The sequence below is a fragment of the Chlorocebus sabaeus genome, chromosome 1, assembly GCF_047675955.1.
Source record: "Chlorocebus sabaeus isolate Y175 chromosome 1, mChlSab1.0.hap1, whole genome shotgun sequence".
NCBI classification, from domain to species: Eukaryota; Metazoa; Chordata; class Mammalia; order Primates; family Cercopithecidae; genus Chlorocebus; species Chlorocebus sabaeus.
Window position 1 is genome coordinate 30180425 of NC_132904.1, and position 72089 is coordinate 30252513.

At 43.7% G+C, this 72089-nt stretch overlaps 1 protein-coding gene across 2 annotated transcripts; it reads right to left on the minus strand.

Annotated features, from left to right (window-relative positions):
• Positions 1–5421: 5421 nt before the first annotated feature.
• Positions 5422–47355, minus strand: EHF (ETS homologous factor). 2 transcript variants are annotated; one of them, XM_037999522.2, is made up of 9 exons: positions 47220–47355; positions 26292–26391; positions 22369–22614; positions 19940–20002; positions 17376–17444; positions 17188–17256; positions 12077–12139; positions 9974–10169; positions 5422–9870 (listed from the first exon to the last, which is right to left on the minus strand). In XM_037999522.2, exons 2-9 carry the CDS (start codon positions 26386–26388, stop codon positions 9771–9773), a joined length of 903 nt encoding a protein of 300 aa, XP_037855450.1. In that variant the 5' UTR covers positions 26389–26391; positions 47220–47355; the 3' UTR covers positions 5422–9770. The 2 variants fall into 2 exon arrangements, with proteins under 2 accessions (XP_037855450.1, XP_008000423.1); XM_008002232.3 differs by lacking the exon at positions 47220–47355 and adding an exon at positions 35967–36090.
• Positions 47356–72089: the final 24734 nt, after the last annotated feature.

Here is a 72089-nt window from a genome sequence, read left to right on the forward strand (position 1 = left end):
GGTGACAAAGTGAGATCCTGTCTTAAAAAAAAAAAAAGAGAGAGAGAGAGAGAAAGAAGAATGGGCATCAATGGTGGCAGCATGGTGGAGTAAAACTGGAAGTGAGATGGGCTCTCATGCTGACCTGCTGTGTGAACTTGGACCACTCACAACCTTGTCTTCAGTCTGTCTGGTGCAATACGGCAACACCTAGTGCAGTGAATCTTGATTGTCATCAATTCATAGTTGAAAGTGTTGAATAAGTAAAGCACTTATTCCTTGTACCATGAAGCCATGTCCTTCACTTCTTTTTGCTTTCTTTCTCATAGGAAACCTTGGTGGAGAGTCCAGCATAGGCCCAGAATCTTGCAATCAACATCCAGGTAAGACATGTCCTCAGGTCAAACCTAAGAGATTCCCTCTATTTTCGCAGCTTCAGCAGGGATCACTGATTCTATCTAGTGTGAATACACTGTTTGTTTTCCTTCTTCTCTTTCTGTTTGCCATTGGAAAAGTCCATTAGTGCTGAATGACATGACTAAACAGTAAAGGAGAGAACAGTTGATGTGTTAATAACTCTTAGGTAAATACCATTTGTTATTGTCACTGCTGAGGCTTTCAGAGAGATGGCACCATTCCTGGTCCTGGTCTGTCCTCTTGTTGGCTCTGTCTTTCAACAACCTGGAAAGACAGGTTTGGAGAGGGAAGGAGTCTGAAAGGGATTGGTGAGCAAGAGGAAGGAAGGGTATGGGAAAGGAACAGGGACTCTGAAAGAGACACAGAGAGTAAGAGAGAGAAGGGCAGGCAGACATACAAACAGACAACATGCACACACACACACAACACGACACACACATACAGTGAAGCAGAGGAGAGAAGACAGAAGTGATGATTAATGGGATCTTTTACCAGACTCCAGGAACACTCTGTGTCCCTTCCTCAGAAGTGCTGGGACTTTTGCATCCATCATTTCTTAGCAGCGCTGACATGGTCCCTCTGGTTCCATACATCTGCCCTTCCACCAATGTCTAGGATGTGCAGTTCTTCCTCCCTGACTTGGCTGTGGCCCAGAGGGAAGATGACGTTGGCTGGATTTGAGGAATCAGCACAAGAAAGTTGCATGGTATCACCATGCAGGCCAGGAGGAAAGAGGAGCTTCCCTGAAGATGTCTCTGCTTTGGGGATGGAAGAGCCCTGTGAATATGGGAGGACCATAGCCAAGAAGATTCACATTGGGTGGAAGGATTTTTGAAGAGGAAAGTGGGAAGACTGGCTTCCCCTTCTAGCCAAGAGCCTGGGTGACCTTGAGTTTGTTCTTTAACCTCTCTAAACTCTTATGACAAGAGTTTGCACCAAATAATCTTCCAGCTCTGGGGCTATGATTTTAAGGCAGATCAGACATCAAATCCTCCTTGAATCTTAGTCCTTACCCAGAGATGATCAGATATGCCCTTTAACACAGGGTAAAATGACTGGACGACACCAATGTTGACTAGTTATAATTGCATTCCCATGCTAGACACTCTAAATATTAATACCTCTCTTTGGGTCATCATAAATTCAAAAATAAGTTTCTTATTTTGTTTAGTGCTTAATTACTTTCTTAATGCTTTCAAAGGAAGACAATAGAGCATCATGTTTAAGACCTAAATTCTGGTTTCAGCCAGACAGCGGTGCAAATATCAGCTCTTCCACGTCAGCAGAATGAACTCAGGTACAATTCTTCACCTTTCTGAACCTCAGTTTCCCAAACTTGTCTCGTGAGGTTAGAGTGAGAGTTACAAGAAAAAATAAAATCAAAGTGTTTTGCACAATGCCTGCACATATAAACCCTTTAAAATTATGGAATGGGCCGGGTGTGGTGGCTCACACCTGTAATCCCAGCACTTTGGGAAGCTGAGGCGGGCAGATCACCTGAGGTTGAGAGTCTGAGACCAGCCTGACCAACATGGAGAAATCTGTCTCTACTAAAAATAAAAATAAATAAAAATTAGCTGGGCGTGGTGGTGCACGCCTGTAATCCCAGCTACTCGGGGAGGAGGGGGCTTAGGCAGGAGAATCGCTTGAACCCAGGAGGCGGAGTTTGCGGTGAGCCGAGATAGTGCCATTGCACTTCAGCCTGAGCAGCAAGAGTGAAACTCCATCTCAAAAAAAAATTATGAAATGAACAGGGGCTAGAATCTGCTTGATTCCCACAACAACACCGGGAAGAAGGTATGTCTCCATTTCATAGAATAAGAAACTAAGGAATGGAGGAGTGACAGGTTCATAGCCTCCAGTCAGTTAGAGTTGAAGTCAGGACCAGGAAGAAACAGCCTGTACCTCCCTTATATCATTATGAAGTTTCTTAAGGCTGAACTTTCAAGAGGCTAAACTTTGAGGCAGAGAATGGGAAGAAAGAAGGGGGCTGAGGATTTAATCTTGGGGAATGCAGACAGAGGAATGGGAAGAGAAAGAACTGAAGAACGAATACTCAGGAAAGCAGAAGGGCAAGAATTTCACTGGTGCAGAAAACAAAGGATTAGATTATTTTCCAAAATTAAAGGGGGCAGGGTGTCACCAGTGTCAAAAATCATAAAGACCTTGTAATTTGAAAATAAGCATGTCCTTTATTTATTTATTCATTCTACAAATATTAATGGGGTCAGGGGGACGTGTCAGGCACATCCTCGCTCTAGGAACACATTGGTCAACATGGAAGTTTCTGGTTCCTGTTCTCCAAGAGCTTATGTTCTAGCAGGGATAAGAAATACTATAAAAGTAATGAATTTTTTTTGAGGGGGGTGGGAGACCAGAGTTTTATTATTACTCAAATCAGATTCCTCAAGCGTTCGGGGAGCAGTTTTTAAGGATAACTTGGTGGGTAGAAGGAAGCCAGTGAACCAGGAGTGCTGACTGGTCAGAGATAAAATCATAAGGACTTGGTAAACTAATGAATTTTTTAAAATAATTTCAGATACTGTAAGTTCTGTGAAGATTAAATGTGGACAATGTAATAGGAAGCAACGTGAGGTAGGTGGGCAGCTGAAGCAAGTACAATCAGGAAAGCAACGTTTTGAACTGAGACCTGCACAACTGGATGGAACCAGCCACATGAAGACCGAAAGTGCATTGTCGCTAGAGGGAACAGCTGCAGCAAAGTTCCTGACGCAGGAATGGGTTTGACTATGACCTCCATCCAGTAGGGCATTGTCAGTGACTTGATGTGAACAGAGGCCAGATCATGATAATAATGAAGGAGAACTGATTTATAAGGAAAGAGTGCCTAAGGGCAGTTGACTCACGCAAGAATTTGTTCTTGAAAAGAAGGAATAAAGTGGTATTAGTGCCATTTATAGCAGAATGGGCAGTGGCAACCATTTCTATTTGGGGACCCTCTATTTCCCTTCCCATTTTGGTCATCTCCCCTCAATGCCAATATTCTCAACCAAAAAGCCACATCCTTGGAACATTCATATTAACGACTGTAGGATATTTTGGGGGTTTGGAGATAGGAATAATCAAATCCTCCCACACCAAGGCTCCACTGACAACATCAAACCTGTTTATACTGGCAGATACTGTCATCACTCCAGCAAACACAGTTATTTGCTTTGGATCTTTATTTTTTGTTCTCTACAATTCAGGGTCACCTTTGGTTTCTAAGGCTCCCGGGAATCCTATTTCACTGTTGGTTAGTTTTGATCACTATCCTTTCCACCCTTACCCCACCCTCCCAGGTCAGATTTTAGAGCAGTATTAGCCTACAGAATTTTCTCTGATGATGGAAATGTTTGGTGTCTTCACTGTCCAGTAAAGTAACCATTTAGCCATATGCAACTATTCAGCACTTGAAAAGTGGATAGTGTGACTAGGAACTTAAATTTTAATTTATGTAATTGTAAGTAATTTAAACTTAAATTGTCACCTGGGGCTAGTACCTATAGTTTTGAGTAGGTAATTCTAATGAGTTAAAATTGAGGAGAGTTCATGGTTTTCAAAGAGTCACTTTGCAAGATCTTTATGATTACTGAGAAATGCATCAATGCAAATACATAATGCCCAGGTCAGTAAGTAAGGGATTTCTTCTCAAGGAGGAAAAAAATGGAATCTATTCCATTTTTTGGAATAGATTCCATTTTGCAGAAATATTATCAGAAAATTTATTTAGCCCAAACGTGAAAAATACTACCTCTTCTGAGAAGTAATTTTTAAAGATTAGGAGTGTCCTAAGGGGTGCTGGTTTCACGAGGCCTACTTTGGTGAAAGGTGTCCATCGTCAAATAGGCTTAGGGAAGTGGGCACACTTTTTCCCTCTCTTGTAGATTCACAATGCACATTATTATAGTAAAAACTCTGAGAATTCTTACAGTAAGTAGCTCTGTTTAACTATAGAAACCTGTGTGTGTGTGCTTGTGCGTGTGAGTGTGTCTGTGTAAAAAAAAATTAGCATCCTGAGAAACTAGAGAAATATTATTGGTAGAACATGGACTTGGGTTGGGGGTGAGAGGGAGGAAAGAGGGACTTGTGTAAACAATGTCAGATCTACCCTTTATTACTAGCTGTGTGACCCTCAGAAAGTCATTTAATTTTTCTGATCTTCATTTCCCTCATTTGAAAACTGGAGATAATATCTATATATCTAAGTTTATATGAGGATTGAATATAATAATATATGTAAAGAATATTATCATAATTCCTGGGACAAGTGAATCTTCCCAGAATAGTTAGCATTATTATTTTCATGATCATTTATGAAATTATGTGATTAAATAGCTGAGATTTTCTGGACCCAGGGAGAAACGTGCTATGAACTACTAGAGCTCACTTACTGCCTGGAGACATTTTTAAGTGTTGTATTGGAGACCTGGAGATGAGGGTCATCTTTTCTACCTTTCTTTATATCCAGCATTGAATGCTTTCCTACAATCCATTCTCAAAACAACAGCCAGAGGAATCATTTTAAACCAGAAGTTGGATCATGTCACTCCTCTAGTATCTCCATCACACGCATGCAAAGGAAAAACTAGAGCCTTCATAATGCCCTCCAAGCTGCATGTGATCTGATCCACCAGTACCTCTGTTTCACCATTTTTTACTATTGCTGGTCTACTCTGGCAAACAGACCTCACTGTTCCCTGGGCATGATAAGGAACACACCCACCTTAGGACCCTCTCATATCCCTTCACTATGGATCACTCCCCCAGTTATCTGTATATCCGTGTGGCTCCTTCCTTTAGATCCTTCAGTTCTTTACTGAAATGTTTCCTTCTTAACACTGCCTAAATTTACAGCACGCCCCTATCGTATTAAGTGCTCTAGCACTCTCTGCTCCTCTATATTTCTTTACTACACATCCAATATGCTATGCATTATTTATCTGTATATGTTCTGTTGTTAGAAATTAAGTGCATTTTCTCTAAGCCCAGCGTTGAATGGCTTATTGAAGAATGAGACACACATTTCCAGGCTGGTCTCTGTGGTTTTTATTAGTGTTTCCTGGGACCCATTAAACAAATAAACATATTTTGAAAAATATAATTCTTTCATAAATCAGGAATAGTCTGAATTTAACATAGCTTAAAGGGAAAGATCTCTGATTTTTTTTTTAACAGTAGCAATAGAGTTGTTTCCCACAAATTGTCAACCCAGGAGTCAGATGGGAAGAAAAACAAGAATTATGCAGATAGCTACAGAAAGATTAATCCCAATTTAGTTAAACTTGTGAAGGCTTGTACATTTCAGAGGTTCATAAGACATAGTCTCAACAGGAATATTTTTTTTGTAAATGTTCTATCACTAGTTCCAGAAACTGAATTCCAAGAAGCAACACTGAGGATAATTCAGCTCTGATATTGTGATTACTGTGATGTTCTTTCATTCATACAGTAAGTATCTGCCCAATACGTAACTACCAAGATCTATTGCATCCTACATAATTAGACAAGCTCCTCACACATATGGGCCCATGCCGTGCACATAGTAGGCACTCAACAAATGTTTGCTTAACTACAGAAGAATAAGATAATTGCCTTCCTTCTTAACTGTTTTACCTTTTTCTATACTTGATACATTTTAAAAACAACATGCTTGCAAAACTAAAATCTAATATGCATTACTAACTTTATCAAAAGATCCCTCAGTATTTTTCAAAAAGGAAAAAAATAATAAAAACCAATCCCCAAATACTAAAACTTAGAACTGCTTTACACTTAAATAGCAATTTACATCATATTAACACATTCATAATCTTCATTGGTTAAAACAGGTCAAAGGTTCATTACTGGCTTCTCATACCAGATAAGTCTCACAGTTCCCAACAAGGCAACAGAATTCTCATCCAACATATATTTACTTGTGGAACCCAACGGCCTGTTTTGGTTTCATTTCAGCGCAAGTGAAGGCAAAATAAAGAGTCTCACAGTAAAATGTTCATAGTAGATAATATGTCCTTGAAGGTTGTGCCGTTGTGCTCTTATTCCATTGAAGAAATGATTCACATCCCAATTATAGATATGGTCTCCCAATCAGAGGAGTCTTTTAGGAGACATTCATTCATTCATTGAACAAATATATGTTGTGTACTTGTTTCATGCTAGGTAACAGGAAAATAATAGTGATTGATAAGACGTAGTCCCTGTCCTCAAAGAGCTAACAGTCTAGCAAGGCAGGAACTTTGAGAAAAGACCAATGTGTTCAAAGGAAAACTCATAACCTGGATCTCCCTTCTCAGATGGCACATTCAAGAAACTGTTGCTTATGCCCCTGGGAGCCACAGCCTTGCTTAAGTCTTACCAAGTTAACTATCTAGCAACCTCAGATGATTTGAGCCTGGTAAGGTCTTAGCAATAGATTTGCTGCCTCAGGTTCCCATGAAAACCTAATAAGGGAGAGGTCTTTCAACTCAGGCATAAGGGGGGTTTAAGGATAACATGATTAGTGACCATGTGGACGTTCAGCACAGGTGAGCTTCTCAAGTGAGAGCCATGCATCCCCAAAAGGAAGGAGGGCTTATCCATAGTACTTTGCTCTCGCTTTCAACAGTGTGGTGGGAAGTACTCTGTTCCCACCCCAAGCTGGCGTAACTCGATTACTTTACATTCTCCAAGTCACAAACAGCACATAGAAAATGTGGCAAACTCAAGTCAAGACAATAGAAAAATATGCTGAGAACTTAATACTCCAGCCTTAATCAGGCACCAGGTGCCAAGAAACCTTCACTCTCAACAAACAACCCAATCCACTAATTATCTGTAGAACTGTTGTAGTTGGTACTCTTCATATTCACTTACACCTTAGCAAAGATTGCTCTTGAATGAAAAGGTTGCAGAAAGAGCCAAACCAATTTGAAAGAAGTGAGAAACTTACAGGTTTGAGGAAGGGTGAACTCAGAGAAGGATCTAGCCTCCTTAGATGATGAACAGGCAAAGTCAGAGAAGAAACCGCAGTGAGAGAATTAGTAGATACCCCTAATAAAGTCACACAACTCAGACACACACAGACACACAAATATTCATGTGTTATACCCATTCAAGTAACTGGATATTTAATTCCTTCTATGTAATGAACAGTCAAATGCTGGGAAGGCCCCATAGTTCTTTGGCCTTGCTTGTAAAGCAACATATGTCTTTTCTGCAGGAATGTCTGAGTTGCATAGTCAAGACCTTTGCTGTTCATTGTTCCTTTTCTCAGCTCTTTCAGTAACTGTTACTTGACAACACCAAGTTAAACCTTTACAGAGGTGACTAAGTCAGGCAGAAATAAAAATGGATTTGATTACACCTTTGGAAACTTATTCATGGGTCCTCCAAGATCATGACCTAGAATGGTTCTCATTATAATTAGGACAAATTTTTGACTCTTCCTACTTCTAGCCTTGTGAATATATTACAAACACTTTGCAACCTTTGAATATGAATTGCTTACCTCTACCAGGTAAGACACTGTGGTAGGTGCTCTATTAGTTGATGAAGAGCACTCCCTCTTACTGATACATGTCTTCATTTGCATATCATTGCTGGAGAAAGAGAGGTAGAATGGAGGAGCAAGCCAAGGACATGAGAGAGCCCAAAAGAAAAGCTGCAAAAGGGATGAGAACATTCAAATCCATTTTCAAAGTGTCTACTGATTCCTGTGCTTTCCAGATTGCACGGCTCAATGATAAGTCTCCAGGACCCCCAGAACAATTCCGCTATTGAAGAAGAAGCTTCCAACTCCTTGGTGATAATTGTGCCTGAGCTGAGTTTTCGGTTTATTTTTTTCATCCTTTCTTTCTTTTCTTAAAAACAAAACAAAACAAAACAATCCTCTGAGTAAAAAATCTAGGCAATAAACCATTCACTTGGGATCAGTTCAGATGAGACAGTAAACAGATAATCCAAAAGACAAAAAATTATGAGAATTAATACCTGCAAAGAGGATTTTCCCTGGAAATTCTTTTCTTGGTGTTTCCTTCTACCGTATAATTTTAATTCTGCTTTGTAATTCCAGTGAAAATGTCTTCTATTGTAGTTCCTGCTACATTACTATGTTTACCTTATCTGACATTGGCTCTCATCTGGGGTTCTGAAAAGAAGATCCTCTAGCTGTTTCAACTTATTGCCCCTAACATTTAAAACATAAAGATAGGTTGAGGTTGAAGTCTTACTTTTGCTTCACTCTAAGGAACTAAAAGACCTTACATATCTTTTTCTTCTGAGAATAAACCACTATCCTCATATTGACTAGCTAAACTGGTGGTTCTCAATCAAGGGCAGTTTTGCCCCCCAGGGAACATTTGGTGACGTCTGGAGACATTTTGGATTATCACAGCTGCGGGTTTTCTGGTGTCAAGTGGTTAGAGGTCATGAGTGGATGCTGCTGAACATCTTACAATGCACAGGAAAGCCCTCACCACAAAGAACGTTCCAGCCAAACAATGTCAATTGTGTGGATTGAGAAACCTTGGACTATAGGGATACAAGAGCAAACTCTTCAGTCATTTCCACACCACCATCTCCTTTATCCAACTTATTTTTAAGCACTTGGAGCAAAAAAGAACCAAGCTGGGCTCTCTTTTAAATAGCTAGAAGTAAGCAGAGAGGGCAATTTTTTTAAAGTATTTCACCAACCATCCAAGGGAGAGGAAGGAAGACAGCCCTGGCATCAGATAAACCATTCCTGAATGAGTATAAAGACCCCACCATTATTCTTCTTGCTGATTTAAGTATTCCAAGTCATGTGATTATGCAGAGATTATAGCCAACCTTGAGTTTTGGAGGTCCCCATTCTCCACTCACTGGATCCTAAGGCTCAGGTTAAACTTCCCAGCATCCATCCACTTTGTCCTCACCATCTGAGACCCTGGAATTCAACCCAGCGACCATGTTCACCTCCCTTGACGAAGCCATATGGATGCTTACATGTGGAGGATGCATCACCTTTTTCTAAATCGTGTCACATACAAAACATTTAATGCCCTCTGATTTTTTTTTTCTTTCTCTTAGCAAGAAGCACAAGGCTACAAACCCTGTTACTCTTGCAGTGAAAAAGAATTCACAATAGAGGTGAAAACAAATCACAACCACATACAGCATCATATTTCACAGAAAACTGTGTACGTTTTTTCCCCATATAGGACATACTTCAAAGTAACAAAATAATTTTTTTAATCAATTGTAGTGTTTCTTCTTCCCGTTAGAAGTAGTTTCTTTTTCCCCTCATGGTACATAAATATCAGAGAAAAGTAGTCTTTGAAATATTTACGTCCAGGAGTTCTTTGTTTGTGATTAGTTGGTGTGTGTTTTGGTTTGTGTCCAAAGTATTGGCAGCTTCAGTTTTCATTTTCCCTCCATCCTCGGGCATTCTTCCCAAATTTATATACCAGTCTTCGTCCATCCACACGCTCCAGAATTTCTCTTTTGTAGTAGTATCTGTAACAAAGGAGATCGGATAAGGTGACTGATCAGATGAAGGTTGCTAGGTAAATAACGGGTCGTGCAGTCTTATCGTTTTCAGAGACATGAAACTCCTCACCTCATAGCTCGGCTGAGCTTTTCATAGGTCATGCTGCTGTTGTTCTTCTTTTTACCCCATAGCTGAGCCACTGCCTCTGATTTCAAGAACCTGAAGACGCCCTCAGATCGGTCTTCCCATTTTATTAATCCTGGGTTCTTGTCTGGGTTCAAGAGGATGTCGCGGATGAATTCCCATAAGTGGGTCCCTCTCGGGTCTGATGAAAAGCAGAAAGGAAGGTTATTAATGGCCCAAGTCACAGCAAAAGTAGAGCAGAGAGCATTGAGTTGGGTCATCTTCCTCCAAGTAGGAGATACTCATTTCTCCCCTACTTCTCAGGGAAGATGGATCACAGAATTACCAGATGTTGGACATTAAAAAGGTATTTAAGAATAAACTAGCACAGGCTGGGCACGGTGGCTCACGCCTGTAATCCCAGCACTTTGGGAGGCTGAGACGGGTGGATCACGAGGTCAGGAGATCGAGACTATCCTGGCTAACACTGTGAAACCCCGTTTCTACTAAAAGTACAAAAAATTAGCTGGGCATGGTGGCGGGTGCCTGTAGTCCCAGGCTCAGTCCTACTTGGTCCTACTCGGGAGGCTGAGGTAGGAGAATGGCATGAACCCAGGAGGCGGAGCTTGCAGTGAGCCAAGATCGCGCCACTGCGCTCCAGCCTGGGTGACAGAGCGAGACTCCGTCTCAAAAAAAAAAAAAAAGAATAAACTAGCACAATATTTTATTTTACTATTTTATTTTACAAATCAGGAAACTGAGACACAGAGAATTTAAGTGAGTTGATCAGGGTCACAGCTAACTAGTGACATAGCCAAGACTAAGGAATAGGCCTTAGGTCTCCTAAGCCACAGGGAAGTTTCTTCTACTTATTATTCACAAACTGCTTGGGGTTCATTTCAACCTGTTACTTCCCCAAAAAGCAACTCTCAACCACTTTTATCTAGTACCTCAACCAATTAAATTGCTTTGACCCAGCAACTGTGTTTCAGCCAAATACAAATCAATAAGGCTCTAGAACGTTTACTCCCAGACTAGATGAGGGTGGTAGGGAAGGGGGTGGTCATGTAGGGACTGGAGGACCCAAATTGAAAATGAAGCCACTACTGCAATAAGATTATCAACCAAATTCAACTTCACTCCCACTGAATTTGTGATGCCCCACCCTCACCCCACCCACCATTTGAGGGGTTGCATTAATTCAATGTTGTGGGATGATGTGGAATAACAGATAAAGACATTCTAATTCCTTATAATTTCTGGATTATACCTTTTTTTTTCTTTTTTTTTTTGAGACAGGGTATCACTCTGTGGCTCAGGCTGGAGTGCAGTGGTGCAATTATAGTTCATTGCAGCCTAGACCTCTCTGGCTCAAGCGATCCTCCTGCCTCAGCCTCCCAAGTAGCTGGGACTACAGGCATGTGCCACCATGCCCAGCTAATTCTTGTATTTTTTGTAGAGATGGGGTCTCACCATGTTTCCCAGGCTGGTCTTGAACTCCTGAGCTCAAGTGATCCACCCACCTCAGTCTCCCAAAGTGCTGGGATTACAGGCCTGGATTATACCATCTTGATTTCTTTCTGTGTTCCACCCACAATTCCATGTCTCTGATATTTCATATATGTTCATAAGATTTTATTACTGGAGGAGATCCAACTCCCAAAGAGCAGTGTTGAATCTTAAGAAAAAACAGTCATTTCTTGGAATGGGAACTCCACAAAGGTAGGAGGTCAACGTTTAGCAAAAGAAAGGATGATACATCTCAACTGTTTCTTCTTATCTCACTCCTCTTCCCACCCTTTTCTTCTGGGAGAGATGGAAATTGCTAACCCCATGCCTGAAGCAGTTCTTAGGCACTGGGTGTCTCAGTTTTAGAGCACATATGACAGAACGAGGAGGAAATATCCAGTGAGGCTCCACTTTGAGAAACAGCTGCAGAGGGGGTTACTTTGCTAGCAAGCGATGCCTCTGTTTTCTCACTCCACCCTGTTTGGAATGAAGACATGAAGGCAGCAGACAGAGGCAATATTTGCTGAAAAACTAGTGGTCTCCAGGTGTGCCCGATGTGATGGGAAGGACAAAAGGCCATCTGAAAGCCAGTCAACTTACTGTGCTTTTTGGTGTGGCACTTGGCAGGGGGGTCTTGCTCCTTTTTCGTATCAGGTAACTCTGCTGAGGAGAAAAACGAGAGCCATTTAACTGACCTATTTTCTATCATTCCCTTTTTACTTCCTGCATCTACTCATTTAAGCAAAATTTACTGAGCACCTACTGCATGCCTGGCACTCTTTGAGTATGTGCTAGTGAACCAAACAAAACAGAGATGATAAATGCTATGGAGAAAAATGATGCAGGGTAAGAAATGGAGATAGATGTATGGACTTGGGAATAATTTGCAATTTGATACAAGGTGGTCATAGGAGACCTCTCTGATTCCACGACCTAAAGAATATGAGGGAGATGGTCATGCGGAGAGCTTGTGCAACAGCCTTCCATGTGTAAGACAGAAGTGCAAAGGCCCTGAGGTTGACGCGTGTTTGGTATATGCATGCTGTAAGAGGCAGAGAGGGAGGAGCTGAGGTTCTGATCATTAATGCCTTATGGGGCTTTTAAGGACATAACTCTGAGAAAGATGGAAGCCATTGAAAGATTTAGATCATTGAAAAATTTGTGGTTTTTTTTTTACATAATACAAAGATGTAAACATTTATAACAAAGGAAGATGGCTTTTAAGCCAGAGGAGTGCCCTTTTTTGGCATGCAAAGTTACATTTTAATCAGCCTGACAAAAGGGCCATTGAGTGGCCCAAGCTCAGTACAGAGGGCCATAGTGGACTATGGAAACACAGATTAGTTTAACAAATGACTCATTATGGCAACCTGTGGGACTACTACCAAAGAGGAGATGATGGAGCCGGACCTGGGAAATAAAGATTCTTCTCAGAAAGAAAACTAAATGATCTAGCCAAGTGTGTGTGTGTGTGTGTGTGTGTGTATGTGTGTGTGTGTATTGGGAGGACTAAAGCAGATCTTATGAAGACTCTCACACTCAAAAACCAGCCAATTCTAATACAAAATAGTCCCTAAATACAATCCAATTATTTTAAGAAACTGGGCCAGTAAAACTGATCTCTTCCATGTGCCCTTCCTAACCTAGGGTCCACTGACACAGTGTGGCCTTCAAGGGCACCTGGACTGACTGAAACCATATGTGAAGGGAAAGGGTTCACAGCACCCGTTCAGTTATCAAGCGAGGCCTATTATTCAAAAAAACTATGAACTGCCAGCCATTAGCTCCTAATTAAATTCGCTAAGAAAAAAAGCTACTGTTTATTGAGCACTTACTATGTACCAGGCACTGCACTATGCACTTTACATGAATCACTTTATTTAATTCACACAATAACTCCATGAGGCAGGTACTAATATGATCCACAGTTTTCAGCTGTGGAGGATCTGAGAAACAGAGGGGTCAAATGACTTGTCTAGAGTCACACAACTGGAATGTGGTGCCAGGATATGAACACAAACAGTTTGAATCCAGAAGCTTTACTCATAACCACAATTCTATGTCATTTCCAGAAATGGTGGCCTACACATAATCTCCCTTTGCACATAACAGATTTCACACAAGCCTTTCCTGCCAAGAATCAGGTTCACTTCTATAATGCTCTTGTTAGTGAAAAAGATAATTTCAATCTGACAATTCTGTATTTCCCAACGTTCATGGACCCTTTCACCCATCTTATCACCCAGCTAATCAAGACTCAGTGTTCCCAGCAATTTCTCGAAACGTCATGGCAGGATGGAGAGGAGATTTAATAAGACCTCAGTAAACGAGAAACCTCTCATCCTGGTTAAGAATTTCTCTCCTGGCATTGTCACTAGCAGGGCCTGCACCTGACTTGGGTTTCTCTGAAATCCGAGAGGACAAATTCACAGGAAATGCAAAGAGACTTCACTCTCCCTCCCTGTAGGTTACAGGGTGAGGTTGCAACATCCCATCAGGATGTAACAATATTGCGACAAGTCTGGCATCCACTCCGGTTTCCAAGTGATACATCACTCTGACAGGGCCACGTTGTACTGCAGACAAAGAGTGGCATTTACCCAGCAGGCCACAAGCAAAGCTCGTTTTCAAATGACATCCAGGAGGGATGCAGGGCCATTCTTTCAGAGCCAGGAGTTGAATTCAGAAAAATACAAGAGTCTCAGTATATTGGCCTCAATTATTGCTTCTGGGTTCCTAGTTGATCTAGAATCAGTTACTTTAGAGTTCAGGTTCCTTTGTGAATAAGATGAAAACCTTGGACCCTCTCCTCAGAAAAAATGCACATATATGCACACATGAAATTTTTTCAACAATTTCAGGGGGCTGTGGCCCATGTAGCAGTCCATGGACTCTAAATCCCCTACGCCAGATAAACCATAAGGAAATATTCTTTGAGTTGTCAGCCATTTACCCAAGCTAGGCTCCATCCAGTTTAGGAATGTTCTTTTTTTAATCCCCAAATAAAAATCTTTCCATCATCATAAAAGAGAATAAGCAGTCAAAGGCAAAAGAAGAACCTAACTTCTTCCAGCCCCCTCTTCCTGTTGCAGTGTGCAGGGATAAGCCATGGAATCACTGGCCTGCCTTACCACTGATATCTTTTGATCTTTAACCTCGCTTTAATATGTGTCCTCCTTCTGCCCTAGAATAAAAGTCAAGACTTTGAAGTTAGCCATGTGGTTAAGTGATTCATTCTTATAAAATAATGGCTTGCCCTGGAGAAGTTGTCCAGCCTGGCTTTCTCTTGCTTGGCTCCCAGGCACTCCAGGCCAACGTCCATCCGGTCCAGGCAGGGGCAGCAACAGGCCACAGGTTTGTGATGCCAGTGCGAGAGCATGACTTCAGCTAAGCTGCTTCGCAAGAAGCAAAGATTAGAAGCATTTGCATATGATTCAGCTGTGAGCCATTTCTTTACGGGATATACAAATTTCAGTGTTCTAATAGACCGTGCCACCCTAGCTTTAGGCTCAACAAGTCAGTGGATAAACACATCAAGCCCAAGCTGGCATGACAGGCTGGAGGACTGTAGAGCAGAACAGGACACTGGCAGCCGGCATTTTATGAAATGGGCAGATGACAGAGAAATCAAAACAAAGCCTGTTTCCCCACCTGCGTTTATCACAGAGGGCATCAGTTTATGCTGAGCCCCGCCTTAGCTCAGCTGGTAACTAGCATTAAAACATAGAAAGACATTTCACTGCATTCAATTTCACGGGAACTTGAAATATACAGACTCAGGCAAATGACCAAGGTTTTCCCGGGGGTTCTGGTTCCATGTGGTAGAGACTATCAACTATTCTGAAAGAAACTGACCCATATAAGGCTATAATTAACTATCCTACTGAAGGGCTATTACCCCAACTAATACACCAACCCCAGAGACTGCATTGATTCTTTAGGGCCTGGGTGGTTGATCTCATTTTCCAGCCTGGGTTACAATCACAGGATAGGAATGGGGAGCTGCAGCAAACAAGGATCAGAAGGATAAGGAGAGCAGATTCCTGAACTCATCTTAAGAAGGGCTATTGAAAAATACAACCGGTGGACTCGGGAGACAGTGAGTTCCTTGCTGCTGCAAATGCGAAAGCAGAAACTGGTCTCTAAGGCCCCTGTTGATTTTGAGATTCTAGAAGGTGTAAGTTAAGATGTAGAAAAGAGGATGGCCCGGCTGTCAGGGCAGCAGAGCTCTAACTATGACGTTTTGGTTTCCCGGGTACATCAAGACACACTAGCCCCTGAGGCTCAGGAAGTGGTTGGTTCAGCTTTATTCTTAGTTGGAATTTTTTGCCATAAGTCAAAGTCCCAACTGGAAGGATGGAAGGATGTGGGAGATGACACTGTAGGAAGTCGCAGAGGAACTCAGAGTGTGACTCGGGAGGTTTCCTCAGCCCTGAACCCCGTGGTCTTGACTGAGTGGTAATGATTGCCACAGAAATTTTACCTCGATTGGCTCAGTTCCCCCAGAATAGCAAATACACAGCCAAGCCTTGACAGCATTTGATCTATTTCCTAATTTTAACAAATACTTCAAGTGACACATAATGCTAAGGGCTACTGGGGGAAGGAGAAGTCGAGAGCTACGCTGGCCTCAGCTTTTAACCTCAATTCCAGAAGCATTTACACTGGCTCCCAGCCCCATCTCATTTAAGGGGCTTGACCCAAACAAAACCTCAAACCAAAACCTTTCATTATTTCAGTTCTCAAAAGCAAAAACAAAAACAGAAAAAAAAAAAGAAAAAAGGAAGGAAGGGTTGCAGACTAATTTCTTTCACAAAGACCCAATTAAATCCCAGTTCTGAAGTTGCTCCAAATTTAATTCCAGGAGAGAGGCACTATCACTTGTGGCTGATGTCTAAGTGCCATTTCATAGACCCAAAGAGATCCACAAGTTTGTACCCAGATCACAGGAAACCATGAGATCCTCTTTCAACCAATTCCCACGGTGTACATGCCAATGCACCTATTTGTAGGTGGGGGTGGTAATCTGAAATCCCCTCTCCCAGACTCGTAACATCCCAACCTTCTCACCCAGTGTAACCTTGGTTAAGAAGCATGGATAGCCCCAGTTGCATCCAACCTTAACCAAATGCAGCTAATGTGAACATAACTCATAAAATGCAGGTGCTCTGACTGATTAGAGAGCACTGATAAGTCATCAGAATTAGACTTAAAAACTGACAAAATAGTGTAACTGTGGGGATTCTGGAAATTTCCAACGGCTGCCCTTTCACTCAGAAACCATCACTACAGGTTCACGGACCTTTGAACTTCACTATGAGGTATTCTTCCTCTAAAGCCAAATGTAGTTTGTTGAAAATTAAATATAGCCTTATTTTCCATAAGTATACCCAAATACGAACAATTTTATCAGCTATATTGCAAGAGTAAGTTTTCGTTGAAAATAAAGAAAAGCCTAAACAACTTTTATTGTCACAACAGAGTGACTAGTTTTACAGGAGACCAACATTTTGCCTAGAGGATCCCTACTGGTCATCTTCAATGTACAAATATTGCCTCAAACACAAACCTCGTCTAATGATAACTCCATTCCTTCCCTAGCCCTTCAATTAGAAAGACTCCAGCAAGGCAGAAATGTAGATTGTTGGTAATTCCCACCAATTCTTCCTAAGTATTAGGCACACCCAGCCTCAGATGTGATGACAGCTTACCAATAGGAAGGTGACTGGTGGTTGTCATGGAGATCTGAGCCCGGCAGAAAGTTTTGCTGTCCAACAGATCTGTGGCCATGAAAAGATAAAGGACATTTAGAGTCTCCCCACCTCACAACAGAACACTGTGGCTCTTAGACAAACAGAATAAGAACGTAAAGGGCCTTAAGTGTCAGGGAGTTAGTTACCTACTGTGCTACCATAGTTGGTGTCATATAAATAGTTCTCATCTTTCCAGGTGTTCATGATGGAAGGGTCTACAAAAAATAGAGAAGGAGAATAGTCAGTGATCATTTTCCCCAGGGAGAAGAGGCTGCGTTTTCTAACTCATTGTTTATCAACAAGGTATGGGGGGGTGAGGAGTGGTCCTCAGAGACAAGGGGTACGATTCTGCTTCAGTTGCGTTACTTTATAATAATGTTGTCTAATTTTCCTTTCAGCATCCTTGGGGAAATGGCCTCATCCACGTGTTCCATACCTATTGCATTTTTAGGGAAGTGAGAGAAGTTGCAAGAATGGGAACCTGTCCTAGACCAGTAGTTCCTGGGAGTTTTCCTAACCTGGCTAGGTGTTGTTTTGCATTCTACTGCATAATCGCCACAATATTTTTACCCTGGGGTGTGGTGGGGGGAAGGCCTTGTGAGGAATAAATTTATTTAAATGTATAATAAATAATTAACGAGTATCTTTTTCTATTAATGTCTTCCTTGGAGGGTTAATGATGTTTCTTTCAGGAAGAGTCTAGTCAATCTTATCACAGTTTCTTTGTTGCTGAACTCCAGAGATTTGTCATCCAAGTTGGATGACAGCCCCCTCCCTCTGGGATTTTTCCAATTAGCTTAAAGGATGACATAAAATTCTCAAAACAAAACCAAGGAGAAGGGGTGGAGACTGTTACTAAATCAAACAAACACCTTTTAAGAGTGGAGCCCCATTGCCCCATCGCAGAAAAGAAGTGCTCTTGTACTCTGTCTCTCTCTCTCTCTCCTGTGTGCTGCGGTAAGCACATCTCACTTTGATTGACTCTTCAGATTTCAGATTCAAAGGGAACTCCCCTCCACCTACCCCAAATGGAGCTCAGCTCCCACACAACCCCCAGATCTGGGCTGGTCTCCAACAGAAGCATTTTGTTTCTTGGCTAGCCAAAAGCTATAAGATCTCTCACCTTGTCCTCACCAGAAACTTCCTGCTTTCTCCTCACCGCAGACCTAGGTTACCCTCAGCTCCCCTCCTTGCTAGGTTCTGAGTTTTAGGGCCGGGGTGTAAGCCACTGACTGAGTTTCATTTTGTTTTTATAGCACAAATGATATAAAACCTGACTTACTGGCTAAGTCCTCCTGTTTACGACATAGGGATTTAGCCGGTATTTTAGCTAATAGCTACATGTTTGGACACCCCAAGTCCAATCTCTTGGGGTTACACCCTCTCTCCTTGTTGGGTCACCTTGTACACCTGTTGTTGTCTCTGAAAACAAACTGAACCAAAGAGGTTTGGGGGTGTTGGCCCCTCTATGAGTGTCTTCTCCTCTCCTCCTAGGGTGGACCTTCTTCTCCACCCTTCCACTCAGCTTTTCTGAACTGGCAACACAAGAATGTCTGGATGGTCAAGAAGGAATTATCAAGTTATTTGGGACCTCTCCAGTATTACCCTGGCTCCTTCGGTGGGGCTCTCTGTCAGGTCAAGCAGGGGAGGGGGTGCCATCCTCCTGACCAAGTCCTGCATCCATCTCCAGGGCAATGCCAGGCCCGTAAAGCACAGAACATCCAGATGGCCCATCCCCTGGCCTCTGAAGAGAAGGGCATGGCTAGCAAAGCCTAATTCGCATGCTTAGCAGCTATTGCTTTTTTCTTTAATAATGAATGGTAGGCCAGCCCACTTATAAAAGGGTAAATAACTGCATGGGCCAATTTCGGCCCCAAGTGACTCACAAATCACCTGCATGTCAAATTCTGTCCTTGGTGACTGGGAAACATCCTCAGGGAGGCCTGTGGCAAGCTTGGTTGGCCCATGTGGCTCACAGGCTCCCTGGCATGAACATGGGGAGTGACCTAGGAGCAAGAGTCACTGCACAGTTTTATGATGGCTCATAGACTTTGGAGGACAGTCTCCAGGAGACAGATTTAGGACAGGGGAAAGGAAATGAAAATGAATGTAGATGCTATGGAACCGTAGCCTCTGCTCAGAGCCCAGAATTGTGTCCTTCATATAAAAACACACGGAAGGCAGGAGTTGGGTTGCAGGTACCTTTGTGTATCTCTGCAGAAGCTCCCCAGGGCCCCTAAAAATTTGTTAGCTACAACACCAAGTCAACATCTTCCCCCTTTTGCTGAAACACACTCTCCTCAAGGGAGGAGGGAGAGAAGAGGAGACATTGCCTCTTCCTCTTCTCTTTCCAAACTTGGCCAAGTCCAGTCCCTGACACTTTTTGTAGTGGGGAGGCCCACCTTATATTCTGCATTTCCTTGGCTACTGGCCTGAGGTCTGGATGATGCCACAACCAGGAGTAGGAGGCAGAGAAGTGTGGCTCCCCATAAGTCTATAAATCGGAAATAGGTGGCAGTCACTAGTCGCAAGGGCAAGAATGAGGTTCATGGTGGGGGTGGCCTATCAGAGACAGCCATGGAAAAGGCCTCCCTGCATTTCCTGCAAAAAAAACTTGCTCCCACATTCTCTCTTGCCCTCTCCCAACTATCCTCCCCAGAGCTTTGCCTGACTAGATTGGCTCCCTTTGTCAGTGGGACAAACTACTCACCAGTTTGTTCAGTCTTGACTATGACATTGTGTGCGGACTGGAAGAGGTCACTACTGCACTGGCCTGTGAAGGACAGATTGGGATAGTCAGAGAGGATGGAGGCAGAACTGGGTGCTTAAATAAGGACAGAACTGGCTTCTTTGCAGAGCTTCTGCCATCCTACTGCCTGGTCACCTATGTTTGTTTATGGGAGGGGGTTTCTCTGTTAGCCTTTACAAACTCAAGCCTGCAGTCTCTGACCCCAGAAAATCAGAAATCTAAGGCACTACATTAGAAGCAATTCTTTGATGTGGTATAGTAAAGGCATCCAGTATGGTGGAAATAGAACTTCAGAAGCCCTGTTTTTCCACTACTAGCTATGAGGAACGTGTGTGCCCTTTACCTTTCTGGGTCTCAGTTTCCCCATCTGTAACAAGATTAAACTAGATAAGGTCACTAGATGACTTCTAAGGTTCTTTCCCATACTAAGATACAATATGAAAATGAAAATGTAGGGAAAACCATTTTAACTAGCTTGATTCTTCTTTGATTTAAAATCTAATCAAAGCCATCATGATGACATCCAATCTGTGAGATATGTCTGGACAAAATGCAGTGATTCTTTCCTTATTTATGTCTCAGCACATGTACAAGCAGTGCACATCACATGTCCTTATTTGCTTGCAATTCCTCTCCCATTATCATATATAAAAGCATATATATGCATGCTCATATATATACACACACACACACACACACACACACGTAAATGCACAAATGAATCTAGTATGTTTTTCTTCCCCAGACAGATTATAAACATCTCAAGAGCAGAAGTCATGCCTTTAACCTCTCTGACATTCAGTCTTCCCACCTGTAAAATGGGCACAATATTTACTTTGTCATAAAGTTATTAAATGAATTAATTCACTTATAGTGCCTAGTATAAGTAAATACTCAATAAATGTTAGTTAATAGAATGTCTACACAAAGGCAAACAACAAAAGAGTGAGAAATCTGGTTGGACGTTAGGAACTCAGAGGCTACAGCAGCATGCGGTGAGACCAAATAAGCCATGGGAGGTCAGAGAGGGAAGGTCTAAGATGGCCACAGCACCTCCCAGGCCTCCCTGCCTCAGGCCTCAATCAGGGTAAAGCTTTAAAGGAGTGGATTTAATTGGGGGTGGAGGTAAATATTTTTAATTATTCAAGTGTAAGTCTGATCTTTCTGAAGATTCCTGAGGGTTATTTATAGAGCCTTGTTTGGTTTGATTCTAGTGAAAGAAAAATGAGCAGCCACCAATGTGAGGTGGGTGGGAAGCAGGGTGTGGCCAGGGAGTTGAATGACATCATCTAAAATGGCCTCCGCAGCCACAAGCTCTGCTGCAAGGCCCCAGGTTCTCTCAGTGTTGATGGCTGTTGCCAGGGTATGACTCTGGTTCACAGCCCTGGAGCTCATGCTGCCCAACTCCCGGTTACTTGCCCAAACATGGGTTCTACCAAGACATAAATGCCTTTTCCAGTGCGAACAGGCCAACTCCCTGTTCTTAAATATTGCTACTTTTCAGGATGCCCATAGTTCTCAGAAGAGCTAGATTTTTACAGCCACTATCAGGGGAACCTTATGCCAGTGTCAAAACCATTCTGCAAGGTCAGTTGTCCACCCTACTAGGTCTTACATGTCATTATAGGATGTGTTCGTGTGTGAATAATCTACCATTCAAGGACAACATCTGGAGTGGTGGCCCATCCCTGTGCTAGGGGAAGCCTCAGAGAGATATCTGGGACATTAGGGCAACAGAAATTCCAGAAACCACCACAGAAATATTCCCCATACACGTATCTAGACCATATGTTTTAACCCTTTTTTTAAGTTACAGACCTTTTAAGAATCTGCTGAAGTATTGTGAGTCTTTTCCCCTCCCAAAATACAAACATAGTTCTAATTTCATATATCTTCTTACCACCCTTAGGACCTTATCTTAAGAACCTAGGTCTAGAAGGTTGTTTGAGGTTGTTGTTGTGTGTGCGTGTGTATGTGTGTATGTGTGTGTGTTTTGTTTGTTTGTTTGTTTTGTAACCAGGATGATCTTTAACAAGCAAGTGACTGGATGTTAAATTATTGAACCCTGTTTGCAAAGGAAAGAAGAAGACATTTTCCAAGGGTAGTAAATACTCTATGAATTCCTAGCCAGCTTTTGTCTTCCTGAAAATTATCACCATAAGGAGAGGATTAAATTACACTGGCATTTATAAGGGATTAGACACACCAGGTACCCTAGGCTTCAATCCTGTTCTCTCATCTTCCTTCCACTTCCCTGTCTTGGGACATGGTAATTTGGAAGTGAGACCACTCTTTATTGTCCCTGACAAAGAATCCTGTCATCTACAGAATCTCTGTTCTTCCGGCTGGCTCCTAGCAGGGTAGGGAAAGACACAGAAAGAGAGAGTCACCGTTCCACTTAAGATGCTGCAAGTTGCTGTAGAGGAGCTGCCCCGCCGTCCCTGCCGCTCGGGTGAACTCCTGCAAACTCATGCTGCAGAGGTGCTCGCCATTGATGTCGAACTCTTGGAAAGGGATACAACTGGCATCCAGCTGGTTGGTGTCCAGGAGGTGCTGGAGCCACTCCCACACCTGGTACTTGGTCCAGTACTGAGGATGAATTTCATGCCACTGGCCTCCAAAAAACCCGCTGGAAACTGCAAAACAGGAGGCAGTCTCGTGAGTGACCCCTGGCTGTTCGTGGCCATAGTATCTGACACAGGGACGCACTATTGGCTGCCAGATATCTCAGAGACACAACCACAGTCCGTGTATGTGCCAGCATGGGGGATGGAGCAGAAATGCATCTTCATGTCCTCCCTAGCATGCTACCTACCCCTGGGCACTGGATGAGGACAACAGATCTGAAGTGCTCAGAGCTCATTCCCCACCTCACCCACAGTAAAGTATCATGAGAGCTAGAGCATTGCTATCATTTCAGCAATTTATTAGCTTATTGTTCATACCCAAATAGTTCTGCTCCTCTTTTCTCTCACTCACTCTCTGTCACTGTTTTCTCTCTTATACACACACACACACACACACACACACACACACACACACACCCCAAACTCAGACCATTTTCAACCAAAAATAAGGCCTGAAATTAAGGTTCTTTTCTATATGACGCCTTTGCTTTTCCTCAAAGTGGTCCAGATTATTGATCTGCTAACTGTACTGATATCTCACTGCCCCAGCCTAGTCATTATAGCTATCATGATGTCACTTCCCTATTCAGTTACCTTTAGTAGTTCTCATCACCCACTGAAATTAGGTATAAAGCTGCCTAGCTAGGCATTGAGGCTCTTCACTAACTCTTGTCTTTTTTCTGTGCTGTTCTTTCAGTTCAGCTTGTGTTCTACCTCTCACTCCTGTTGAATTCCTACCCATCTTTCAAACTCTGACCACCCCTTAAAGTCATCACCAATCCCCCCAAATTGCCTCAAGGGCTCACTGTCCTCTTACTCTCCAGGAGACATGCTTGGTATTTCTCCTAATGGCTTTGTCATGTTCTGCTTTTCTCTACAACTCTCTAAGTGCCGTCTTATTCTCCTTTGTAAATTGTATACTTGAGGTCACAGACTGTTTTACTCCTCTTTGTATCACCTATAAAAATGACCTCAGAGACCTTGCCATAGTAGATGCTCACCATATATTTATTTAATGGAATATGTTTTTGAAGAAGAAATAAGGTAGGCATCTGAGGAGTTGGGAGGTGCATTTACAAGATGGTGCATTCAGATACTGATGAAGAAGTGCAGTTCATTCACCTGGATAAATATTGCTGAGCCTAATATGTGCTAGCCATCTAAATATGTGACTCATGCTCACTTAAAAAAAACATTCCATAGCCCGCCCGAAGTTTTGGGGCAATAGAAAAGACAGAGCCAGCATCTGAGGGCATGGAACAGGGTTGAGAGAACTTACAGTTCCCTTGAGAATAGACGTCGGCAAGGAGCTCTCTTTCAGGAAAGGTGAGTGAGAGGGGCAAGAGGCAAAGACTATTGCATCCCACCAAGCTGAAGCAAGGGAAATCCAACTGAACATGGCACATGGATATTCCAGCAAACTCAAGGGTGGACCAGTAGAAGAAAATGTAGTGCAAGAAAACTGTCTCTAACTTTTTCTTCAAGGTCACACCAGATCAGTTCTTCTCAAAATTTAGTATGATCGTGAATCACCAGGGAATATTGTTGAAATGCAGATTCTGATTCAACAGGTCCGGGGAGAGGCCTGAGTTCCTGCATTCCTAGCAAGCTTCCACGTGATGCTGATGTTACTGGTCTATTGAATTACAAGGAGCTAAAGGCCTCAGAAAGGTTTGACTCCCAGAACGCCCATGGTCCAGCCCACAACACCCTCAGAGGAGAGACTGAAGGGGAAATGTTTCTGACCCAATCCCTCTTCTTCCTCATTCATTCAGAATCCATCCATGGCTTCCAGACCTCAGAAGCACTAAGAGCAGGAGGTCAGGTTTATTTAGTGCACAAAGGTGACCGCCATTAGCAATACCCACCACTTACAGTATGCACTTAGCTCCTCGTACCTCATGGCCAAACAAAAGCAGCCCCCAGTCCTCAACGTGGGCTCTAAAGAGGAAGCCAATAGTCAGGGGTTGGGGGAGGAATGGAGCAATCTAATCCAAAAATCTAATTATACGGAAATAGTCCCAGATACACAGACCTTGGGCTGGATCTTTCCATTTCCCCCAATTTTTGGTGCCTCACAAATAAAGCTGTTTAAGGATGGAAAATATATTTTTGTGGCTCCCCAAGTCTTTCATCTTTCTTTTTCTAAAATAATTGTGATGCTATGACAGTACAGCTCCGGTTTTGGCAACAAGAGGCACCAACTTTTAATAACCTAACAGCACATCCAGAATAATCTCATCTGCAAACTTAATATGGTCTAGATTAAAAGATAGTCCCTGCTAGTGTATCTTGTTCAAACTTGGGAAAATCAGGGATTTTTGTCTGAAATTAACTGAGGAGATTCCACATCAGACAGAGAACCCAGCAAATTCCTGAAGTTTCAGGAGAAACAATAAAAATTCCTATGAGTTCACATCCTCTCTGCCATTCAACTGATCTCCTTCTCCTCTTGATCAACTTGATCAAGGCTGAGCTTTCTTTGAGATCTCTGGAATTTAAGAAATAAAAGTGGCACCCCAGTTCTACTCCCTGCTGAACACATTTCCCCAACTTTCTTCAGAGCAAGCAGGAGAAATGCTGCCTTCATTAAGGGGCCAGGGTCTGGGGAATGCCAAAGACTTCCAGTTTTATTTGGAATCCACTTTCTGGGTCCTCACAGGGTATCTGAGGCTCACAACAGAAAATGCAACTGCCCAGAAAGTGCAGCAGTTTGGGGGGCGCAGGTGACTGAGTAAGGGAAGCTCACCTGCTCACCCTTTCAACCATGTTTGACTAGGATTCCAAATTAAAAGAGGTGGAACTCCACATGGATCAGCACTCCCTGCAGAATAACTCTCCCATTATCCTCCCACTCCTGCTTCCTCCCAAGCTCTGGTCACCAACAAACCATCTCCATATTTCAAAGCAAACTCAAACAGCAGAGCCTCTGGCAGGGAGATTAGCAGTGGGTGTGGATCAAGAAGAGGCCCAGAGCTTCCTAAACTCACTGCTGTTGGATGCACAGCTGAATGCCTAAACTGAACGGCTTCACAATGGGGTGTGGGGTTCCTGATTCAGCAACAACTTGATTCAGGGATTCAACTTGATTTAGGGATTCAGCTTCATTCAGGAAGCCACAGGCTTGATCACCAAACCCCCTCCCTATACGCCCCACCACCAGGTCCCCTCTTCTTCTAATAGACGTGTTCTAGATTAAAGCACTAGGGAGAACACCTGCTCTCCTTACAAATCTCCTCTCCCCTTTCAAAGAGAGGCCACTGGAAGATGAAAAAGAAAGACTAAACTGCTATAATCCTCTCCTTCCTAACTTCCGTGCACATGCACAGACACATGCACACACACACACCCTTTTTCTCCTAGCCTATCTTGGTATCCCAGCAAAACACTATTAAAAGCTTCAACAGGGAGTCTTTCCTTCAGGCATCTCTTCTACCCGCCTCACTGCCAGGCTGTCAATCTGGAACCTTTAATTTTGGGAGGAGGCAACAGAATATCTCAAATGAGCTTTTGTCTGGAACCCTGGGGGCCGGTAGGGAACTCCGAATTTGAGTTTTCTCCATTCCTTCTTGTCCCACATCTTCTGCTGAAAAGCCTATATTTCTCAAACATTAGGCTGGGAGAAGAAGTAAAGCAAAGAGCCCCCACAGCACAGCAGTGACACCAACACCCACGGGCCCCCTTACCATTGCACGTGGAGTAGCTGTCTGTCCAGGCTGGCGGCTGGTGAAGGAGGTTGTTGCCGGGGTTGAGATTCATTACACCACCTCCTTCCAGAATCATGATCTGTTAGGGGATCAAACAGCCTGTTCAGTCATTGCCTCTTGGACAAATGTCATTTGAAAGTGCAGATCACAGAGTAAATTTAGGAAGAAAATAAAGAGAATTTGTCCTTCCACCCATTGCCTGCCACCCATTGCCAAAGCCTTTTTTTGTAAAAGCAAAACTCACAGCAATTAAAAATTTCCAGGTTCAATTTTCATATGCATGAGGCAAGTTTTTACAGCCACCCATTCATAAATGAATAATCTCTGATCAGGAATGAAGCGGGAGGAAAATGCAATACCTGCTCCCAGGGCGAGGCTGGCTGGCATCCAAGTGGTTTTTTTTTTTTTTTACAAAAGTGAAAATGCCAAAGAGATTTTATTTAAAGTATTTAAAGTGCAATTTCAATCAATGAAAATCCAAGCCGGTGGTAGCACAGCCCCAGCACCTGTGTGGGAGCTCGGACTGCAATTGCACCTGCACACCCAGTAACAAGTTTTCTCAGTGTGGGTGTCTGCCACAGGCTGGGCTGGTCATCAGACGGCCTCAGTCATATTTTAATAGAGCTCTTCAAGTATCTGGCTTTGCGATAATATCAGGAATCAGTTGGTTTCTCTGACAGACACTGCCCATTTCTGATAAAGAAAAAAATTTTTCCTTTCTGGTAACAATTATAACCATTTTTTTTCTCTCCTGTTAGAGACCTGGAGAATTTAGTGGGTTTCCAAGCTGACCTAAGTAAAAGTGGCTTCCTCAGTCTGTGGGATCATTTTCTCAGTAAAGGACTTGGGAGAAGATATTTCTTCTGTGGGCCTGTTTGGGTTTATTTTATAGCAGTGTAAACATTTTACACTTCAGAAATACTGTCTTCAATTCTCTGGTATTTATAATGTCCCTACTCCCAAGCGGGGCACCCTCCACCTTTCAGACCACAGCCCCAGCTGTGTGTTCAGTCATTTAAACGAAGAGCAGCCTGTTTCCAGATCACTATTGGGCAATACCCAGAGACTGTAAAAGTCACTTGCTCTTTATAAAAATGTTGGGGTAGGGAGAGGAATTCAGCTTTATAGCAGCAATTCATGGAAAATTTTCTGCCTGTTTTGGGGAAATTTTGCATCCTCGGGTATTATCAATGTCCACAGGAGTAAAGTTGCCAATCCAGAGGATTTTCAGCCCTTGGCATTCTGTCCCCTAATTTAGCTACCACTCCTCTGGTTCTGTGTAGGGCCTGTCTGGGGAGAAGAGGGGTCTGCAGAAGGCATACGAATATACTCATGTATTCATTTATTCGACAAGTATTTATCAGCCTAGTAATAGGCTGGGCACTATTCTAGGTGCTGGGGAGAGAGCGGTAATTAAAGGCTGAACTAGGCTACACACAAACATGTATGATGATTATTCACATCATCATCACTGTTGTTTGGTAAATAATCAGGACTGAATCCAGTGTAAGTAGAAGGTGGAGAAGGAAAGACAGGGTAGGGATGGTGGACATTATAACAGCAAAGAGCCACTGGGTGGGAAGGTAGAAGAGCTGGATTCTATGTCCTGGCACCATGTATAGGAGCTTTGAAGCCAGAATAGCTGGGGTCAATTCCAGGTCTTCCCACTTACTAGGTTAGTACTCACCCAGACATGTTACCTAACCTCTCAGAACCCCAGTTTTCTCATATGCAAAATGCAGCTAATCATACCTCGTCTGTACATTGGTTGGAGATTAAATGAGTTTCTGTACCTCGAGCACCTGGCACAAAGTAGGGCACGAATACACGTCAGGTACTATGATGAGAAGCGTCACTAGCCCTGTGGATAGACTGAACCAGAAATGACGCTGGGCCTCAGTTTCCCCACTTGAAAATTTAAAGATGGTGACTATACTGATTCGTAAGTTCCCTTTCTGAAAACCTCTTTGATTCTCACCCTCAGAGAAAGAAAACAAACTCATATCAAACCTTCTTTTCTTCTTCACAATAACTGGGCATTTTCCCATCCAGCTTTGTAGAGCAATTGCCCTAAAGCTAAGAAATCAGATTGGGAACTTCAAGGGGAAAGTCTCTAAGTCCCTAGACCGGGTGGCTGGGGGAAGGAGGGGGGCCCAGGGCCCAGTCTCTTGTTTGCTCAAGGCTGGGCTTGTTCCTTGCTAGCATTTGCTCAACCACAAGCAGTGGAAAGGTTACTGTTTAACCCTGAAAGGGCTGAAGCTCAGAGCCCAGCCCATTTGCAAGGAGGGATTGGCCTTCCAGGCTCAGGGAGGACAGGCAGGGGAGGGCTTCTCTAAAATTCTCTCACAAGGATTTACCTGCAGGGTTGTTTCAAAGTGGTCATTTCAGTGGCAGCACCTGCCTGGGCCAACTATGCTTCCTGACAAACAGAAAGCAGGGTGGCATGGAGGCTGAGCACCCAGGCTTTGGAGCTGGAGAGATGCAGGCTCAGATTCCAGTTCCCCTGCTTACTGTGGGTGACCCTGAGCCAGTGCCAAGTCTGTCTAGCCAAATACATTCTGTTCCTCACTTTCTGTACCTGATAAATGGGAACAATACCAAACTCAAAGGGCTGTAAGAATCAAATGAGGTCATGCACATAGAGAGCTCGGCAAGTAGTGAAAAAAAAAAGAATTTAATAAATGTTGCAGAACAATATGGGCCAGTTCTCCACCTGTGGTCAAATGCCCACAAGCCCCTCTCCTCAGGGCCGACGTCATTTTCCACCCTGACCTTCTGGAAGTATCCAGAACTTCTCCCAACCCCAGAGATGCCTTTAAGACTACAGGGTGGCAGCTGCCCCATCGCTATCCTCCCACAAAAAGATGGCCTGTGCACAGCCCTGCTCCCTGCTGGCACTCCCTTTCCAAGGAAAAGCAGCCAGCATGGTGAGGGGCCCTTTTTTACAGGGCACATTAAGTGGTTTCCACTCATAAAAGAGTTTGTGTGACTTAACCCTTAGTGAGTCAGAGTTCACTTGAGCTCACCTGGGCTTGTAAGCAAAAAAGGTCAGAATCTCCAACCGGGCAGGGAGCTGCAGGGAAAGATGTCCTCAGGGTGGGCACATGAGGTCCATGGCCAGTGTAGCTGAAGGCCTTTGGCCAAGTCCTACCCTCCTCTGAGGCACAGTTCTTCAGGTGTAGAGTGAAGACTCTAGCCCCCAACAGCCTCACAGGACTGTTGAGATGGAATGAGATCATGGATAACAAATGTGACTTGAGAGTTGTGAAAAAGCCTTGTTATAACCAACTAACCCACACCCCCATATGCTAATGTAGATTTTCTATGGTATATAGTAATTGCTTTCTGGGGTATACAAAGCAATCCTTTTAATTAGAAAGTAGGGGAATTATTGAATGCTCTTATTTCAGCTCCCTACTTTACCTTCAGCACAGCTTTCATTATTTCTTTAAAAAAAAAAAAAAAAAAATACCATCAAATGTGTGGAAGTAGAGACTTTGGAATCTGAGAATCCTGGGTTAGACTCTAGGTCCCATCTTTCAGCCATGTGACCTTGAGCAAATTAACCTTTCTGAGCCTCCATTTCTCACACTGGTTTAGAAATGGGAGAACTGGAGGGGATTGTGAGGGAGTATTCGTTTCTCCTGAGCCTAAAGGCTGTTTTGAAAGATAAATAATTACAATGGGTCTAAAGGTGTCTTGTCTAGCCCCTGGCAAACATATCCCCTGTCAAAATCAGTTTCCTTTCCCTTCTTTAAACATTAATTCTCAAGGTGTTCCTCTAACACATTTGATTTCTTCCAGGATTGAATCCCCAGTTCAGAGCCCAAGTGAGAATGACTCTATCTTGGGAGTCAAAAGGAAGCTGGGAAAAGAACTTGCTTCTCCCCATCTTCTGCTGGAGGCAGGAACCTCGGATTGGGAGGCAGAGGAGGAATCCTCAGTCACCCTAGGTTGTGGTTAAAAGCAGAGTTTCTCAACCTCTCCACCACTGAAATGTGGACAGTCCTTTCTGTGGGGGCTGGCCCGTGTATTGTAGGACATTTAGCAGCACCCTTGGCCCCTACCCTCTAGATGCCAGCAGCACCCCCTCCACACACACCATGTCCCCGAGGCAAAAACCACCCCCAGTGGAGAATACTGGTTAAAAGCTGGTGGAGGCAAACAGCTCAGGCTTTGCTCTTACTGATGTGACAAACTTGGGCTGTCCCTTAGCCTTCCTGGACTGCCATTTCCTCTCCTGGGGAATAGGCATAGACTTGCTGGAGGGTTAAATGAGACAAGGCATCTCAAAGGCCACAGCAGAGTGCCTGGTACCTATAGAGTAATTGCCTGATCTGTGAAGGTTTAAGAGAATACACTGGGTATCAGAGCCACCTTTGTCTGTTCCCAGGTGGTATATATTCTGGAGAGGAAGTATAAATTATTACCTGGGCTATTAAAAACTGCGCACACACAAAGAAAAACTATACCTTTTATTTCAAACTCAAAGAGTGAAGTGTGACCAGGTACGGTGGCTCACGCCTGTAATCTCAGCCCTTTGGGAGGCCGAGGCGGGCGGATCACTTGAGGTCAGGAGTTCAAGACCAGCCTGGCCAACATGGTGAAGCCCCGTCTCTACTAAAAACACAAAAATTAGCTGGGTGTGGTGGTGCATGCCTGTAATCCCAGCTACTTGGAGGGCTGAGACAGGAGAATCTCTTGAACCCAGGAGGCAGAGGTTGCAGTGAGCCAAGATCACGCCCCTGCACTCCAGCCTGGGCGACAGAGCAAGACTCTGTCTCTAAAGAAAAAAAAAAAAAGGGAGTGAAATGAAATGTAGATTATCCCGAGATTTTTTTTCATATATATTCCCCTATCCTTTTTCATAGGTAGGAACAATTGGAGGGAACTGTGTTTGATTTTGAGTCACTACTGATTGTCCAGAGGTTGACATTTGTCCCAAACTTCACCTCTTTGTGTAAGACCCACAGTTGTGGGGCAGAACTGTACTCTTTATTTGAAGAGAAGAGCCCTGTGTACTACCCGATAGACTGAAGAACTGGTGAGTACATCATGCCAGGCTTCTTGCCAGGACATATTTAACTTTAGGCAGCAAGTCCCCTACAACGTGCCATCAGCTCCCCTAACATTATGGGCCACTGGGGTTTGGCCAATCTGAAATTCTTTTTCCAGCAAGAAAGCACTGTTCTGTGCTGAACAACCACAGCCTGAGACATGGTGGGAGATAGGCCAGCCTCTGCCTCTCACTCCTTTTAAGGGCAGTTTCAGGTAAACACAAACTCCCGCAGTGCCCTGAGTTGCTAAGGACTTGGACTACTTCTGCACCAGTCACACACAGAGACACATCCCAGCCCCCTGTGCCTGCTTCTCCTGGCTTGCTTTGTCGAGGGCTTGCTTCCAGAAAAGCACCACCCTGACCACCGTGCACAGCCTTGACCAATGAAGGCGAGCAGGGGGAACAGAGCATTTGGTCTAACCCGAAAGTTTAAGAGTCTCCCATTTTGGCTGCTGGTCAGTAGCAAATATGGGCATAGCAGAAAAGCAGCCTAGTGGTGCCACATGTCTTGAGGGAAACTCTTAAGCGAATAAGGGCTCATGATTCAAACGGCCAGGGTTGAAATCTTGGTACTACGGCTTGGTGGGCTATGTTGACCTTGGAGAATTTCTATCCTCTCTACCGCCTCAGTCTCCCCACATAACAAAATTCCACTTTGGAACGTGGAGCTGATATGAGGATTAAATGAGATTGTTTGTAAAGTCACCAGCATAGCATCTCATATGTAGCGAGTGTCTAGTCAATCTCTATGCTTATTAGAGGGTCTGCCCATGAGTCTCTGTTTAAACTGTGTTGGCTGGCACTGGGGGCATCCTCATGGTAGGGATACACTCCTCAGAAGCAAGATCATTGTTGGGAGCCCTAGGCTCTGGAGTTACATGGCCGCAGTTCAAATCCTGGCTTTGCCAATTTCCTAATGGGGCAAGCTTGGACAAGTTATTTAACTTCTTGGGACCTCAGTTTCCTCATCTATAAAATAGAGATGATATGAAAAGCGTTGTTGAAAGACAACAATGAAATTATACCTGTAAAATGCTTGGAAAAGCATGACACATAGTAAATATTTGATAAGTGTTTGCTGGTTTTTAAATCATAATCATAATCATACTTGTAGTTTTTATTTTATTGAACACTTAAGGAGGAAATTGAGAGCCAAGTTCATTTCAAGCAAGGCTTCAACGCTCTCTTATCTGTACTGTCTTCTCCAGTTCCAGCTGACTGGCACAGTCGAGCCTAGGACTAGATCTTATGCCTCCCCACTCCCTATTCTGAGAGCTGCTGTGTAGACGCACCATTATGGCTGAGCTATAAACAGCGGGGTTTGGACCCTGCTTGCAGAAGCCATGATGTTCCCCTCTGACTGGGCACAGTTCTTACCCAAAGGACGAAAGCCATCCCTCCTGCCCCCCTTTCTCTCACCAGACACACTGTCAAGGCTGCCAAGAGCAGTGGTAAGGTATGTGCTCCTAAACTCTGTGTTGTCAAAGGCTATGCACTCCCACACACCATGGCTGGAGTGCAGGTGCAAAAAAAAAAAAAAAAAAAAAAAGACCAGGAAGAGCAGCATGTCGTCTAAAACACGAGCCCCTGGCAGAGAACGGCTGACCGTTTCTCTATCCTCCGAGTCCCTTAGCACAGAGAATGCTCAAATACTGCAAAGAATAAGGTTTGCTACTTGGGAGGCTGAGGCAGGAGAATCGCTGGAACCCGGCAGGCAGAGGTTGTGGTGAGCCGAGATCGCGTCATTGCACTCCAGCCTGGGCAAAAAGAGTGAAAAAAAAAAAAAAAAAAAAAAAGAATAAGGTTTGGGATTGGGACTGGGGTTGATAGGGACAGATACGCAAGAAGAACCCCTGGGCCACTGGCAGGGAGCTGGAACCACACATCCCAAGGCCCAGGAGGCTCTGCTCAGCCTTGGGATTCCTAACAAGCCCAAGGACTGCTCCACTGGCCTCCCTTCTTAAATATACAGAGCAAACCTCCCAGAAGAGACAAACGCAGGCCAGCTTGGGCCTGCTCAGTTGGAGGAAGGTCTTTCTTTTGCTCAGTGATGGGGCTACTGAGACTCAGGATTGAACACTTTAAAAATAAAAATAATAATGACTATATTATAGTAATTAGGACTTACTGAATACTTAAAGTGTGCCAGCTCTGCACTGCTGGTTTAAACATATTATCTCAATTAATTCTCACAACAACTCTAGGAGGCATTATGTCATTTAACAGATGGCCTCTCTGAGGCACAGAGGAGTTAGGTGACTTGTTCAAGGTCACACAGTTTAGCAAGGGAAGAGAATTCAAACTCAGACTGTCTTGCAATAAAACCTGGGAACTTGACCACTCTCTGCTGAGAAGAGAGTACTTTGCCAGAGAAGACTCATTCTCACTTTGACCCCCATTCTAGACATGGTCATAGCATTCCCCCTGGACCATCTGCTGCCTTACACCTTTATCAAGTTTACATACATATTATATATATACATATTCATATGCCTGCGTATATACATGCATGCATATATAATGTAAATTATCCCCCTATGACTCAATAAAGTTATTTTAATTTTGTATTTGGGAAATAGACTGGTCCATAATTACTTATGCTTTACCTGAATCAGACCTCAGGCCAGAGAGCATGGTCTGCTCCTGCTGCAAGAGTGAAGGAACACTGAGAGCCACCAGAGCCACAAAGCAGATCTTAACCAGAGCTCGCACTGCGTTCCCTGTCCCCAGCCTCAGGGGACTGAGAGTCAAGGCCACCATCAGCCATCTTCCTAGCTCCCTTATTCATCCAACCACATCATCACCAAACTGCCGCAGAACTGGCTGCCATGTGGGCATCTTTACTCCTGAAGCCAAAGAAGCAATTAGTCCTTTTAAATAATTACTTTTGTGATGACAGTGATACCGACACCATTCTCAGTCCTTAATCAAAGTTACCAGCAGGTAAATTCACAGCATTTGCCCTAAGGGTGTTGCAACAGCTTACTGACTTCCTGTTTCAATATGACTGTCGTTTCAAAGGACTACTCCCAAATAAGAAAAAAAAATTCACATACATGTGAAAGGCAACTGAATATAATACAGACAATCATTTGTGCTTTTACAAATGAATTGAATTATGAATCAAGCTTGGGGAATGTATTTGATTCTCTTGGGATTACATCACAGATAATTTCATAGCCTTATAATGTGTTTTGAAACAGACATTTTTCACGTTCCCAGGGGCAACATCTGAAGTATTATTGCTGGGGTTTCAAGGGTTTTCATGACCAATAATGCGGCACTGGGAGGCCAAGTCTGGATCCATTATAGGTACAATTTATTGACTGTAAGCCATTTGGAAATATATGTAGTATGCTGATCTTTATCAGTCTTGGTGTCAGACCCAGGCTAGGCGGCACATACTGACAGTGGCAGGCACCCAAGTTGATCAAAAGACAAGCTTGCCTAAGATGACCCCCAGGGCCTTTATCAAACCCATTCAGATATGATAAAGTAAGAATAGGGCAAGCTTCGGATTGTAAAAGGTCACAGAGGCTTTTGAGGCCTCAAAAGAAGCTTTGCCTCTCCTCTTCTTCCAAACATTTACATCTTCCTGGTTTTGCTTGTTTTCTGTGGGCCTCTGTGGACAACCTATCACTATATTATTTGCCAACTTGAAATAAAATAGGTCCTAATGCTCAGTACCCCCATATTGTTAGATTCAACAATGTTTGATTGCTGAAACCCCAGACCTCTAAACTAAAATCTGCATTTCTAAGAACCTCCCTTAATGAAGTCTTGAACACTCTCACCATTGAGATTTTCTGGTCTATAGACTCACCCACTTGCCTCCCTTCCCTTTCCCACCACAAGATGACAAACTCCAGGAGACACCAGCCTTGAAAGAAATGTCCATAAATGCAAGCAAGTCCTTATAAAGCCAGAGAAAAAAGATTCAATGTAGAGAATTCAACCTCTAATCCATCTGCAGATAGCCTACTGTTACATTATTTGCCAACTTGAATTAAAGCAGGTAATTGCTTAGTTCTATTAATACCAAATAGTTAAATTCAGCAATGATTGGATACTTAAAAGTATCAGTCTCTGAAGGCCGAACAGACAAATCTGGTCCCAGAATATAGCGCTTACAGAGGATCTCTCTAATGGTTACTTCCATCAGGAGGACCTCAAGGCTGGCCAAGCCACCCCTTACCCCATCCCACCCCCATCTCAGTCCTTCAAAAGATTACTTAATTACCCTGGACTTAAGCCTTCATACCCAAGACAGTCTCTTAGCCTTCAGCAGAAAGAAACTATCACCTAGAAATGCTTATCCAGCCGTTACAATATTGTCTCAGACCCTCTGTAATTCATATATATTTACCAAGTGTCTACTAGATTCCAGGCACTTTGCTAGGTGCTGGGGACACAATAGTAAATAAAACATAGACGCTGCCCTACCCTGATGGACTATTCACAAGGACACGACTTCCCAAACAATAGTGGCTCCTTCCAAAATCATCTGAGCTCATTCCCCACCTCCTGTTGTGAATAGAATGGGGCAAGAGCGGAGAGAGCCAGGCAACCCTCTCTGGCATTTGAGAATGACCAACCTTGAAAAGTATTTCAACTAGTCTTAAAAGCAGGACCAATCCTCTTCTCTCCAGTAACCCCATGCCCTTGCCTTCACAGAAAACTCTGACTAGGACGTGGAGTTGGCAGACAGGATAATGCTTCTGGGTTTCACAAAGCAGCCTGAGCCAAAACCAATCTCCACTCAGGGCAGAATAAAGCAGTGGGTTGTCCGGATGGCTGAATGTCTCTCTCCAAGACAATGGTGTGTTTATGTGTAGGAGGGTCAGAAGCAGGTTGTTAACATAAAACCCACCGTAAACAGAGCTGTTAATTCAGTTGCTGGCAGGGGCTTCTGTTATCTTCTGAATACCTCCCAGAGGGTATAAGCCCTACCTTTTCATTTGAGTTGGCAGCAGAGTTATTTTTTTGCACCTGTTGCTCTGCTCCGATAACAACGCAGTTAAGCATTGATTTGTAGGAAAATAAACAGAAAAAGGCAAAGAAAGGCATCTGCCCAAACAGCCTGAGCTGGTTTGACTGAGTGTTCATGCCAATTTGTTTTTCCTATAAAAAACCAAAGAAAAACCTGCATTTTCAGTTTGGATGCTACATTTCCACTCCCTTAATATAAAAGAGGGTATCAAAATAGGCCAGAGGGAGCTGGCAAGGCTGAGAAGCCAGAAGACACTGTACTTTTCCATTGGCTGGTTCTGTGAGGGCACTCAGGGGTGTCCAAGGTCTGCAGAGTGACATGGCCAGCCTCCAGCCAGCCCAGGTTCAGATCACAAATCAGATTAACAAGGGCAGAGAAAAGACTGCTGGGATACGATCGAAACCAAAACCACACTCTTCCAAATGGTTGACTTCCAAAAGTCAATACAGTTTAGGGAGTAGGTGTAGTCTCTAGGTTACCTCCTAAAGTGGAGGCTCAGTGTACCCAGATCTCAGTCTAGCTTCTCCCCCAGACATCCTACATCCAGCCCTGGGCAAAGAGCATAATTTGAAAACCCTTAGTTCCCAGACCACAGTTTTCCCATCGCATAAATGAGGCTAGCCACACCTACCTCAGAAGCGGGCTGTGTAGACCCACTCATCTCCTGCCAAGAGATTTGAGGTCTCAGGTCCCAGGTAGAAAGGGCCTGAGATGTGCTAGATGTGATTTCTGTCCTAATCCAAGCATCATCACATGCTCACTTCTCATTAATTTGTCAATGTCACATGATAAGCTAAGTCCAAAAAGGGCCACAAGGAGTTAAACAAATCGCCTAAATGGAGATCATGAACAACATCAATTAAGCAATGGCATCAGCACTCAGCCTTCAGCACACACAGTCAGAGGGAGTTTTTGAATATCTCTTTTTGGCCGGGCGCAGTGGTTCATGTCTGTAATCCCAGCACTTTGGGAGGTCGAGGTGGGCATATCACTTGAGGTCAGGAGTTCGAAACCAATCTAGTTAATATGGCGAAACCCCATCTCTACTAAAAATATACAAATTAGCCATGCATGGTGGCATGTGCCTCTAGTCCCAGCTACTTGGGAGACTGAGGCAGGAGAATCACCTGAACCCAGGAGGTGGAAGTTGCAGTGAGCCAAGATTGTGCCACTCACTCCCAGCCTGGGCAACCAAGTGAGACTCCATCTCAAAAAATAAAAATAAAAAAATAATATAATATCCTTTTTAAGCTTTGTAGAAGAAAGCACAGTCAAGGCAACATGCAACATTTCCCCAGACAAATACCTTGCCCCAGTTTTCTGAGGGCCATGGGGGGTTCAATACTACCAGACCACTGGCTTCATGGGGAAGGGGGGCTTATGGCAGTGGGGAATGGCCTCAGAAATGTTGCCTCTCCAGGAGCATTAAAAACTGGGTGTTCCTACAGGGGAGGGATATGACTGGCTGAGTGTTCCCAGGCATTCTTGTCATGAGCAGCGTAGGGAGTGGAGTGCTTAGAACCAAATCAGGCAGCAGAAAAATAAAAGATTTAACAACACCTTTAGTTGACTGAAAAATAAATAAGACCAACTGTGTAGGAATGTGGGAAGGGTGGAGGACGGTAAGGGGTGGGGACTGGAGCCAGGGAGGGGTCAGGATGGACTAGGACAATGGACTGGACCATTTCAAGAGTCAAGTTTCCTCATAGGAAAAGACCAAGATGTTCAAGTCAAGGAAAGAGCAACAGCCCCCAGCTCAGAATCTTGAAAACCACATAATTGCAAACAACAACAAAAACTATGACAGTGATAATAGTTCATATTTGCTGAGGGTTTAAAATGTGCTAGAAATAGAACTAGGCATTACATGAATTACCTCATTTAATCCTCACAACAACCCTGAATGTTAGTACTAATATTAGCACCATTTTACAGAAAGAGGTTAAGCAACTTTTCTAAAGACATAAAGCTAGCAAATGGACTGGATATATTATAATAAGTGTACTTGGGAAGGGGTGGGGAAAGCAACATAATTCTTTTGAAATTACTTGAAAATGGATCCTTGTGTTTCTAAAGAGAAGGAGGCTGTCTGTTAGGACCTCATACTTTCAATTTCCAAGTTGAGATCCTTTAAGCACGGTTCCCACAACTTTTTCCCCCAAATATAAATAGGAGACATATTGATCATCCTTGTGCCCTAATACAGAAGCTCCCTTTCAGTGCAAATCAGTCTGGATGCTACAGAAACACCACTTCACAGCCACTCAAACCCATCTGTCAGAACTTCAGTCTGGCTTCCCATTGGAGGCCCCAGATTGACTCAGAGGTAAGGATTGGCTGCCTGAAGCCACCTCAGACTTATTAGCCATGATAAAAGAGCAGTAATAACAGCCAGAAAAAAAAAAAAAAAAACTTGAAAAATGAAGGGTGAATTATGGCTCTTTTGGAAGAGCACCTGATGTCTTAGCCATCACAGATTTGTCCTGATGACAGGCTTGCTTGTGTTATGAACATCACTGACTGACCAGAGAAAGACCATGAAAATGTTATTGGAGGAGCCTGAATTCCATCCCTGAGGCAAAGAAATTGAGGAAAAGTCTTTACCTCTTCCACCATCACTACGTCCATGACCCTGTTTTGAACATTGGAACAGTCTATAAAAACCTAGCCCTAAAACACCACCAGAACTTCATGAGACTTATTTCATTAGCATCCTTGCAGCTCAAGAAGCAAATAACATCTGAATTTTCTCACAAGTTAGATGACCTCTTCTTTAGTAGAAGTAGAGTTTTCCTTTTGTAGTGATAATCATTCAATAGCAGCAGGCAAGAAAGCCGAGTGTGTTTTTAGATCCTTCCTATGAGAACACTAGACTCGTGGCACACCAGGTCTCATATTTCCTTCCAGAACAGACTTTATTCTGCTTCTCTGGTTTATGCAGCAAGCCCTCTGGAAAATAAAATCATGAAAAACCCACCAGTATTGCCAGCAACTCCCTATCAGAAAGATTTTTCAAGGAATTAAATCCCTTCCAGGCAGTTATTCAGCTATCCTTCCAGTTGTTTGGAGGAAACCTTTGGAGCTCAAACAAAACCGTAAGACTCACTAACTCAAAAATGACATCCTCTCTCCTCAACAGGCCGTAGCTTCCTACCAGAGGTTGCGTGGCTGAGCCTGATGAAAATGAGGAGGGGGCTCTCTGCAGCAGCTTCCCAGACTCCCAGCCCCGGGAGTTGTCATACATTCCATTTCACCACAACCAGAGGCAGGACCAGCTACATCATTTGCAGAGCTCAGTGTAAAAGGAACATGCAGGGCCCTTTGTTCAAAACTTATGAAGAATTTCAAGATGGCAACAGCAGAGCCTTAAACCAAACATGGAAACTTTCTAAGCATGGGGTCCTGTGGAACTGCACGAGTTGCACACTCGTGACATCAACCTTCTCCAAGGGGTCAGTAACCACACTGGCCTTCAGCCGTACCCACGTTTCATTACCGTGGGTGGGCAGGGGTCTCTTCTGTCTTTGTTCCATGGACTACCTCCTGGGGTCGTTGGGAGGATTAAACTAAACATGACATTGAACAGGCCTGTAACCACCTGGCTTACAGCAGGCACTCAACAAATTACCATTATCATTCTTATTATCATCTTCATTATGCCAAAGTCTCTCACAACTCCAAGGCTACCCATAGGCAGGAACATATGGGAAGATCATATTCCCCTTTTGGCAGAGACCATCTATCAACTGGTGCTGTTCAGAAGTCATTTTGTTAGTCGTGTGTGAGAGAATGCTGTAAATGAGGTGTTCTTAACCTTTCAACTGCACGATGGATCTGTTTTGTAATCTAATGAGGCCTACAGGCTCTTCTCAAAATAATATTTTTACATGACAAAGTAAAATATTATAAGATTAAAAAGAAACTTTATTTTAAAAGACAATGTCAAAATACTTTTTAAAATAAATGCATGATATCACATGCTGGTGCAAAAGTAATTTCAGGGTTTTTACATTTTTTTGAGACAGAGTCTCACTCTGTTGCCCAGGCTGGAGTGCAGTGGTGTGATCTCAGCTCACTGCAGCCTCTGCCTCCTGGGTTCAAACGATTCTCCTGCCTCAGCCTCCCGAGTAGCTGGGATTACAGGTGTGTGCCACCACCACACCCGTATTTTTAGTAGAGATGGAGTTTCGCCATGTTGGTCAGACTGGCTATTTTTGTAATTACTTTTAATGGCAAGAACCACAATTAATTTTGCACCAACCTGATAACAATATATGTGCTTCTTCATTAATACATTAAATAAGAATATCTACCTAGTGCAAATCTAACTTGATATCAAATACCCACATTTTGTGATATATGTAATAGGTGTAATAAGACATGAAAATGTGATTTCTCTTGGTGACAGTCACAGTTGCAGTTAATACTACCATGGAGTTTTGCCTACATTCATATTGAAAGAAAATATTAAATTCTAGTTAGAGAGTATTGAAAATAAAGACGATTTTTTTTTTACATCCAAGTTCACAGAACCTGAATTTACCCTTGGACCCCAGGTTAGGGATCCTTGCTGTTTTACTAATAACAAGAACTACTTGTTCAATTCAAATGGGCTCTAGAAACCACATTTGTGTAACCAGAAACCTCATTTGAATAATTTACCAAGAGGTAGACCCCAGAGTGCCTGGGCAAAAGAAGTAATTTTTTTCCCCAAAGCCTCTAGAATGCCCAAGATTCATGACCTCAGCATCAGTGGTCAGTAGACATCTGAAGACTTGATCAAGAATTTTAGAGGTGGGCAATAGTATACTCACTCCTAAAAGCTAGTCATGTGAACTGCCTGGAGGAGAATCAGTATTTTCTGCAGGTCTCTATGTGCCAGACATCAGGACACAAGGACAGGAATGTGCTGTGTACCCAATCACCCCAGGTCTCCCAGGACCTCCTTGGTGATGGTTTGCAGCTGACTCAAAACAAGGTTCAATTTGGAGGTCCCCTCTTAATATGGTTCATCCATCTCCCTGCTACCCACCTTCCCAGTAAAAACCCTATTGCTTTTCTTTCCCAAGGTCACAGTGAAGAACCAATGTTCATCTCTACACACACACACACACACACACACACACAACCAAAATCCCGGAATTTAATACACATTCACTCTGACCCAACAGAAACTCAGTGAAAACACCAAAATTGAAGATTTCCCTTGATGTCCATTCCACAAATTACTAATTTTTACTCACAAGGTTTTGTTCGGGTGCTTTCACATTCTTTGTTAATTTAATCCTTACAACAGCCCAGTGCAGTAGACGTTATTAACTCTATTTGCCAGATGAGAAAATTTAGATGCTACAGCTTATGTAACTCACTCAAAGTCATTCAACTATCCAGTGGTAGAGTCCAACTTGAGCTCAGATATCTGGACTCTAAGTCCAGTGTTCTTCACACCACATCTCAGCAGCTTCCAAGTCATAAAATCTCTTAGCCTTCTACCCCTTCAGATACACATGCAGTCAAATTTTACTCCATCAACAATCCTTGACCCATGGCCTTCTGCCTACTGGAATTAAGATGACTAAAATGTGAGCTAGCTGCACTCTAATTTTCTAAGTGGGCATAATCGAGACAGAGGCTGAATTTAGAGTCAACTCTAGAGTACACTGCAAAGACAAAGCAAGTTTTATCATTAGTCAGCGTCATGACAAGACTGAAAATTGCTCTCATCTTTCAGACTCTGCTCACCTTATTGTCCAGAATATACCATCGGCCATACTGAGGAGATTTTTTTTAAGGTTCCTAAGAAGAAGCCTGGAATAACCTCCACAAGATGACCATATTTTCCAATCTCCATTACTCTATTCAAAAAGTAGAAGATCCTCTTCTTATTCCAGGAAAAGCTCAACAGACTTTTAGGGGACATTGTATCAGGCTGAGAAAGGGCTGGACAGGCAACTGAAATTTTTTGAAGCCACAATTGGGCCAATAAGAGCCCACCCCCTAAGATTATTTATTGTGCTTCTGTGATAGAAAATGGGGTGGAAAAGCAGCTATGAAATTTTATGTTCATAATTACAACAATATCAAAGAAAAAGGACATTGAGACAGGGTCATACAAAAGTAAAAATAAGTTGTTGTGGTAAAATGGCAGGGTTAATGAAGTGGTCTATTAATCTAAAAATCCAACTATTATAATAGGCATTTTGGTTTCTTTTTATTTTTGGCTTTGTTTTAATCAGAAAGCACATCTTGTATGCACTTATACTGGCCATATTTTAAATAAGTAGGCAAGTACCCCTGATAACAACTAAGATGTTTCTGAGTAAAGAAGTGAGGAAGGCTCCCAGGGCCAGGGTGTGCGGCAAGATAGGAGGAGGAGAGACAATGTGGACCAATTGACCAGAACAAGGGGCCCAGCCCTGTAAAACAAACCGAAGACAGAATGTGGTTAGGTGCTTGTGAAATAAGTTTTCATAGGAGTATTTTACAGGGTGTCTCTTTTAAAACAAGGTCAATTAAAACCCCAGGAGCCTCTTTAAATGGGCCACCCTGCTTGGTCCTGTTGCAAGTTCTGGTTTCTCCAGATACAAGGTTGAGGCTTTCTGGGTACATAAGGGTCTCCAGGTTAGGGTGCTCAATGTTTGGGTCAGCCACAGGGTCTGCCTCTAGGAGAAGTGAGTCCACATACATTCGAGCTACTCAATAAGCCATGGATAATCAGTCAAGCAAGCTCATCAGTACCATACAAACTCAGTAGACACCATGAGTGCCTAAATGTCCATTTTCTGGCAGGTTGCTTTGGCGTTTCATAGAAGACACCAGTAGAGCACCTGCCCCTGTGCTTACATGGTTCCCTGCCATCACAAAACAGTCTGTTTCGTCCACTTCTACATTCCCACCAGCTTGAGACACATGAGGCAAATTGACACAGCTGGGATGTTGTCATGGGAGTGGATTCTAACATCTCTAATAAAGGCTCCAGGTGTCAGATCTTAGTACCTCCACTAGGTATAGCCCTTAGCCAAAATTCTGAAGGCCCTAAAGAATCCATTTAAGGGCTCTTGCTTACCTTTGCTGCCTCACCCTTAGAAGGCTTCTCCCACCTGTTCTCAATTCTCACAGATTCGTGCTTATCCTGCCAACCCCCAGGCACTCCCACCACTCCCAGTCACCACAGCCACAGAATCTGAGGGTTAAAATGGATCCTAAAGATGATTAGGTTCAAACCCTTTTGTCCAGAGGTGGAAACTAAAGCTTGCCAAAGGAGAATGTGTGCTCTGGGCCACACAGCTCTGCCAGTGCTAGAAGACCAGGTCCCTAGACGACCACCTGGGCACCGCCTCACATCCCACTTTCCCTGCACTGTGCTCCCATCACTCCAAAGCTGGAGTTGAAAATTCTTCAGGGAAGATTCTTAAATAAATATTTCCACCCCTCTCTGAAGTATAATAAACATTGTAGCAAATAACTCTGAGGGATCCCTGGAAATTTCTACTTCAGCACATCCTGGCTTCCGGACATCAATGCCATTTAGCTTGAAACTATGTCCCACGCTAAGAATAGCTGTGGTGAGGAGCCATTCTCTTCACTGCACTGTTTGTTTCCTGCACAGCTTAGTAGCTTGGCCCTTTGAAACCTGTTCAATTTAAGTAAACACGTTTTTAATAACAACATGATTGTTTGCTCATTAGAACAAATCTACTATTTTAAAATCATATTCCTAAAAATTAGATCTGAAAAGTGTCAAATAAAGTTAATTATCTATGCCCTCCTTTCAGTTATACAGCAAGAGATTTAAGAGAACCTGGGCAAGGTGTGGCTGCCCTCCTGCATCTGTCTTCAGATGGCGATCCCTGCCACAGACCCGGCTTACCCAAGCTGAAAGCCACAGCGCCGCGTTCGGTTTCCCAGTAACAAAGGCAGGGTGAGAATGTGGTCTCTAGACACCCAGGCTGCGGTGGAGCCAATGCCTCCCAACCAGGGCCCCACCCACAACAGAAATGAGTGTCACGTCAACTCTACCAGAGAGCGATCTTAACAAGAGAAATGGGCTGAAACGGCAGCAACACGGTGTCCCTGAAAATCAGGTTCAAGCTTTAGATTGAGTTCCTTAAAACCACGACATTGCTTCTCAAGTGTGTTAGCAGATTCTGCCACGGGATTCTTGCTCGCCACCCGACCCCTAACCCAGAGGTCTTTGTAAATCACATCTGTATGAAAGGGCATAGAGATGACTCCATCTGGAGGAAGGGAAAAAAGACAATAACTTCTCAATAATTTGTATAAGCTTCTGTGTCTGTGCTTGATACTGTGACATGAAGCAGGGTCTTGCCCTGGGCTTTCAGAAAAGCAAGATGGTCTAACAATCACAACCCAGTGCTCAAATCCCCAAATTTGTGGAGATTGGGTGGGGCGGGGGCATGGGAAAGATATGGAGGAAATAAAACATCGCAAGATTCCAGAAAGTGAAATTCTACTTCCTTAGAAGTGAACTTTGGCCAAAAGCACTCACGTTCTGACCTGAGACCCAATAGGAGTTCCTTACAGTTTCCAATTCGCTAATTGAATTCAACCTAGTAAACCTTTTAACCTCTCAGTTTCCATTTTGTCTCATACCTTAAGGGAGTCAGAAAGATATTGAAAGAAGATCAGGGTAAAGTTGGTCAATTAACGGGAGCATTTAGGGTACCTATAAACATGGAATCACAAGTGGGAATGTAATAAGGCTTTCCTGATGTCCACAAAGGTCAAAGACACTTCCATTGGCAGATCACATAATAGATTAAAAATGAAAACAATATGGCTAGGCACGGTGGCTCAAGCCTATAATCCCAGCACTTTGGGAGGCTGAGAGGGGCGGATCACCTGAGGTCAGGAGTTCAAAACCAGCCTGGCTAACATGGTGAAACCCCGTCTCTACTAAAAATACAAAACTTAGCCGGGCATAGTGGCGAGCACATGTAATCCCAGCTACTCGGGAGACTGAGTTGGGAGAATCACTTGAACCTGGGAGGCGGAGGTTGCATTGAGCTGAGATCACGCCACTGCACTCCAGGCTGGGCGACAGAGAGATACGCTGTCTCAAAAAAAGCCCAAAAAGGATTGTTTGAATTTAACAAATAGGTGCTTTTTAACCAAAGAAAAAGGACAAATACAATTGATTTTGAGCCTTTCCATAACAAATGAGGCCTGAATCAAACACATTACCCTACTCACACTACCTTGAAAGGTCTTGATGAAGGCCACCATCTTGCACGGTTATGTAAGAGAACTTACAGCACAGCTATTCCCTCAAAGTGACTTTCATTTAAAATGCCTCTCTAAAATATTTTGGAAACATAGTGAAATATTGTCTCCATTACATTTATCATTTTTTCAAGTTCAACTACAGAGCTCCAAATGACTCTCAATTCACATTCCATCATGGTTTTTAAATACCATTAGCCATTGGTGTAAAAATAGTGTTGTCTACGTGACTCCGTATTGTAAGATGGAATTGGTGAGTTATTTCATTGTCCCGGAATTTTAGGTCACAAAAAGAAGAAAAGTGGATCCTCTGCAAACTCCAAATGCAGCTATTAAAGTCATTCTTAAAATCTCTTACGAGCCTTTTCTGATAGTATCTCCTAACCATGAAATTCTTCCTAATAACGTATCTTCTTCTCTTCTGTTAGAAATAAATTTTTCCCTTGACCCCAGTGGAATTAACACACAGCCACACAGAATCTCTAATTGCGCTTTTACACATTGAAAGACTATCTAAACACATCTTCACCTCCATGACTGCAGAACCAACTTCTGAATTAGACCTTCCATCAGTAAGTTATTGGAATCCATTCGCTCGCTGTCTTGCTGTTACCAAGGTGAGTGCAGATAACCAGCAGAGGCACCCGTGAACTTGGACTCAGAATCATACACTCTCCATCTTAAAAACACACGCTCCCATTATCCTGGGAGCATGGTAAATCAGCAAAGACGGATGGTGAAAATGTCTCTTTCTCACCTCAGTCTGATATTTACCAACAAGAAGTTAATTTCCCACTGTTCCCAGATCAATCCACACTGGGGCTAACACTTCTCCACAATTTGTCCAAGCAAAATCAAAAGAATCCCTGTTTTAGAAGGCATTTGTTGCTGCTGAATCACAACTGCCTGTCTGATCATAGTCTCCCAAAATGGAGTAAACAAAGGGTTAGTTTGTCCCCTTGTTATACAGTGAAGCCCGTTGCCAAAACTGATTTTTGTTTTTTCTGGATTTTTGGGTTTTTTTAGATATTCAGCTCTCCCAATACCCCGGCCTCCCGTGGCTGCCTGGCCACTTTTTCCAGTGTGATTGTGTATATTCTTGCCTATTTCAAGCCATTTTCCAGTCCTGGAACATATTAAAAACAAATTGGCCTTTCCCTATAGCTCATGAGTCAGAAAAATTACCAGCAGAAGACATCTCTAGAAAGCGAGACCGTGTACTCTGAGCCCTAACAGCTACTTAGCCAACCAGTTCTTCACTGAGCTATATCAGAGCCACCTATCTCTAGCTGCCTATTTGTTTCAGAATTCAACCCAGGGGAATGGTTTTGCCACATAGGCATAGGGAAGCAAGGGGGCTTTTAAATTCACAGAGATTAGAAGTCCAGACAATGCAGGAAATTCACAGATAATATCCAAAGTAGCCAGCCTGCCCTCCAAAATAAAATTCTGATTTGACCCAGTGAGGTAAGCCCAGGTAAGGTGAGCTTCACTTCCTGCCAGCCGTCTCCAAGAGTCTCTTCTAGTTTCATCTGTCCGGTTTAAAGCAGGCTTCTCTTTCCACTCAGGTGTTTGGATTCCAGACTCAAAAGAAGTTTTAAAAATCAGGACTTACCTCATTTACCTAAAGATTCTGGGTGGGAAATCCAATAGCTGTGGCTGATGGAGGGGAGGCAGCAGGCTGCAATCTCACCAGCTCCTACAGGGATGGGGCACCACGGGCGTTATCAAGTCTGAGCCCTCATCAGAGTGAAGATAAATGCATATGACAATAATTTTAAATCATTTTGTAGGATGTTAAGCAATAAGCCACCAACCGGGAATTCCCTAAGTCACTTCCCCCTCTTCTGATTGGCTACCTAGCCCTTTAAAAAAATAAAATAAAGGATTACAAACATTGGCTCATTTGCATTTGGCCAACTCACACGTTAGTGTTCAAACAAAACAGGTCTAACCAGGTAATGCCTGTGTCTCAAGAACAGAGAGACAACCTGTTAATGGATGAGGAATTGATTTGGTGGTGACTGTTCTTTTCAGCTCAGAGGCTGTTTAAGGTGAAAAGCACCCTGCTCACCAAAGACACCATCAGGAAAAGGGAATGTAAAAGCAAAGTGAGTAGAAGTTCAAATCTGGAGGAGATGATGGTATAGGGGGGCCCTCTTGAGCACTTGTCTCATTTATCAGTCTGTATTTAGTCCACCCTGCTTTGGCATCAAGATCTTTGCCCTAGCTGTATAAGTACCAGGCTCTGAAGGGGCTCCCAGCAAGTTCCCTCTCCAGGCACCATGACTGCCTTCTTGACAGAGACTCTTGGCAATTCAATGGAATTTGAAAAGCCTATCTCCCCTGGCCCCAGGTAAGAGCCTTGAGAGGTTTGAAAGGGAAGATCCTGGGAGGGAGGGTCCCTTATGAGGAGATGTTCAGGTCAAGCAGTCAACTCTCAAATATGCAAGAGCTGATTATCCAGTTGGTGGATTATCTAGGTTCTTCACTTCCTCTTGACACTTACATGATCTTTTTAAAAAGGTTTATTGACACTCCCTGTAGGAGTTAGAGATGAGAAGACCAAAATGCTGAAACTGGAAATGAAAAAGCAGAGTTTGGACAAGAAGAAGGTGGAATATTAGGGAGGATCTACAGATTTAAATACCCATGCAACCTCTATTCCCTTGGGCCAAGGGACATTTGGGGAGTTACCTGTACCTGCTTCACTGGGTCACAAATGTACCTTCTTTCATATGGGTGAGTGACTGCTCCTAGCAAAGAGAAATACCATCCCCCAACCATTAACTTTCTCTGTCGAACCTTCCAGGACACTGGCCTGGCATGAGCGAAGTGTCTAAGCAGATTTCTTTGACTCAACGGGCCTCCCCTTTGTGGGAGAGGGAAGGGAAGTTGAGATTTGGCAACGAGATAAAGATTTTGTGATCAAAACCAAGAAATCCCTTGTGTTAAAAACAAAACAAAACAAAACAAAACAAAAAAAACAGTTCTGCTTATAGGCAAAGGCTGACCAAATAGAATAAAAACTGGTTATTATATTAAGGGGGAACAGTGAGTGAGCAGTACTATTAGTCTTTTCTTACTTATTTTTCTAGTTTCAACATGAATTCGGAGGTTTCTGAAAGTGTAAAAGACTCAGTGGGAGGACAAGGGTGGACTTGGGAAGGTCTTGGAAGCTAGGCAGGTCTTGAAGAAGGTCTTGAGGCTTTGGGCAGTGCAGTTTAGGGGAGTTCTAACAAGCCCCTCTGCCTCCCTAACCTGCCCCAGACATTCCCACCCTTCCCTACAGTTCAACCCTGTGAACTTGCCAAGGGCCCTGTGAAAATGCAAATGTAAACCCCGCCCCACATACACACTGATAAAAACAACAAATGTCATTATTGCCCATTATCACATTAGCCCCAATTAGTCTATCAGTTCCAGATCTGAGAGCAGGGCCCTGAGGGAATGGCCTGCTGGAGTTTTGCTTGAGAGACAAATCAGGCACAACCTGAAGTAACTACATTCCACCCACTGCAGGGCATTTGTGTGTGGTGATGGTGAAGGGGGGTGGGTGGGAGGCACACGTGAGAAAAGGGAAGCATTAGTGCTAGAGCCCACAGGACTCCAGGGAAACAAACTTGGCCTTCTTTACCCTGTTGCCTGAGATTAACCTGAGACAGCAGGGTGGGAGTAGAAGGGGTAGGGTTGTGTGGTCAGGAGGTAGTGAACTTCAAATGCAACCCCAACAGTGATGTGGCTCTCTGACCCAGTCCCAGTCACCTTTAATTATAGGCCCTTTAATTTCTAGCTGAAGAATTCTGGTTAAATCTCCATTTCTTTATCCACTTGTATTTAGTCCACTAGATTGGAGGACTCCTGAGAAGAGTCATATTGGGGTGGTAATGGTGGGAGGGGAGGGAAAGATGTCACCTCATACTCACAAGCCACTTTATTTGTGGAGGTTTTTTTTTTTTTTTGTAAATAAAGTACCTAAAAGTGTGCCTGCTACTTAGTGGGTACTTATTAAGTATTGATTCTTCTTTTCACTTGGGTCTTAGTTGAAACTTCCAGAAGAAAAACAAAAATGAAAACAATAACCCTCACCCCCAACCTAAAAAAACAAAAAGCTAGAATTGCAGGTATATTGCATCCATAGGGAAAGTCCTCCGAAATTTGAGGTCTTTCACCCTACTGCCAACTTCAACAAGACAGCACTGCCAACAGAGATAGATAGATAGATAGATAGATAGATAGATAGATAGATAGATAGATAGATAGAAAGATAGATAGATAGATAGATAGATAGATAGATAGATAGATAGATAGATAGATAGATAGATAGATAGACAGACAGACAGACATGATGGGATGGGATGGGATGGGATGGGATGGATATCTCAAGGCCTTCTACTACAAGTCTCAGATACATCAAGTATGTTGTTTATGGATAGGAAGTTTAAAGTGTGATCACAAAATCATCAAACACAGCAGATCCTTTATATGGATACATTGTAAGCTCTCAAGGAGGACTCTGGCAAGAGAGACACCAACACTTGTTCTGTGCTCCTGGATTCTCTGGGGGGCTGATAAAGACATAGCAAAGTGAACAGAGTGATAAACAAAGCTGATTGTCTTTGTTCTGTGGAAGGGAAGAATCAAGAGAGAGGCCAAGCAGCTTGCCCTCAAATCAACTGAAACAAACTCTAGAAACCCAATTACTCTGCATAGAAATCTTTCTGATCTTTCCTACAGATCAAGGCCCAATCACTGTCTCCAACCTGTGCATAGACACAGAGCTTTTGAGTCAAGTCCTGTGCTGGTCCCCACAGAGGAAGAGGGGAACAGAGCAAAGCAAACCAGGTTGCGTGTGGTGGCCTGGAGACTGGGAGATCAGTTGGGTTGTCTCCTAGAAGATCCAAATTGTAAAACCAAAAAACCCTAGGGATCTTAATTCCCAAATCAAGGCCAGGACAAAGAATCTTTTTAAGCCAAGTATCAGGTCTTAAGGAATCTCAGTCTTAACACCAACACAGGCTGTGGCTACAAGATTAATGGGAGCTGTGTGCTTGCTTTGCAAGAAAGAGGATGCTCACGTACGTTACACAATACCTTTTAACTAGAGGGCCTATATTTATTTTTGAAAGCAAGTCTGTGTTTGTATATATTTCTGTCTATCATCTCCTCCTAATGACATGATGTTACCTCCAGGGCAGAACGTGGCATCTCTTTAGTGAAAGCCATACAAGAATATTAATGTAAGACCAATGGGAAGAAGAAACTCTGGTCTTGTGAAACTCATGGGGAGGGGGAATTAAATCGAGCAGAATATGATCATTTATTACACTGGTTACAGCCAAAGAAGGAACAGAATTAATAAGTATCATTTTGCCTCTTAATGCTACTCCCCTCTAAAGGTCACATTTCCCAAATCTTTTGGTTTTGGATTAGATGAGGTTCCTGGGGATCTTCATTATCCTCTAAGGACAAGCTTCATGGTCTCTGAAGGGGGCACCTGAGTTCTGTTTGGGAGGTCACACACTGACAGTTGTTCTAACATGTTGATATGAAACACACCAGTCATGCCTCCTGCCATTATGCCTGTGTGCCTGCATTCTGAGTAAATCCTGGCCCAGTGGCATGTGCCACTGGTATGCCAAGGTGGGGCCACTTTGGTGCTGGAGGAGGAGAGGGTGGCTCACTCTTCCTGGGAAGAATGACCCACTGCGTACACACACACATGCATGCCCGTACACATACACACCAACACAAACACACACAAAACTCAGGTATCTGAGCATGTTGCTAAACTTACCCAAGCACCAAGGATGAATTTTCTGGACTCCTCTTTCATATTTTAATTATTCTCAAGACACCTCCATTCTTGCCTAAACTAATTTGCCCCTGCCCTGTTCCTTTGGCCTCATTTGTATTTTATTAATCTCTTTCTGGCCTTATCTTTCCCCACAAATAGCTTTACACAGTTCCCTGACTTAAAGCCAACCTCACTGCTACGATAAGCATTTTGGTTCTTGAATCCAACTGTCTTCAGTTTCTTCACAGTATTTCCATCAGGGTCTTCAAGAAGGCTCATTTCTCAGTCTCAGAAAGGGAGGGAAGATCATGAAAAAGGTGGCCATTTTCAGGCAACATTCCTGTGGCCAGCATGTCTTCTTTTTTGTACGAGGAAGAGTTCTTTGTAAGTATAGCACTTAGGATGTTTTGTTTGTTTTTCCAGGTATTATTCTTTTTATATTGACAAATAAAATTTGTATATATTTATGGAGTAAAACATGACATTCTGACTTGTCATATATGTGTGTGTGTGTGTATACATATACATTGTAGAATGGCTAAATTGAGCTAATTAGCATGAGCATTACCTCACATACTTGCCATTTTTGTGTGTGGTGAAAACACAATCTACTCTCTTAGCAATTTGCAAATACATGATACATCGTTATTGACTATATTTACCATGCTGTGCAATTAGATAGCAATTGTTTTAACATAAGAACTCTTTTTCTACTACCATGGAATCCCAAAATATAAAAGAGATTAAAGAAATGCAGCCATATATGAACCGGAGGTAGGGCAGCTACAGCCCCGCCCCCTTGTTTTCCCTTCCCTACCCTCGCAGGCATCCAGCCTTCTCTGCTATATAGTTCTCCCTGCTATGTCCTTTCTAAGCTAATGGAGCATCCAAATTACCTTTACAAATTCAGACTCCTGAGTTCCTCCACTCATCTACCAAATCAGCAAACACCTCCAAGGGTAAGGTGACAGTGGAGAAAACCATCGGTTTTGCATTCTTCATTGTCCATTCATATTTAGTGGGCTCCCACATTGTTCCATGGATGATCAACCAGAGAACTCCATTCATGCCACTCAAGAGGATATTTTGGTACAGCCAACCTTGGGTAAAGGTCTCAGGGCCCGGCCTCTTTCACCCAGGAACCATGAGAGACAGCAAACTCTTAGGCCCAAGTAGAAAATGCATAAAATCTCCATCCAGATGCCTAATTATTTGGGATAACCGGTGGTGTCAAAAGACCAGGGACTCTCAGGGCCTATTCCAACAGACTTAGAAAAGCAAGGTGGCTCTGCTCCCTCAGAAGCAGCCTGATGTGGTGAAAAGGACATCGTTTTTAGAGCCAGACAGCCTAGGACAACTTTGCCATATTCGCTCAAACTTTAGGTCTCAGTTTCCCTATCTGTTTATTGGGGATACTAACATACTCAGTGAGCTGTTTGGGGAGTTAAATGAGAAACAGTACAAAGCATTAGGAGATTGCATGGCACTTGGTGGCTCTCTGGAAATGCTTATTTACTCCCTCCACTAAGTGTAGAGCTTGAACCCCAATACCTCCACCTTAGGAAGGAATGAAGTTTCATATGAGTGGCCAGAGAACTAACCCTCCATGTTTCTAAGAAAAAGTAGGAGAAGAGGCCAGGCACGGTGGCGCATGCCTGTAATCCCAGCACTTTGGGAGGCTGAGGTCAGGAGTTCAAGACCAGCCTGGCCAACATGGTGAAACCCCATCTCTACTAAACATACAAAAATTAGCTGGGCATGGTGGTGGGTGCTTGTAATCCCAGGTACTTGAGAGGCTGAAGCAGCAGAATCACTTGAACCTGGTAGATGGAGGTTGCAGTGAGCCAAGATCACGCCATTGCACTCCAATCTGGGCAACAAGAACGAAAATTCATCTGAAATAAGAAAGAGAGAGAGGAAGGAAGGAAGGAAAGAAGGAAGGAAGGAAGGAACGAAGGAAGGAAGGAAGGAAGGAAGGAAGGAAGGAAGGAAGGAAGGAAGGAAGGAAGGAAGGAAGGAAGGAAGGAAGGAAGGGAAAGAGAGAGAAAGAAATAAAAAGGAAAGGAAAAAGTAAGAGAAGGAGGTGAAGCTGGAGTGGCATAGAAAAAAAGAAACAGAATAGTGACCATTCGTATTCGTTAAGTTTTAATCTTGTCCCAGTGACTAGACTAAGAATTTAATTTGCATTATTTCATTTAAGCCTCACAAAAACTCCATCAGACGGGTACTACTCATTTTCTCACTTTACAGATGAGAAAACCGAGCCTCACGAGCCTGGTAAGTTAACATGGCCAAGGTTGCACAGTAAATAAGACAAGTAGCTGGAGCTCAGACCAGACAGTGTCATTGCAAAACAAGATCTCTTAACCGCAATGCCCTCCAGAAAAGAGACGCTTCGCAGCTGGCTGAAATTTGAATTACAAGATCTTAGACATGGAAAGTCAAGCTCAGTTCTGGAATGCAATTGGAAATGTGAATGTTTCTCAGAAGAGCGAGATCGGAAAGTTAAAATGAAAACAAAAAGTATAAAATATACAAACAGGTTTGGATCTTATAGAACAATGTTTAGCCCCTGCCCTTCAGAAACAAATATTTAAAAAGCTAAATGCTCAGAATAAGAATTGAGGGGAAATCCATTGGAAAAGTTGTGACTTGGCCTTGCCTGGGAAGTCATGAGGCTCTTGTGATACAAAGGTCACTCTGCCACCCACCAGGCTTAATAGCACTGAGCAAGCTAGACACCCCAGGGAGATCCTTAGGCATTTGGATCCAGAAATAGCAGAGAGGAATAAAGCAAAGAGTCACTGTGATAACAAAGGCATTAAATATGAAGGTCAAGGGCAGTAGTGAAACATAATTGGGGTGAGGGTCACTATCAGCTTCTCCATCCTCATTCTTCATATGCAATTGAGAGTGTATCAAAGTAGTACAAAATCAACCAGACTGCTGCCCATAATGCCTTTCAGACAGAAAGCAGGAGATCCAGACCTGCTCATGCTTGTGGAAAGAAAGCATCTACAAACCTCCTGGAAGTGATATCGGAGAGCTGGCAGCACATCCACTGCAACTATGCAAAAAGACTCATTTGTATAAATAAATTATCCATTCAGTTCATTCAAAACATATGCACCTGAACACTGGTGGAATGTCAGGAAAGAAGCCCTTGGAATTATTTCTGAATAATTTCATACTCGGGGGAAATTCAGATGAAATCTCCCAATATGTGTCATGGCATGTCTATGACTTTTGTCCCCTCTCTCTCCCCGACCCCTATTCTTAGCAATCACATGTGAGTCCAGGGTTTAGAATTAGTCAATCTGTCTTCCTGGACAAGGAAAGTATGCCAAAAAGTACTATTTTGAGACTTAGTTTCTTTTATGACAAGGCCCTAGGAAAGTTTGATGAGAATTTTGATTTATATTTAAAGGTTAATAGCTCTGAAATTCTGAGAACCAAAAAGTATTATGTAGGTGGCTGTACAGTAAAACTGAAATAAGGAAGTCTTCTGCAAACTGAGCCAAAAATCTGCATAGTCAGTGCATCTGAAAAGTTTTCGTGTGAGGATAGCCCTGCTGTGAAACAGACCAACCACACTCGGCTCACTTCCTTACAGTGGAAACATGGAGCCTATTAAGCTTGGTTATGCTGGGAAGAATGGGGTAAGGAGAGCAAGGGGAAAGAGACATCTCTGACAAGAAGAGTGGGAGAGAAGGGCATGCCTGGCTTGCTGTGGACTTTGTCGATTAATGCCAAAGATACTTTAAAGTCTGCTTAAGGTTTATGATCCTCAAATTCATCAGTCTATGGCTCTTCAGGAGTTGCCAGAACCACCAGGGCAGAAAACCTCAGGGAGTCCAACTTTAGATCTCACAATTGTGCATGGTTGTAGTGGGGGATGGTGCTCTTGGCAAACATCTGATTTTTGCAAATCCATTTTCTTTCCAGCTTGGCAGGTCACCTTAACTTGGAAGTTCAATGCCCAGCTGGGAATAATATGCTTGTTAGGGGATGGGCCAACGGTCTGTGAACTTGAGCCTTGGCTGGGGGTAACATTCTTTGCACAACCAGGTAAAACAAGCCTGGAAAGCCACAGCATCATGCAACTGCAGGCATCATTGCCAGGCACCCCGACCCACTGGGGGTCACTACATGGCCCATGGCCTTACTCAGAGTAGACCTGTTCTCTCTTTGAACTGCAATCCCTCCCATTCCTCAGAGCTGTTGGCAGCAAGCATGGGGGAGAAGGCAGAGCTGCTGGGAAAGAGGGCAAAGTGAGACCAAGAAGGGAAAAGACAGAGAGAGAGAGAGAGAAAGCAGTTCTTGCATATTTCATCCTGATGACCATCGAGAGACTTTGAAATGCCCCCCACAAACTTGCATTGATAATATTTCTTACCATGTTAGTCACAATTCTGCCAAAATTTTATGCACATGTCTTCCACTCAGTACTTCCTCACATGTGTAGTCTTCTCAAAAAGCAACTGAATCATTTCTTCTTTCAAAAATCTTTGTAAGTTCCCCAATTGCTGGAGCTGTGGTCCTCAGAGGGAAGTACACCTACCTCAGGTGGCAGGCAAGATGATTCTAAGTTCAAATCATAAGTTTTATTTTAACAGCCATGTGTGTTTGATATGAAAACAAATGTAAAGTTAAAAAGCAAGTCACTTGAAGGAAAAGCATTAAATAAGTAATATAGGTGGGTACACAGACATGCAAATATGGTGACAATGGGATGAGAGAGATTGAAATTTGGAGAAAAAAAAAATGGCTTAAAGACAGGCAATCCAAACTCCCTGAGGGTGCGGCATTCTCCATCCTCCACCACCTGGTCTCCACTGACATGTCCAGTCCTCAAGCCCTTGGCCTCCAACTCTACCTCATAGTGTCCACCCCAGGTACAGTGGACCCATGTCACTTCCACACAAGCATTCTGTGCTCCTCTGCTTCCTGATCCCAACACATGGTACCCAAACTGTTTCCAATGCCATTTCTCCATTCAGTCTTCCTCATATTGCCTTCGTCAGAATTTAAATCTCCCTGGACCGTTGGTTTGCACTTGGAACTATTCAATAGTCTACATTCCACCAATGTTTCTGGAGTTTCTGCCATGTGTTGGGCACTGTGCTGGGCACTGGGGCTTCAGTTATAGAAGTAAAAAAGAAAAGAATTCCTGCCCTCATGCAATGTCAATTCAGATGAAGCAAGATGACAGCATGTTTCCTATTCTGCCATGTGGGGCTGGTTTGGAGCACTATTTTTCCACATTCAGCCTGGTGAACTGAGGCAGACAGGGCTCTTCATCATGGCCAAATACCCAGAAAGTCCTGACATGACTCCTTCCAAGGACGAGGGCATTCAAACCTGCTTGTTGAACTGAACAAGCAGGTTGAATTGAAAAGACGTCTTTGCAGAAAGAAACAGTGCAGAGTTGCTTCTGCCATTCCCTCTGCATCCTCCTCTTCTCTCTCTTATCCCCATCCCCTTTCCAGGCCCACCAACCAACCCTCCACAGGCAGGCTGCATATAGAGTAAGCAACTCATCTTAGATTTTCCTGACTTTGGCACTGAATGCCCCACATCCTAGAAAACCCTATATTTCCAGCAAACCAGGAAGGTTGGTCAATCTAGATGCATGCACATAGATTTTGCTCCAATACTACTTTCTCCAACAGCTATGTGTCCTCAGGCAATTACCTACCATCTCTGAGCCCCTATTGTCTCATCTACGGATGGAAAAATACCATCCCCCAAGGCTGCTGTGAGGATTAAAGATATAATGTAAGTTTAGGGAGATTACCTTGCACCATGAATGGTTGCTGTGATTAATACTGTTGGTAGACTGAGAGCAGTGCAAAAAGAGAGTACTGAGCTGAATCAAAGAACCTCTGATCTGGTTAATGCCTGCTAAACAGCCATCTCTCTTTTGGAGGCTGACATGTCAATGGTCATGTGGCCACAATGAACATAGTTTGGCCAGGGTCTCTGAATGGCAGGAAACAAGAGACTTGCTGCCAAAGTGCTATAAACCAAGCCCTCAATCTACCCAGCTCTGCCTTATTATTTTTATTAAGCACTTACTATATGCCAGATACTAAGATCTCATTTAATCCTCACAAAGGCCCCACAAAGTGAGGATGAGGACATTGAAGCTGAGAGACATTAACTTATCCAAGGTCACACTGCTGGAAAGGACAGATAGAAACCAGATCTGCCTGATCTCACAGCCTCTACCCCTAAGCACCACCTACCCATCCATAAGAAAAACATCCTCTCCCTGTGCCCTGGCAGGAGCTGACAGCTTTGCTCCCCTTCACCTAGAAGGAAACTGGCATTTTACTAGGCACTGGGCAATCTGATCAGTCTTGGAAGAAAGGGGAATTAGCAGGCGAGCCCTTGCTTGCTGGGAGATGGTTTACCCTGAAACCCTTCTGGGTTTCCCAGAACCCTGAGTAAATATTAACATAATCTCATTACATTGCTCATTATATTGCTTCAGATTGAGGATAAAACATAGAAGCAACCTGGGCCAATGTACCCTTGTGGTTTGAATGGATTTTTTTTTCAGCCCAGCAGTCTAATTTATGCATACAGCATGATGGAGAAGAAGGTTCCTGACTTGGAAACAGACTGGGGTTTTCATCCCAAGTCTACCACTTACTAGCTATGCCACTTTGGACAACTTGAGGCTCAGTTCTCCCATCTGTAAAATGGGTGTAAGTTTGTCCCAGCATCAGCATTAGCATCCACATCAGCACTCTTCGTGGAGTGCTTGCAGTTTGCTAGGCACTATACTTGTGTCTTTGCATCAATTCCTCTCAAAGCTCTTGGATGCAGTTACCATTTTTATCTCTATTTATAGTTGAGGAAATCAAGGTGTAGACAAGTTAGGAAGGTTGGGCCAAGGTCATACCTCTAGATAAGTGGCAGAGCCAGGTCTGAAACCCACCTAAGAACCTTGCTCTTTATCACTGTGTACTACTTGTATAACCTGTGCTGTAAAGCTTTTATTGAGATGACACGTATGAACGTGCCTGGCTCACAGGTCACCTATGATAGCATCCTCTGTTCCGTAATTCTCTGCCACTGCTCCTTACGCATGCCTGGAAAGAAGAGAGAGGGGCTCACCCTCTTCGTGGGAGCACCCACACCTTACCAAACTGCACTGCTCTCCAGGGTGACAGCGAATGATTCACCAGTTTGGATAAGCACAAGTGAGCCTGCTAGTGACTCAGGGACATGCAAGGACCAAGGAAAGAGCCTCTACCTACAGAACAAAGCCAGACAGCAACTTGTGACGAAGATAATTACAGGCTGGAATGGCAACACCAAGGCCAAGGGCTGTCTAGTTTATACGGTAATTAATCACAACCTCAAAGACTTTGAGGAGGTCTGGAGGCTCCACCAGGACCCTGGGGACCAACTAGGATTTTAAAAACAAAAACCAAAACCGAAAAAACTTCCCCCAGTCCCTATTACCACACTGTATAATCTCCTTGCCTTTCCTCCCAGCGTACGCCCAGGCCCAAGTCCCCCAACACTGCCCCCAACTAGCCCAGTATTCTCAAAAAGGGTGGGAGGAGGGCATAGGGTTGGGAATGTGATAGAGCTGTCAAATATACACAACTCTACAATGTCAGTTCAAAAATGGAGGTCATGATCCTTTGCATTGTCTTGTAACAGGATAAAAATAGCTCATCTTTCATCAAGATGGAAGAAGAAAACCTACCACTATCATATCTGGTAATCTACAACACCACCCTCTACCTCCAAGTTGAACCCTGCCATGCTGAAATCGAAGCTATATGAAGCATTTTGGTTTAAAGTCAGATAGACCTAAGTTTGTATTCCAGATTTGCCACATGTGGCTGTGTGACCTTGACCTTGGCCAAGTAATTTGACTTCTCCAAGCTTCTGCTTCATCTTTTTTTTTTTTTTTTTAATGTGGATCCTGACAGTGCTAACTCTATAAAAGTTGAGAGGATTAAATTAGATAACACATGTAAAAGGCTACTTTTGTCAGTCATTTCATGTATTATTCCTATAATTCTGAATCCTGTCTCCTCCTTCCCCAGCACATAGCCATCTATCTTACACAATTTCCATTCATCACCATCTCCATAGTGCTCTTGTCTTGATCCTCTGTCCCTGCTTATGAGAATTTTAAAATGGGCCCAGTTGAACTGGAGACCAACTCCAATGTCAGGTTCTTAATTATTTGGTCATCGCACACATGCCAGCAGTGGGGCCTGTCTTCTTAGTGATCCAGTTCCAGAACTTTCCATTGGCCCCTTGTTTTAGGTTGCAGAGGCTGGAAAGGCCCCTTTTCCCCACCCAGGCCATCCCTTTCTGAATGCCCACTGTCTCACCTGTACACAGCACCAGAGGTCATGGGATACTTCCATGGAAACGCTATTTGGTTGCCTGGTGTTTTGCATTTTGTAACACCAAGGCCCGATAGAACCAGGTTGTGGGACCAGCCACAGCTTGACAACGACAAAGCCACACTTTTTAAAACTAACACCTTGACCTCCTTATTACCTTCCTCCTCTCTCTATCATCCTTCAAAACACAACTGAGATCTGTGTGTCAGAACTTTCAATAACAACAATAATAATAATTCCTTGTGTCAGGTGCAAAACTATCTGCTTAAAGTACATTTCTCCATTGCTGCTAGATTTTATGTTTGGAAATGTGAATATTCATTCCATTGAACCCTCAAAGCCAGTTTCCCAAATACCCTAGGGCTGGTTCCTACCATTTTATTGGGTAACCATGTCTCAGATGGCCCTACCTACTGGTGTTACGTAAGAACAGGCTTGTCAGACAGAGGAGCAGAGTGATGAAGCAGGCAGTGGCCACATGACCAGTTGAGGGAGGATGAGAGTTTCATGGTTTTAAAAGCCTCAGCAAGGCCGGGAGCAGTGGTTCACGCCTGTAATCCCAGCACTTTGAGAGGCCAAGGCTGGCAGATTACCTGAGGTTGGGAGTTCGAGACCAGCCTGACCAACATGGAGAAACCCCATCTCTACTAAGAACACAATATTAGCCAGGTGTGGTGGCACATGCCTGTAACCCCAGCTACTTGGAAGGCTGAGGCAGGAGAATCACTCGAACCTGGGAGGCAGAGGTTGCGGTGAGCCGAGATCATGCCATTGCACTGCAGCCTGGGCAACAAGAGTGAAACTTGGTCTGGGAGGAAAAAAAAAAAAAAGCCTCAGTAGGCCAGGTGTGGTGGCTCACGCCTGTAATCCCAGCACTTTGGGAAGCCAAAGCAGGCAAATCACTTAAGGCCAGGAGTTCAAGACCAGCCTGGCCAACATGGCAGAACCCCATCTCTACCAAAAATAAAAAAATTAGCCAGGTATGGTGGCAGCACCTATAGTCCCAGCTACTCCGGAGGCTGAGACATGACAGTCACTTGAACCTGGGAGACAGAGGTTGAAGTGAGTGGAGATCATACCACTGCACTCCAGCCTGGGCAACAGAGCAAGACCTTGTCTCATAAAAAAGCTTCAGCAGAGGTGGTAATGCCTGTGGTTGGTCCAGGCATGGAAGGCAGGCACTCTGTTTGTGGGAGAGTATATTTGTACAGTCTTTATGAAGAGCAATTTGGTAGTACCTACTGAAGTTTAAGATGCTCATATCCTTTGAGTCAGCAACCCTATTTCTAGGAATTTCTCTCATAGATATATGTACAAAAGATCACAAAAAATATATGATGAAAAATTGCTACTAATTTTAATGTTTACCAAAAGGAAAATGCTAAATAAACTATGGTTCACCTAAACCATGAAGTAATATTAAAAAGACAGATCTATATGCCACAATGCTGAAAGAGTTCCATGTAATGTGAATAAACAAGCTAAAAAACAAAGCTTATAATATGATTGTATTTTTTGTTCGAATATATATATTTTGTACATGTCTGGGAGGATATACAACAAACAATAGTTGCTGCTAGGGGTGAGATTGGGGGAAAAGTTCATCCTTTTTAAAATTTTATGACAGATATATTTGTTCATATTTATATCTATTTTTATATATATATATATTTGTATCTCATATGATAAAAATATTTCAAAGAATAGATTTCTCAGTTCCTCTCCTTCCATCCCTCTGGTAGATTATTCCAGCAAAGCAGTTCCTAATAATCCCAAATAAACACTTATTCAGAGCTTTGCAGTTTACAAAGCAATTTTGCAAAAAAAAAAAAAAAACTCGTTCAAATCTCACACCATCACCATGACATGATTCTCATTTTACAGATAAGGAAATAGAGGCTCAGTGAGGAAAAGTGCTTCTGCCCCAGGTCAAATGCCTGGTGGCTGTGAGAGCCAGGACTGGAAGCTCAGGTCATCCATATCTAGCACCAGGCACCTTTTCCAGCCCTCTCCAACTAATACCTGCTATACCTCTTCCATGGCTAAAGTCAGGTAGATCTTCTCTGGCACAGGTGAAAACGAGACCTGGACATGCCTTAGAAATTCGAGGGTGGAAGGGAGAAGAGCAGAGAGAGAAGGGGAGCTGCAGGGCATGGTGTAGAAGAGAGGCTAAAAAGTATTTGAAAAGGCACAAGTGCCTTGGCATCCTGTTCTATAATGAAATGCATAGGCCATCAGCAAACCAGGTAAGCAAGACCCTAACTGGGGCCTCCTTCCTGTGCCTGCTCTGTCATTGAGGACGAGTCATTTGTCACCACCTTGCTGTGAGCTGCATGTGAGCTGAGCCTAAACACCAGTGTCATGCTGCCCAAGAGCACCATAGGGAGCTGTCCCCAGAGCCACAGGTTGGAGAAGAGGAGATCCCAGAGGCCTTTCTGGCCTTTCTATAATGTGCATCTCCTTATTCAACATCCTTTGATGGCTCCCATGCCCTTTGGAATAAAATCCAGCCTCCATGACACTATTCACAAGGCCCTCTGTGACCAGGCACCTACCTATTTCTGCAGCCTCATCTCCAGCTTTCTCTCACCTGGCTTTTTACATACTGGCTGCTTTCATTTCCCCAAACAGGCAAGCCATTCTCCCATTCTCTTTCTCTCTCCTTCCTCCCCCAATCCCCACATTATTGCATAGACTGCCCCACATGCCTGGGCACCTTTACTGTCTGTCTTCCCTGGCTAACTGCTACTCATCCTTAGACCCCAACCCAAACACAGCTTCCCCGGGGGCCTTTCCTGATGAGCCCACCCCACCACCATTCAGTCCCCACCTGAGTTGTTGCTTCTCTGCTCCAGAGTCTTCCTCTCCCCAGCACATACCGCACTTTGTGGTAATGCGTCATGTACTTCCTCTCTCTTGAGCTGGACTATCACAGCGGCTGGGGCATTCTAGGAATCCACAAATATGTATTGAATGAATGGAGAATGACACGGTATGGATGTCACCCCACAGCAGATGACAGGTATCAGACTTCAAGAATGAAACAGCCTCACTGGCTTGGCGGGTGTCACGTAAATCCCACTGCCTTGGTCCACATGGCTAGTTTCTCTCTGTCAATGCCTAGGAAATCGTAAGTCTTCAATGACAGGCATGTTGAAAAGGGCAGTGACCAAGGGAAGGTTGATTCATTGTGAGAAATTTCTGGCAGGTTCTAACCACAACTCCTTAGGGATAAAAACAGAACACCCTCAGGTTTACAAGGTGGTAATAGAACCAAAGGGCTGAGACCAGTGTCAAGAGGTCATTGAATTCATTCCCCTGCCTTCAGGCAAGGCTGGCTCAGTCACAGACCAGTGGGTGTTTCCTTATATTATTAGCAGGAGTTATTATTATTATTATTTTCATTAATAGCAGTACACCAAGGTTTTTATTAAAAATAAGCACTCACAGGGAACATGGTGGGTGCCTGCCTGCATCACCCTTCCCAATGCTCAGCAGAACACAGAATCTGGTCTCAACAATGTAAGGTCTGACTCCATCCCCCTCATGTCAGCATGATTGCTCAGTGGGAGAATTGAAGCAAGCAGGTTCTCATTTAGAAGAGACCAAAGAAAATGTTCCAGAATCAGGCTTTGGGCACTCTCTCTCACAACAGCCCAAAGCATATGCAAAGTCATGGGGCCACCATCAGGCATTCCCTTTGCTATTTACAATCGATCCAGCTGTTTCCCTGTGCAGATGGCACGCAGTTTAGAGTCCTGTCCATCCATGACCTCATCTGATCCTCACAGTAACACGTGCATCCAACGAATGGCTAGAAGCCAAAGGTGGGACAGGCTGTAGGTTGGGTCACCAGAGTTCTCAAAACCAAGTGGATGAGTGGGCTTGAGTAAGGAATGAAGACATTCGATCACCAGTCGGACCCTCCGCACTTTATATTCTGCTTCTCAGTCTAAAAAGAGTCCACCTAGTCAATAAATATGTGAGCACCTACTATATTCCAAGTACTGTTCCAGAGTCTAGAAATACAACAATGAACAGATTTTTAAAAGACAAAACCAAACCAAAAACCGTGCCCTCGTGGAGCTTACATTCTGGTGCTGTAGTATAAGCCACTTTAAGTAACATGGTTTTAGATGATAGGTGGACCTGGAATTAATCAATATTGAATCACATAATGAGAAATGTGTGCCCTTTCCAATTATCTTAATTCAATCCTTCACAGACTTTAGAGGAGGTCTCAGTTGGCTGATATCCCTCTTCATTGAAAGGAGCACAGGCTGCAGGATCCAATGAGAAGTTAATTCCAGCCTTGGGCTTCATCCTATTTATCAACAGTTACCTTCTAGGTATAGCCAGGGTTGCTAATTTTACATTAAAGGTAGTGATATTGTTGCTTTGTAAATAAATGCACATTCTTTAATAAGTGAGTCATTTATTTTAAAAAAAAAAAAAAAACCTAAGAGGCTAATAGTACAAGTGGTAAATGAATATAGCAAAACACTGGATGTTTAGAAGACTTGAACTAGGTGGGGCCCTGAGCTTAGGAATAGCCAAGAGCACTTCTGCTTCTAAAGACCCAGACAAACTAAGGTTGCCTCACTTTTAGAGCGGGATAATCTAAAGGTTCACTCACTGCTTCTTTTTTTTGTTTTGAGACAGAGTTTCTCTCTGCTGCCCCAGCCCACGTGCAGTGGTGCGATTTCCACTCACTTGCAACCTCTGCCTCCTAGATTTGAGAAATTATCATGCCCCAGCCTCCCAAGTAGCTGGGACTGCAGCACACCACCACACCCAGCTAATTTTTGTATTTTTTTTAGTAGACACAGGGTTTCATCATGTTGGCCAGGCTGAACTCAAACTCCCAATCTCAGGTGATCCACCTGCCTTGGCCTCCTAAAGCACTGGGATTACAGGTGTGAACCACCGCACCCGGCCACACCACCTCATATTTTAATTAATCCCACCCCTGTCACCTTCATCTCTCCACCCACTCTCCAGCAGCCACTGCACTCAATGCACACCATCTCGAAGAGGGACACCATGAGGGCTAAGCCTGGAGCCTGACAGCAAACACCCTACCCTTCCTCCTAGCTGCCAAGGATTTCTCTCTCTTATCTCAATCCCCACACCTTCACTGAAGGCAAAGGTCACTCCAGGAAGCTCCCCAAAGTTAATTACCCCTCATTCTCAGAAGCCAACAACCTCTTACTCTAAATAGGGAAGAGCCATTCAGTCCCTTCGAACCCAGCTTCTCCTTAGGTCAATTAGTTCTGCACAAGCTCAGTATCAGAATCACCTGGGAGCTTTACCAAAATACAGGTGCCTCGCTGCCTACCACCGATTTGCTGAATCAGTCACTTCAAGATAGTGCGCGGAAAGCTGTATTTTGTGTCCCTTTGGAGAGTCCAATGTTCAGCCAGATTTAGAAGCTGATATTCTTCATTGGAAACAACTTCTCCATAGGCTCTTTATTTGGCCAAGTAACAACCCACAATTATCTTATCAAGGCAGGAAGTGTGTTGTTTAGTACACAGGCTTTGGAGTTGAGCAAACCTGGATTCAAATCCTGGGCCCACCACAAGGAAGTGACCAAGTGGCCTCAGGTTAGCTGCTTAACAACCCTGTGCCTCAGTTGCCCCAGCTATAAAACGGGGGTATCAATGGCACCTACTCATCATCAGGTTGTTTGAAGGATTCCATAATCTAATGTATGCAAAATGCATTATGCACTGGCTTGGAGTAAAAGTGAAAAAAATACCAGCCATAGTAAATGTGTATTGGTTTTATCTTGGTAATCAAAGGGGGCTCAAAGTGGTTTGCAGGGAAGACAAGAGGAGAAGAGGACAGAGTAGAGTGAGAGGGAAGGCAAGCTGAAATAATCTTTGATGTTCGGATCTTATTTGCCACTTTCCCTTTAACAAGTGAGGCTCTAAGGCCAGAGGCCAGGATTCTAGGTCATTCCTCACCCCTTTCCTCACCTTCTGATCTAGAGGTCCCACACTGGATAGGTGGCCAAAGTTGCTGAGTGACCCACAGATGTGGGGCAGACATTCACCAAGAGAAATCAACTGAGTGGACCATTGAGAAGAGCAAACTAGGACCCCTGTGCAAGGTTAGTAGTAAGGGAGCTTGGGAAGGCCCTACTCTTCCCTGACACACAGCAGGTACTCCTGTCTCCCCTCCACTAGCATACTTCTTTTCTTCGTTTGGAAATGGAGGACTCTTTCCTTGTGGTGGATGATCAGTTCACTCACTCATTTACTGGTTCCCTCATTCAGTAAATCCCCACTGAGTGCCTGCTGGGCACCTCATCCTGTGCACATAGAATCTGCTGCTGGGACCAGACATCTCTGGCTTGCCTCCTGGTTTTACTAATTAGGAACCTGGGATCCAAGAAGGTGAAATGACTCAGCCACAGTCTCGCAGCCGGCAGGTGGTAGCACTGGATTTAGATCCAAGTGTCCTGACTTGCACTCCACACACTGCCTGCATGAAGGGCGTGGCCAAGTTCCATAAGGAAATCTGTCTCTTCACCTCCATCATGCACCTGGCACAATGTCTGGAGCTCGGTAATTGTTGGCAGGTGGAATGAATAGTTTGAAAACGAAATCTGAGAATGATTGTGAAACTAACACAAAAACAGAAAACCAAACACCGCATTCTCACTCATAAGTGGGAGTTGAAAATTGAGAACACATGGACACAGGGAGGGGCATATCACACACCAGGGCCTGTCGGGGGGTGGGGGGCTAGGGGAGGGAGAGCATTAGGAGAAATACCTAATGGAGATCATGGGTTGATGGGTGCAGCAAACCACCATGGCACATATATACCTATGTAACAAGCCTGCATGTTCTGCACATGTACCCCAGAACTTAAACCATAATTTAAAAAAAAAAAGAGACCTGGCTCATGCCTGTAATCCCAGCACTTTGGGAGGCCAAGGCGGGTGGATCACAAGGTCAGGAGATCGAGACCATCCTGGCTAACACGGTGAAACCCCATCTCTACTAAAAATACAAAAAATTACCTGGGCATGGTGGCGGGCACCTGTAGTCCCAGTTGCTGGGGAGGCTGGGGCAGGAGAATGGTGTGAACCCGGGAGGCGGAGCTTGCAGTGAGCCAAGATCGTGCCACTGCACTCCAGCCTGGGCAACAGAGCGAGACTCCATCTCAAAAAAAAAAAAAAAAAAAGAAAGAAAGAAAGAAAAGAAAACTAAACCTGTATTGAGCGTAGAGTCATATAATGTGAAAAAGGCAGTGCTTCTCAAACTGTAATGTGCACACCAATCACCTGAGCGAGATCTTGTTAAAATCTCGCTTGCTAATTTGGGAAGTTTGGGGTCAGCTGGGGATTCTATATTCGTAGCAAGCTTCTGGGTGATACTGACATTGCCAATACCAGACCAGAACCTGAACAATGGACAGCACACTTTGAAGCCAGAGCGCCTAGATTCAAAGTCCAAATTTGCTACTTATCAGCCATGCAGCCTTGAGCCAGTTATTTAAACTGACTGTGCCTTGGTTTTCCTGCCTCTAAAAAGAAGGGTGGTGATGATGGAGTAGCTGTTTACAGGGCCATTGGGAGATTTAAGTTAGGTAATATGTGTTAAGCACTTTGTCTAGTGTCACTTGCGCATACTAGGCACTCAGAGGGCAGAAGGTGGAAGGAGAGCCTTCCTTGAAGTAAGGCAGCCTTCTTGCTTTCTGTCCTAGACCCAACCCAGAAAAGTCAACTTATTCTTCTCCGGGGTCTGGCTGTTTTTGATCCAAACCACCAGACCACCCTTGAGCAGCTCCTGAAACCAAAAAGGATGGACGCACCCTAGCCAAGATAATGGTCAGATTAGCCCAGAATGTGACTCCAGCCCCAGCTGTCGCACAGCTACATGAGCCCAGCAGATGAAAATGTGCCAGCAGACAGATGTGGCAGGGTGCTGCCTTACAGAGTTGAAGTTCCAGCTGGCAGTCGTTTAGATTTGTTTCCCCTAAAAGCCTCTTTCCTTGAGCACATGGACAGCAGAGACCCTGTCTGATTTATCTTGGATCTCTACGCCCTGCACAGAGCTGGCATAGTAAATGGGCCAAGCTGAATTCCAGGCCCGGACCTTAGAGATAAGGGAAGGGCTCCTTGAGAACTGCTCCTGTTTGTCTTCAGGGCTGAGGCATGGCTGAAGGAAAGGGCCCTAGAAGGAAAGGGGCAGCGGCTGCCATTGGACCCTCAGCCTGGGATACTGCAGCCCCCCAGAGACTGGTATGTCAGCTCTCTTGAGTGAACAAACTCAGTTTGATCACGAGTTTCTCTGGGCAGGCCAGGTTCTGGCGTGTGCAGGCAGGGAAGCACTAAGCTCTGGGTTGGGCATTTTCTCAATTGTTTCATTCTCTCTCTCTTATCTCCAGCTAGTTAGTGATTAACTGGTCTTTGAAAGTTTCCCAGCCTCCCCCAAGCTCCCCAGGAGCACAGGTGGCCACTGGGTTGGAGCAGAAGAACCTGACTCAGGGCCCAGTTTTCTTTCCAGGACAAGGAGGACCCAGAGGCACAGCCACTGGGTCATGGGCTCAGTGGGGTAAGGCCAAGAGGTTTGGCGCTGTGCTGCCTGCCAGGGGTTACTGGGAGGGCACCAGAGAGGCATGTCTGCAGGCGCCGGTTCCTTGGAAGTCTGTGGGTGGGTGGGTGGGGGTGTAGAGGGACAGGGGATACAACCAGGATCTGGGAGAGAAGCTTGACATTATCTCCCCACCACCAGGAGCTTTCTGTACAAACCCTCACCCTGGGCAGCTTTCATCAGATAACACCTACATTTACAGATAGCCCCCATAGGTTGGCGCAACTACCTCCCACAGCTTTTTCTAGCAAGCCCCACCCCAGCTGAACCACAAAGGAGACCAGGTAGAAGAAGCAGCTGACTTGGTCAAGGAGGCACCATCCAGAACCTTCCAGGAGTCATTGAACCATTTCCTTTCAGAGTGTGGGCCTCTCTTTCATCTTTTCCTTTCTTTAACCCTGGGATTTTTTATTAGAGGTTTATAGTTCCACAGAGAGACTTTCAGGGAGACCTGTAAACCTCTAAGAATACAAACAACATACAAGATATGTTTTGGTTGAGTGTAGAAGCCCATCCTAGAAAAATGTACTTAAATATGTATTGGATTTTCAGCCCCTGCCCTCCTTCCTGTCTTGCGTCTTCTGTGAATTGCTCCCTCTCCTTCCCAGAAGCCCCTCTCTCTTCTGCCTGCCCTGCCACTGACCTAGGCTCTTGGCTGGCCCAGGGGAGAAGCAAATAGAAGAATGATAGTGGTCAGGGGTGGACAAGTGACAGTGGAAAGGAGGGATCATATTTGGAAACTGCACTTCCCCTGTGGTCACTTCAACACAGTAAGAAAAACCTGGGCAGGAGCCTTGATTAGAAACTCACGCCAGATGAACCTTCTGTCTGGTATTTCCGGTAGGGGGTAATGACTCTCGCTTTTGTGGCTGGTTTGTGAAAAAGAATGGGTCTCCTCATAAAAGAGAAGAAAGAGATAATCTTATGAGTACTAGTCCTGGGAATTCAAAGACAGATGATAGGAAGGTGGAGCAGGAAGAGATTAATTTCAGAAGAAATATGACTGTGGCTTCTCCACCTCTTGGCTAAGATCAAGTGCAAAAGAAGTATGACTGATGCATTAGTAAATGCAACCAGAAGAGGACTGGGCAGTGTGCTCTGTTTGTTTTTGATGGCACCATATTGGCTAAAGCCTTTGTATCCCTTTGTGCCTTCGCCGGGTTTGTTAGAATGGCTTCCAGTGGCAACTACCAATAACTCCTAGGGGCCCACCTCAAGACTGAGGTGAGACAAAGATTCTGGGCCATGAAGCACCTCTTTGTTGCCCAAGTAGCAAGAGGAACCTAGCAAAGAAAATCAGATGGCAGCAACACAGAAGAAACAGGTGGACAAATCCTCAGAACCCGTAGTAGAAGAAACATTTGGGTTGGGTGGATTACCCCGACTTTCAGATGTGATCTGTCCCTTCCAGAGGTTGAACAGGACCTTTCTAAAAATTTCCCATCTGCAACTTCAGTTGGCAAAGTGCCTTTGTTTCTTCCAGGGTTGAGTGGCCATTTTTACACCAGCAAAATTCAGAAAAAAACAAATGTTTATACAACTGATTTCTTTTTCATTCAAACGAAAATTACTTCATGTAGGTGAATCCAGAGTGAAAGAAATATATATTCTTACAACTCAAATTCACTGCTAAAAAAAAGGAAAGCACAGAAGTAAGTCAATAAAAAATGAGCATCATTAAACACATAAAAAGATGCTCAATCGGCCAGGTGCAGTGGCTCACGCCTGTAATCCCAGCACTTTGGGAGGCCAAGGCAGGCAGATCACTTGAGGTCAGGAGTTTGAGACCAGCCTGACCAACATGGTGAAACCCCCTCTCTACTAAAAATACAAAACTTAGCCAGGTGTGGTGGTGCATGCCTATAATCCCATCTACTCGGTAGGCTGAAGCAGAAGAATCACTTGAACCCGGGAGGCAGAGGTTGCAGTGAGCCAAGTTAGCACCATTGCACTCCACACTGGGCAGCAAGAGTGAAACTCCATCTCAAAAAAAAAAAAAAAAAAAAAGACGCTCAACTTCACTGATCATCAGAAACATTAACACATGGGAAGCTACTGCATTTCCTTCAAATTGGCAAAATTTAAAAATCTGATGATACTTTGGCAGGCCGAGGAGGGCAGATCACAATGTCAGGAAATCGAGACCATCCTGGCTAACACGGTGAAACCCCATCTCCACTAAAAATACAAAAAAATGGCCAGTCGTGGTGGCGGGCGCCTATAGTCCCAGCTCTCGGGAGGCTGAGGCAGGAGAATGGTGTGAACCTGGGAGGCAGGGCTTGCTGTGAGCTGAGATCGTGCCACTGCACTCCAGCCTGGGCAACAGAGCAAGACTCCATCTCAAAAAAAAAAAAAAAAATCTGATGATAATAATTGTCGGCCAGGATGTGATGAAGTTGGAATCCCAATCCACTGCTGGTTCAGGAGTGTGGATTGTTATCAATACTTTGGAGAGTGATTTGTTAATATCTAGAAAAGAGGAAGATACACATGCCCACAGCCCAGCAAATATAAGCCCATGGAAACTTTACTGCATGCTCACAGGTTCAAGGATATTCAATGCATCACTATTTGTCAAATGAACATTTGGAAGCAAAGTAAGTGCACCTCAGTAGGAGAATGGATACATACATTGTGCCAGCCATCACCATTTGTTGTTTCATTTATTCTTTTATTCATTTTTCATTCAATACATTTCCATGAGTTTGTATTATTATAATATGTATAGAATCACCTGGGAAGATTGTGAAAAGGGCAGAATTCCTGGTCCTACCCTCAGAAAGACTGAGTCTGGGAATGAGTCCAAGAAATGGGGCCATTTTGTGAGTACATGTGATACAACTGCATGTGGTCCTGGGCCACACCATATATAATCATTCACTCTGCCATTCGATTTCAAGCTGCATTACAAAACTTGCAGGGCTACATGTGGCCCCTGTACTCATCACTTACTGGGAAGGAGGCCTGGATTGGTAGAACATGGGAGCCTGAGAAACTTCTGGAGCCTCAGGCATGAGACCCAGAGGAAGAGAACAGAAGAGGAGATAAGGGGGTACAGTGAGGGGGAAATGGTAGGGAATGGATCTGAGGGCAAAGAGGCCTAGAACAGCACATCTTCTGATCTTTTGCCCAGACACAGGTCTACCCACAGATCTTTGTTAACAGAATTTGGCTTGGAGCTAAGAAAGCTACCCTCCTCTATCCTGTCCGTCGGTAACACTTAATGATTCAACTCAACAGTCTTTTTTTTTTTTAAGTCCCAAAGACTAAGGTTCTAGATCTGGGTCACTTCCCCCACATGACCAAGATTCGTGAGAAAAGAGATGACATTGAATCAAGCTTTTATCTGAACCTCTGGTCTATTTTTCCTTGTCCACAGAAGTAGGGAAGTAAGTATTTGTAGGGAATTTAGCCAACCTTTGTCCAAACAGTTTAACACCAGTCACATAATTAACCAGATAGTCTGGCTTTTATAGCTGTATCTAATACGCATGTATTGATTTTTTTTTCAAGGCCTTAGAATCTTTTATCTATATTCAATTGGGAAATGGTCTCTAAGCATAACTTAATGTTTCTTGGATGAAGATGCTTTGGGAGTACACAGGAACCACGAAGAAATTTAAGGGACTGGGAGTCCCAGTTAATAGAGAGTCCTGATTAATGCAGTGCTGATAAGCAGAGAGTTGCTGTAGATAGAG

What these genes read in the sequence shown, in the direction of transcription:
- EHF (XM_008002232.3), bottom strand. Translation starts at nt 36,029, where the DNA reads ATGGGGTTACTGGAGAGAAGAGGATTGGTCCTGCTTTTAAGACTAGTT. An exon ending in TAGTTGAAATACTTTTCAAG is followed by an intron (nt 26,392 to 35,966) that starts GTTGGTCATTCT and finishes ATCCCCTAACAG; the next exon opens with ATCATGATTCTGGAAGGAGG. An exon ending in GCAGCATCTTAAGTGGAACG is followed by an intron (nt 20,003 to 22,368) that starts GTGACTCTCTCT and finishes TGTCCTTCACAG; the next exon opens with GCCAGTGCAGTAGTGACCTC.